This window comes from Arachis hypogaea, chromosome 6 (assembly GCF_003086295.3).
Source record: "Arachis hypogaea cultivar Tifrunner chromosome 6, arahy.Tifrunner.gnm2.J5K5, whole genome shotgun sequence".
NCBI classification, from domain to species: Eukaryota; Viridiplantae; Streptophyta; class Magnoliopsida; order Fabales; family Fabaceae; genus Arachis; species Arachis hypogaea.
This window is the reverse complement of record NC_092041.1, coordinates 40,060,073-40,132,161: the sequence shown is the minus strand read 5'-3', so window position 1 is coordinate 40,132,161 and position 72,089 is coordinate 40,060,073. Positions and strand designations below refer to the sequence as shown.

Sequence of the window (72,089 nt, the reverse complement as noted above, 5' to 3'; positions counted from 1 at the left end):
AGTCCCTAAAGGACTCATCATACATGGAAAAGACTTTGTGCCTTTGGGCAGACCTGAAAGAAACCCAAGAAGCTTTCTTTTTGGTAGTCCCAGGCTTAGTCAGAACAAAAAGGTAAAGAAAGAGAGTTTGAGAAGGCGTAACATCTAATTCTTGGCAGAGCAACTAAAAGATCTTGATAAAACCCCAAGAGTTCGGATGGAGCTGGGATGGAGCAACGTTACACGACCACAACAAGTTAGTCTCAAAGGAAGTAAAAGGGAAAGTGTTCATACCTTGGGTCGAGTTGTCCGACCCGGGATGTTCGACAGACAAAGCGACCGACCTCTTCAGGTCAGGACAACCCGGCCTCTTTCTTAAGAGCTCGGCCAAGTCACCAGGAAAGCCCAAAGAAGGGCCCAAATAGAGGAACACGCCCCAAATCCTAAGGCAGCCCAAGCCTACAGAGAGAAGGGCGGTTCCCTTGAAGATAAGATGACCTCACTTGAATATAAAGATAAGATAAGATAACTAACTTATCTTATCCACAGAAGGTCACTCCTCACCATTATAAATACACTGGAGCACCCAGGTATAACTTATACTCTGATTCTACTCAATATCTGTTTAATACCCTTGCTAACTTAAGCATCGGAGTCCCTTGCAGGTACCCTCCACCCTTCGATGACGAAGGATCAGCAGCATTCTTAATTCCACAAGTCAGACACACCAGCTCCGGCCGCCATACACCTGCTAGACACGTCGGCTCCAACCAACACAGAAGATCTCATCCGAGATCGACCCACAGTTTCAGGTATCCCTCGGAACATTGGCGCCATTGCCGGGGACGTGGAAGTCATCCCATCACCATAGCGGACGACCATGACAACGACCACGATTCAGGTTTGGAAGATAGAATGCCGCACAAGAACGTGGATGCTATACTCAAAGATACTCCAGAGCCCAACGGGGATAGAGGCGCTTCAAGATCGATTAAAGCAACTTGAGAAAGAGGCCCAACATCAATGCGAAAAAGAAGAGGATCTACATCGAGAGATAAGGCGACGCCGAGAATTAGAAGATAAGCTTCTAAAACTCGAAGCCGATCTCAAAACTAAAGCTCCTCGATCCACTCCAGAGGATAGCCCTTGCAAGGATCAAGATCCATTCACCAGGGAAATTATGAAGACCAAAATCCCAAAGGACTTCAAACTTCCGGATATGACTCTGTATGACGGCACCTCGGACCCCAACCATCATCTCAGCAATTTCAAAAGTACAATGTACCTCATTGACGCCTCGAATGCAGTTCGCTGCAAAGCCTTTCCAACAACTCTTACCAAAACAGCCATTAGATGGTTCGACAACCTACCTCCAAAGTCCATCTTGAGCTTCGACGACCTGGCCAAAAGGTTCCTGGCCAGATTTTCCATACAAAAAGACAAGGCTAAACACGCACCCAGCCTACTAGGAATCAAGCAAGGAGATCAGGAGAGTCTTCGTAACTACATGGAAAGATTCAACAAAACATGCATGGACATACAAAGTCTACCAATAGAAGCTGCCATTATGGGCCTCATAAATGGCCTACGAGAAGGACCGTTTAGCCAATCTATATCAAAGAAGTACCCTGCATCCCTGGACGAAGTACAAGAACGGGCGCAAAAGTACATCAACATGGAAGAGAATTCTCGACTTGGGGAAGCCTCGAGATTCGGTTCTGCCTACCGAGATAAAGATAAAGAATCCAAAAAAAAGGATGATCGCTCCGGGGAGAAAATCAAAAAATATCATAACTACACCCCTCTCAGGGTATCCTTGGTAGATGTTTACAAAGAAGTCTGCCATACGGAAAAAATACCCCCAGCTCGGCCACTCAAAGGCAAAAGAGGAGGAGGGAATCGGAACGAATACTGTGAGTATCATCGAGTTCGAGGACATTCCACCAATGAATGCTTCGACTTGAAAAATGTCATAGAAAAATTAGTAAGAAAAGGAAAACTAGATCGGTTTTTGGCTAACCGGGATGAAGAGCCAAGAAAAGGAAGAAGAGATGAAGATGTCGGACGGTCTGAACGATCACCTCGCACACCAGAGAGACACGTCCACGTGATACACGGCGGATTTGCGGGAGGAGAAATCTCCAAATCATCCCGCAAGCGACACCTCAAAGAAGTATACCATGTTGAGGGAAAGAAGGAGGCGCCAGACATCCCAGCAATCACGTTTACCAAAGAAGACGCATCCGGAATCATCTCAGGACACGACGACCCCATGGTCATCACTATCATACTGGCAAACGCCAACCTCCACCGTACATTAATTGACCAAGGAGCTCTGCTGACATCTTATTCAAAACTGCCTTCGACAAGTTTGGCTTAGAAGAAAAAGAGCTAAGAGCATACCCGAACAACCTGTTTGGACTTCGGGATACCCCAGTACAACCACTGGGATACGTATCGCTACATACAACCTTCGGAAAGAGGAACCAATCCAGAACACTCAAGATAGACTACATCGTGGTCGATGTAAGCTCAGCCTACAACGCCTTAATAGGTCGGACAACGTTAAACCAACTCGGCGCAATAGTTTCAACTCCATATCTATGTATGAAATTCCCAACTGCAGAAGGGATAGCTACAATAAAAGCAGATCAAAAGATGGCGCGTCACTGTTATAACAAAAGTCTAAACCTCAGAGGCGAAGGAGGAGAGTTCCACACAATGGAACTTGGTGGAGTTCAGAAGCGAGAAGAACTCCGTCTGATGAGTATTTTAGTGGAAAAATGAATTTCTCCCAAAACATACAGATCTAACCGGCAAGTGCACCGAGTCGCATCAAGTAATAATAACTCACGGGAGTGAGGTCAATCCCACAGGGATTGAAGGATTGAGCAATTTTAGTTTAGTGGTTGATTTAGTCAAGCGAATCAAGATTTGGTTGAGTGATTTGTGATTTGCAAAATTTAAATTGCATTGAAAGTAAAGGGAATGTGTAAATTGCATGAGATTAAAGAGAGCAAGAATTAAATTGCTGAATCTTAAAGAACAAGTAATATAAATTGCAGAAACTTAGAATGCAAGAAATGTAAATTGCGAAATCTTAAATTGCAAGAAATGTAAACGACTTGAAATGTAAAGGGAATTGGGAATTGGATTTGCATCAATTAAACAAGGCAAAGTAAATTGCATCAAACAAAAGAGTAAAAGGGGATTGGGATTGAATCGGATCTGAAGTAGAAGAGTAAATGAACATGAAAAGCAATAAACAGAGAATTGGAAATTGGAAATTCAGATCTCAGGACCCAAGAAACTAGATAACCGAGTCTAGATCTCAATGCCTTCCCAGATCCAACAAGAACACTTGCAAAGAAATTGTAAATTGCAAAGAAAATAGATGAAGAGCAATTAACAGAAATTTAAACTCAATTATGCAGTAAAAAAACAGAGAGATCCAAGGATGAGATTGAAACAGAATTTCTTCAATTCTCCAACCCAAGATCCAAGACAAAGTAATTGAAATTGAAAGCAATAAAACTAAGAGGAAGAGAATGGAATTCTCCTTCCCCGAAACTAAGAAATTAAAATTCACTCAATACCCAAAAGCTCTCCGAAAACTCTAAATGAAAACTAAAAGGAAAACTAAAAAGAAGAGCTCCCCGAATAACTTGAATTCTATCCTATTTATACTTTCTTCAAATGATCTTCAAGCCTTGAGTTGGGCCTTTGCTCTTGGTGGAATTGGGTTGAAAGAGGCCTTGATTGATTGCTCTTGGAGTTTGGAGAGGAACCAAAGTGAACCAATTGAACCGGGTTGGAATTTTGCAAAAGTTGGAGTAAAAGTTTGAGCAAAAGTTAGGGGTCTAACTTTTGCTCCAACTTTTCATATCAGCTACCATAATCTGCTGATACCAACGTTGGTGCCAAAGTTAGGGGTCTAACTTTTGCTCCAACGTTGGCTTTACCTTGTGCACTTATGGCGCCAACGTTAGCCCAAAAGTTAGGGGTCTAACGTTGGCGCAAACTTTTGCTCCCCTTTTATATTTCCTATGTGCCAACGTTAGCCCAAAAGTTAGGGGTCTAACGTTGGCGCAAACTTTTGGTGGTCAGGGATATTTTTATGTGCCAACGTTAGCCCAAAAGTTAGGGGTCTAACGTTGGCGCAAACTTTTGGTGCCCAGGGAGTGATTTTCAAGTTCCAACGTTAGCCCAAAAGTTAGGGGTCTAACGTTGGGGCTAACTTTTCACCCAAAAGTTTGTGCAAAAGTTTGTGGCTAACTTTAGGTCCAGCTTTTTGCTTCCTGGTTCAATTTTACTTATTCCATTGTCCTCTCTTTACTCTTAGCCATTCCTTCTTGCTTCAACCTTTCTCCAAGCTTTCTTCACCTATCATTAATCAACCAAACACATCAAAGCTATGCTTAAAATCATGAGATATTCATTCTTTCACAATATGTATCAAATATAGCATAAAACCTCATGAAATTGCGTTAATTCATCTATGGTTAATTCAATCAAAGGAATCATGAAAATCTACCCAAATTGGCTTGCTTAGAGCTCAAGAAAGTACATAATTCAAGTGAAAACATAAAAAAAGACTAGTGAAACTAGGCTAAGATGACTTGTCATCACCGTCCACAGCCCGATGGTGAAGTAGAGAAAGTTCATATCGGAGACACCTCGGATAAGACAACTAATATTGGCACGATCCTGAAAAGAGATACAAAGGAATCACTCATATAGTTCCTACGAGATAATGTTGATCTCTTCGCATGCAAAGCTGCCGACATGCCAGGCATAGATCCCGAACTGATGAGCCATAAGTTGGCAGTCTATCCGGGATCCCAGCCGGTACAACAAAGATGAAGAAAACTCGGGCCAGAACGGTCTCAGGCCGTAGCAGAACAGGTGCAAGCACTACTAGAGGTAGGGTTCATAAGAGAAGTTAAGTACCCACTATGGCTAGCAAATGTCGTCTTGGTAAGAAAGTCAAATGGGAAGTGGCGAATGTGAACCTACTACACCGACCTCAACAAAGCCTGCCCAAAAGACCCTTATCCACTCCCAAGCATCGACACTCTAGTAAATGCCTCATCAGGATATAAGTATCTCTCGTTTATGGACGTATACTCGGGGTACAACCAGATCCCAATGTATCCACCGGATCAGGAAAAAACCTCATTTCTAACACCCAAAGCAAACTATTGTTACATCGTAATGCCTTTCGGCCTTAAGAACGCAGGAGCTACTTATTAGAGGCTAATGAACAAGGTCTTCTCAGGTCACATCGGAAAAATCATGGAGATCTATGTGGATGACATGTTGATAAAGACACAAAGTGAAGAAACATTACTGTCCAACTTGGTTCAAGTATTCAGCACCATACGAAAGCATGGCATGCGACTTAACCCGGCTAAATGCACATTCGCCGTGGAAGCAGGTAAGTTCTTGGGCTTTATGCTCACACAAAGAGGAATCGAGGCAAACCCAGATAAATGCCAGGCCATACTCAACAAGAAGAGCCCAACCTGCGTCAAAGAGGTACAACAACTCAATGGGAGATTGGCGGCCTTGTCCAGATTCCTAGCAGGGTCAGCGATAAGATCCCTCCCTTTCTACGCTACTTTAAGGAAGGGAAAGAACTTCGAGTGGACAACGGAATGTGAGCAAGCCTTCCGAGACTTCAAAGAATTCTTGGGGCGGCCACCTATCCTATCTCGACCACGAGAAGGGGAATCACTCATATTGTACCTCGCAGTACGAAGCTGGGCAATAGCCTCTACACTAATTAGAGAAGACGAGGGTGGGCAACAACCCGTCTACTTTATTAGCAAAGCACTGCAGGGGTCAGAGCTGAACTACCAGAAAATAGAGAAGTTTGCCTACGTTCTCATACTCACATCCCGACGACTTCACCAGTACTTCGAAGCGCATACCATTACGGTTCGGACCAACCAACCCATAAAGGGGATATTGCAGAAAACAGATCTAGCGGGAAGAATCCTATAGTGGGCAATCGAGTTGTCCAAATTCGACCTCCAATACGAGGCGCAAACAGCCATTAAATCACAATACCTAGCCGACTTCATTGCAGAATTCACAGACACCCCAGAGATCCCAATAGAGTGGAATATATATGTGGACGGCTCCTCGAATAAAACCGGAAGTGGTGCAGGTGTGATAATCGAAAGCAACCAAGGAACCCAACTTGAGCTTTCCCTTAAATTCGGATTCCCGACCTCAAACAACCTGGCGGAATATGAAGCGCTATTAGCTGGTTTGAAGCTGGCTAGAGAAGTTGGAGCTCAGAAACTCAACATCTACAGTGATTCACAAGTTGTTACCTCACAAATAACAGGGAGCTACCAAGCCAAAGATCCTACAATGAAAAAGTATTTGGATAAAACCAAGGAACAACTTGGACAACTCCGGGAATATAGGATCTGCCACATACCCCGCGAGCAAAACGCCCGAGCCGACGCACTCTCAAAACTAGCCAGCACCAAACCAGGGGGCAACAATAGAAGCCTCATCCAAGAAATACTACAGAACCCATTAATATCAGAAGAAGAAAAAGTCCTAGCCATAACAGGTCGGGATCAAGGATGGATGACACCCATAATTAACTACCTCAAAATAGAAGCGCTCCCTACAGATGAAAAGGAGGCAAAGAGGTTAAAAAGGGAGGCACAGTACTACACTATCATAAACAACACCCTATACAAAAGAGGGATCTCAATGCCATTGTTAAAATACGTACCGACCTCCAATACAAAGGAAGTCTTGGAGGAAGTACACAGCGGCATTTGTAGCAATCATCTCGGAGCGCAAGCTCTCACCAAAAAGGTACTCCGGGCAGGATTCTATTGGCCAACTCTACGAAAGGAAGCTACCAAATTTGTAAAGACATGTCCACCATGTCAGAAGCATGCCAACTTTCACATCGCCCCGCCGAAAAAGTTCATCAGCGTGACCTCACCCTGGCCATTTGCAAAGTGGGGACTCGATCTTCTCGGACCCTTTCCCCAGGGATCGGGACAAGTCAAGTTCTTCATAGTAGGGGTAGACTATTTCACAAAATGGATCGAGGCAGAACCCCTGGCCAATGCCACTGCTCAAAGAAGTTGGAAATTCCTATATAGGAACATCATTACAAGGTTCGGGGTCCTATACTCCATCACCACAGATAATGGCACCCAATTCACAGATGCAGGCTTCAGAAAACTAGTGGCCAACTTTAATATAAAACACCAGTTCACCTCCGTCGAACATCCCCAAGCCAATGGACAAGCCGAAGCGGCCAACAAAGTCATATTGGCTGGGCTGAAACGGAGACTGCAAGAAGCAAAGGGAGCTTGGGCCGAGGAACTTCCACAAGTCCTATGGGCGTATCGAACAACCCCCCATTCTACTACGAATGAATCACCATTTCGATTAGCATATGGAGTGGAGGCAATGATTCCAATAGAAGTCGAGGAAGGGTCTCCCTGAGTAGTCCACTACAATGAACAAACCAACTCTCAACTTCAAAGAGAAGAGCTCGACCTACTTCCGAAAATCCAAGAAAGAGCTCGGATCAGAGAAGAAGCACTAAAGCGGTAAATGGCTTCCAGGTATAATCAAAAGGTAGTGCCTAGAGGTTTTGCTGAGAATGATCTCATCTTAATCCGAAATGATATTGGAACAACTCGACCTGGAGAAGGAAAGCTGGCAGCCAACTGGAAAGGACCCTACCGAGTCACAGAAGTACTTGGGAAAGGCTACTACAGACTGTGCGAACTCGAGGGACGAGAACTCCCCAGATCATGGCACGCTTGTAACCTAAGAAGGTACTATATCTAGGATAGGTAAAAGATCTCATCACAAGATGCACTCTTTTTCCGGAAAAGGTTTTTTAATGAGGCGTCAAGAGTGAGATTTAATCTGACTTAAAGGTACGGAAAACTCCCGCATGTATATATTTGCACTTTCTTTGAATAAAATACATTTCAGATATTCTACAAATTCCCAAGACGCATTAATCTGAAGCATTCATCGTCCGATTATAAAGCAACGGATCGACAGAAAGTGAAGACCATATTCACTGTACGATCTTGATAGGAATGATCGACCGACAAAGGTGAAAACGCGATTCACCTAAAGGACGATCAAACCGGGACAAAAACCACCATCTACAAATCGGCAAAGATGAACACAGAAATAATGCAAAACAAGTTGTAAAAGTAATCCCTGAAAGAGACCTAACAAAGGTCCAAAAAAGAGGATTACAAAAACAACTTAGAAGAGATCGACCTAACGAAGTCGGTCTCCTACAAAACAAGTTGTAAAAGTAATCCCTGAAAGAGACCTAACAAAGGTCCAAAAAAGAGGATTACAAAAACAAATTAGAAGAGATCGACCTAACGAAGTCGGTCTCCTACAAAACAAGTTGTAAAAGTAATCCCTGAAAGAGACCTAACAAAGGTCCAAGAAAGAGGATTACAAAAACAACTTAGAAGAGATCGACCTAACGAAGTTGGTCTCCTACAAAACAAGTTGTAAAAGTAATCTCTGAAAGAGACCTAACAAAGGTCCAAGAAAGAGGATTACAAAAATAACTTAGAAAAGAACGACCTAACGAAGTCGATCTCCTACAAAACAAGTTGTAAAAGTAATTCCTGAAAGAGACCTAACAAAGGTCCAAGAAAGAAGATTACAATAACAACTTAGAAGGGGACCAATATGAAAAAATCGGTTATGAGGCGCTAAAAATACAAGCCAGAGCGATAAAAACTGAGAAACAAATCGGACCCACACGGTCACGGCCTCAAAGGAATCCAAGCTACGAACAACAAGTAAGAAAGCAACCCAAAGAAGTCAAGCAGCAAGATTCCAAAACCAGAAGAGATACCATGCTAAAAGCACAATAAAAGCATAGTATGATAAAGCTTCAAAAGGCCACCGAAATCTACCTCGAAGCGCTACTTTTTGTTTTTCAAAGTAAAAAGTTGCTAGACAGACAACTAAAAAAGTGTCAGCAGTTAAACAAAACAATAAACAGTTCAAAAGCCCACAAACCGGGCTATTTACACAAAATACTCAAATAAAAGGAGGTCAACCAAGATCTGGAGCCTTGCCGGCAGCATCAGTACGGGGAGAAGGAGGGCAAGTCTGAATAGGCACAGCATCTACAGTTTCATCATCCCAATTCAGAATCTGGTAATCTGGGTCAGACGTAACGGGAGGAACCGAGGAGGTTGACACTTTGACAGAAGGCACTGGGGGAGGGTCAGCATCATCATCATCCTGGTCATCAGGGACAATCTTACCATCCCTCACAACATTGTCAAGACTAACGAGAGTCAAGTCGGCATCAGGAGCAACAATCCAGAACTGCTCCATCAGGTTCTCAGGGGCGGCAGTTACACTGCCCACAAGGTGACCCTGAAGCTCGGCATAATTAACCCGAGCAGTTTCCAAATCATCCCGGAGATGCATTAACTCCCTATAAGCTGAAACATAGCTATCCTTGCGCTTCAGTGCCATGTCCTCAGCCAACTTCAAAGAAGCAGCCAAATCAATAGAGTTGGCCATCTCACCCTCCAGTTCCTTCTTTTCCTTCGCTAACTTCACCTCCAACTCATCCTTCAGACCCTTGATCTGATCAAATTCTGATTTGGCCTCCTCCATGAAGGATTTTGTGGCATGAATCGGGATCCCCTGAACAGTTCGGAAAATAGCCGCGCCCATATATGCCATCTTCACACTACTTTTGGTAATAAAATCCAGATGCTGAAGAAGAGACACATTGTCCATGGAGAGCCCACCATAGGGGGCAATTTGCTGGTCAACAAACTCGACAACATCAAAATCCAGGGCATCCAAGTTAAAGGGCTCGAATGTTTTTTGCTTTTTTAAGGGAGGAGCACCAGAAGCAGCGGCAAAAGTCTGTGGAGGATCGACCTGACTAAACCGAGGAGTAGGAATTGCTTTCCTCGGCCTGGGAGAACTTGGAACAGGAGGCTTCACCGGGACCTGAGAAGATCCCTCTCCGGCCACCTTGGCCGAGATGTTCATAGTAGCAGTTGCCTTCTTTGCCTTTTAAAGGCCCTCATGGAGTCGTTGTTCTTTGACATCTCTGCAAATACAGAATCAGCCACAGCAAAGAGTTATAATCACAATAAGAGGAAGAAAAAATTAAGAAACAAGTGTAGAAACAAGTCAGACAAGTACCCAAAACAGTCTGAACCAAGGACGGGTCATTCAAAAACCTTTTTGTATCAAGATGGGGTGGTGCCCCCCATAGATCCTCAAGAACAACAACAAAGGCACGCTCAACATCATCAAGCATCTCCCAGGTATAGCGAGACACTCTCACATCCCTCTGCCACTCTAGAGGGAAAGAAGGCTCATCATTTTCATCAAGAAAAAAGGGGCAGGCCCCCTCGACAGCACGAACCTTAAAGAAGTAATTTTTGAAGTCCTTAAAGGACTCATCATACATAGCAAAAACTTTATGGCCCTGGGCGGACTTGAAAGAAACCCAGGAAGCTTTATTTTTTGAAGAACCGCCAAGCTTAGCGGAAACAAACAAATAAAGGAAAAGAGTCTGAGAGGGTGTTACATTTAATTCTCGGCAGAGAAGCTGAAAAATTTAATAAAACCCCAGGAATTTGGGTGAAGCTGGGATGGGGCAATATTACACGACCACAACAGGTCAGTCTCGAAAGCAGTAAAAGGAAAAGTAACGTTCAACTGACTGAAGAAGTATTCATAGGCATAAAAGAAGGGACGCTCCCTCTCAACGGAAGTCGGAAAACAAACTCTCTCATCAGAATCAAGAGCAACAAGCTCATAATCCTCCTCACAGGCATTGTTACCACAAATCCTATGGCGCTTCCTCAGCTCTGTGCAAAATTCAGCATCCACAACAGAAACACACAACAAAACAAGGGAGTCTAGCCAATCGAACATTCCCTCGGGAACTCGAGAAGACGTCTCTACAATGTTATTTCGAGAAGACATGAGGCCAACTAATCCTACAAGTAAGAAAAGAAGATAGGGGTTACTAAAAATATCTCGGATAAAGGGAGAAAACAACTCGGTCAATACGATACAAGCGAAGAAACAAGAAAAGGAAAACCCCAAGACTCAAACCAAAAGTCCTGGGGCATCCTTTAGAGGCAGTAACAAAGCAAGGTTTTCAGGCAAGATCTACAGCTCGCACCCCAGCATTTCTCAGAAAAGAATTCAAAACAGCAAACATTTTTCATCAAAGAAAAAACATAAAAAGTCATTACAGTCTACCAAGCAAAAAGTATTCCCAAAAATCAAAGCACGCCAAGTAGAAATCATCAAAGGTGCGAACTTTTTTAGAATCAGACAAAAAGCAATCTCCAAACAAAGCGAGGAACATATGCAGATTTTCTATCGGTATCAGACAGGAAACATCCAGAAGCAACAATAAAACCCTAGAAAGCCTCGACGAAAATGCCAAGAGAATGCATAAAAGAAAGACAGGAAAAACATGTTACAGTGACAAGCAAATACAAGACCACGAAAAGATTCAAACTTTCAAACATACAAAATCAAAGCTTCACCTAAAAACTGAAGACGAAGCTACGAAAAAAGCAAGAAAGCTAGTACCAACCTGAAAGAGCGGCAAGTTTCAAAGAAATTGAAGATGGAAGACGAAATCTAGAAACTCCCTCTCACAAGCAAAAGATAGAACGCGAACAAGAGCAATGTCGCAGGGAGAAACACAAAACTGTAAAACTCCAGGCGAAAACAGAAGCTCCAGAAAAAATGCCAAGCGACGCCGCAATACAAGAAAGTAGAAGCGCAAACGAAAAATAGAGAGCGAAGGGAGCGGAGAAAAGAAGTTACGAAAAGGGCAAAGGAGAGAAACCATTTTTGGGTTTTCAAAATCAAAGTAAAGAGGCAAAGGGAAACGGGGCAATTATGCTAAAATTAATGAAGGTATTAAACCCTCGCATCTTCCTAAAGCGCCGATATAAAATCGCACATTTTTAGAGGAAACGTTTTACATTCAAAAGCTGCTACAAAGGAATCGACAAGATGCTTGAGTTCGGCTTCACCAAAGAAGGACCGAAGTCAAAGACTCGACCTCAAAAAAGAAGACCGAGCTCAAGCAGGGGCACTGTTCATACCCTGGGTCGAGTTGTCCGACCTGGGATGTTCGACAGACAAAGCAACCGACCTCTTCAGGTCAGGACAATCCGACCTCTTTCTTAAGAGCTCGGCCAAGTCACTAGGAAAGCCCAAAGAAGGGCCCATATAGAGGAACACGCCCTAAATCCTAAGACAGCCCAAGCCTACAGAGAGAAGGGCGGTTCCCTTGAAGATAAGATGACCTCACTTGAAGATAAAGACAAGATAAGATAACTAACTTATCTTATCCACAGAAGGTCACTCCTCACCATTATAAATACACTGGAGCACCCAGGTATAACTTATACTCTGATTCTACTCAATATCTGTTTAATACCCTTGCTAACTTAAGCATCGGAGTCCCTTGCAGGTACCCTCCACCCTTCGATGACGAAGGATCAGCAGCATTCTTAATTCCACAAGTCAGACACACCAGCTCCGGCCGCCATACACCTGCTAGACACGTCGGCTCCAACCAACACAGAAGATCTCATCGGAGATCGACCCACAGTTTCAGGTATCCCTCGGAACAGAAAGTAATGTTCAGATGGCTGAAAAAATAGTCATAGGCGTAAAAGAAGGGACGCTCCCCTTGAACTGAGGTCGGGAAACAAACCCTCTCATCGGAATCAGGCGCTACAAGCTTATAATCCTTCTCCTGGGACCGACTACTACAAACCCTATGATGTTACCTCAGCTCAACGTAGTACTCAGTATTTACCACAGAAACACACATCAACACAAGGGAGTCCAGACAGTCGGACATACCCTCAGGAACCTTGGAAGACGTCTCAACAATTTTTTTGTGAGAAGACATGGCCAACTAGTCCTACAAGCAAGAAAAGAAAATAGATTACTAACTAAAATAGTTTGGGCGAAATCAAAACAACTCGGACAAACATGACATGGGACAATACAAGTAGTAAAAAGGAAAACCCCAAGACACACAACAAAGTCTAGGGGCATCCTTTGGAGGCAAAGACAGGACCCAGTAAAACTCCTGGGAAAGAAAAATCCCCTTCCAGACAAACGATAATACGAAGAAGAAAATTAAAGCTATCCCCACAAGGAAAAACCTTCTTTTAATCAACACTCTAAAAAAAGAACCTCGAACTATAGTTTCAATCTGCAAAGCAGAGGAACTACCAAGCAACATGCCAAAGCAGAAATCATCAAAATCATAACCCTTTTACAAGAATCAAGCAAAGCCATTAACCCAGAAAAGCTACAAAATTAGAGGGCAACAAAACATGCAAAGCCCTACAAAGCCTCAACCAAGAGAAATACCAGGAGTACGAATAAAGACGAGAAGGAAGCCAGAAAAAATACATCACAATGATAAACAAGCATAATAGTACAAAAAGGTTTAAGCTTTCCAACATACAGGCAAAATCAAAGCTTTACCAAAAAATAATAAGAACAACAAAAAGAAGAACCAACTTGAACAAAGGAGAAAACTTTGAAGAGATTGAAGACGGAGAGACAAAATTTCCTTTCGAGCAACGAAAAACACCAAGAATCACCAAATGACGTCGCGGAAAGAAACGTGAAAATGCAAGTCTCAGGCAAAAACGGAAAGCGAGAAAGAAAAGGGGAAGTTACAGCAAAGAAATAGAGAAGAGAAACCGTTTTTGTGAAAAGTTCAAAATGAAAGAAGAAATGGAACATTAAAAGTATTAATGAGGTTATTAAACCCTCGCGCATTCCCAAAGCAAGGAGATGCGCGTTTTCAAAAGGATAAAAATTCAAAAGAAAATGTTCCGCATTCAAAGGAGAACCCTACAAAGAAGGAGTCGACAAAATGCTCGAGTTCGGCTTCACCATAAAAGGATCGAAGTCCTAAAACTGAAGACTCAACCTCAAAAAAGAAGATCGGGCTGGAGCAGGGGCACTGTTCATACCCTGGGTCGAGCTGTCTAACCCGGGATGTTCTACTGACAAGTCGACTGACCTCTTCAGGTCAGGACAATCTGAGCTCTTCTCAAAAAGCTCGGTTAAATCACCAGAAAAGTCCAAAAAAGGGCCCAAACAGAGGACCACGCCCCAAATCCTAAGGAAGCCCAAGCCTACAGAGAGAAGGGCGGTTCCCTTGAAGATAAGATGACCTCACTTGAAGATAAGATAAAGATAAGATAACTAACTTATCTTATCTAAGAAGGTCACTCTACGCCATTATAAATACACTGGAGCACCCAGGTATAACTCATACTCTTATTTAACATAAAACCTGCTTAATACCCTTGCTAACTTAAGCATCGGAGTCCCTTGCAGTTACCACCACCCTCCGGTGACAAAGGATCAGTAGCATTGCGAGTCTAACAAATCAAACCTGACAGCTCCGGCCGCCACGCACAAGCCAGACTCGTCACCTCCAATCAATACAGAAGATCTCATCCGAGATCGACCTACAGTTTCAGGTAACCCTCGAAACACTAACCAAAGTTTGGAGAAACAATTAAATCAAACAAAATAGCAGTTATCCAGACAAATAATAAAAGAATGCCAAGCTGTTCAATTAAGGATTGGGAAGACATTAAATGTCTCAATTCAAGGCAACAGAAAGTCAAGGAATGAACAACCAACAGAGGATGAGCAAATCACTGCCCAAAATCCTTCTGAGGACAGTAAGAGCCCCGAGAGGAATAATTCTGGCGTTCAAACGCCACAACAGGGTGAAAAATTGGTGTTAAACGCCCATTGGATGCCCATTCCTGGCGTTCAAACGCCAGAAAAGGGTAAAAAACTGGCACTGAACGCCCAATCCATGACCAGTTCTGGTGTTCAAATGCTAGAAAAGGGTGAAAAACTGGCGTTAAATGCCCACCCAACCCCAAATCATGGCGTTCAAATGCCAATGAGGGATCAGACACCTGTAAGTGCTGATAGTAACCCTCCTAAAAAGGCTTCTCCAACCACCTCTGTAGGAAATAAACCTGCAGCAACTAAGGTTGAAGAATACAAAACCAAGATGCCTTATCCTCAAAAACTCCGCCAAGCGGAACAGGATAAATACTTTGCCTGCTTTGCAGACTATCTCAGGACTCTTGAAATAAAGATTCCATTTGCAGAGGCACTTGAGCAAATACCCTCTTATGCTAAGTTCATGAAAGAGATCTTAAGTCATAAGAAGGATTGGAGAGAAACTGAAAAAGTTCTCCTCACTGAAGAATGCAGTGCAGTCATTCTGAAAAGCTTACCAGAGAAGCTTAAGGACCCAGAAGCTTTATGATACCATGCACATTAGAGGGTACTTATACCAAGACAGCTCTATGTGATCTAGGGGCAAGTATCAACCTGATACCTGCATCCACTATCAGAAAGCTTGGTTTGACTGAAGAAGTCAAACCAACCCGGATATGTCTCTAACTTGCTGATGGCTCTATTAAAATGGCATTAGGCGTGATTGAGGACATGATTGTCAAGGTTGGGCCATTCGCCTTTCCCACTGATTTTGTAGTGCTGGAAATGGAGGAGCACAAGAGTGCAACTCTCATTCTAGGAAGACCTTTCCTAGCAACTGGACGAACTCTCATTGACGTCCAAAAAGGGGAAGTGACCCTGAGAGTCAATGAGGAGGAGTTTAAGTTGAATGCTGTCAAAGCTATGCAGTATCCAGACACTTCAAGAGATTGCATGAGTATTGATATTATTGACTCCCTGGTGGAGGAGATCAATATGACTGAGAGTCTCGAATCAGAGCTAGAAGATATTTTTAAAGATGTTCAGGCTGACTTGAGGAATCAGAGAAAACAGAAGAACCTCTGGTAATTCCTCATAAGGAGGAGAAGCCTCCTAAACCCGAGCTCAAACCACTACCACCATCCCTGAAATATGCATTTCTGGGAGAATATGACACTTTTCCAGTGATCATAAGCTCTGATTTAGATCCACAGGAAGAGGAAGCACTAATCAGGTGCTAAGGATGCACAAGACAGCTCTTGGGTGGTCCATAAGTGATCTTAAGGGCATTAGCCCAGCCAGATGCATGCACAAGATTCTATTGGAGGATGATGCTAAGCCAGTGGTTCAACCATAGCGGCGGTTGAATCTAGCCATGAAGGAGGTGGTGCAGAAAGAGGTCACTAAATTACTAGAGGCTGAGATCATTTATCCTATTTCTGATAGCTCCTAGGTGAGCCCTGTCCAATTTGTCCCCAAGAAGGGAGGCATGACAGTGGTTCATAATAAAAAGAATGAACTGGTTCCTACAAGAACAGTCACAGGGTGGCGCATGTGTATTGACTACAGAAGGCTCAATACAGCCACCAGAAAGCCTCATTTTCCTTTACCATTCATAGACCAGATGCTAGAAAGATTAGCAGGTCATGACTATTACTGCTTTCTTGGATGGCTATTCAGGTTATAACCAAATTACAGTAGATCCTCAAGATCAAGAGAAAATAGCATTGTGATGCCAGGGCATTTAGGATAGTTTCACTGACCTTTTCTTTACTATTTTAGGTAGTTTCATGCATTTTCTTAGTGAATAAGGCAAGTTTTGGGTGAATATACACTTACGCATTGATTCAAGCAACTATTGTGAATTTTGCATGATTTCATGAGATTTTTGCTAGAATTGCATGATAATTTGATGATGCATAATCTCATGACTTTGGCTAGAGCTTTGATGCACTTTAATTGCTTGATTTCAGGACAAATGAAGCATGGAAGAACCACGTTAGCATTCACGTTAACTTAGTCAACGTGAATACTAACGTGGGATGGTAAAGAGCTTGCAACGTTAATGAGAAAAGTGATCACCAATAACGCCTGCGAAGCCATTCAAAGCTTACGTTAAGAGCCACGTTAACTAAGTTAACGTGGTACTTAACGTAGAAGAAAAAAGAAGACTCCACGTTAACGAGAAACATGAACTCCAATAACGTTTCTCCTCAACGTTAGTGGTAAAAGTGAACACCACTAACGTTCGGAAAGTAGGCAATGCCCCACGTTAAGAGTCACGTTAACTTAGTTAACGTGAACTCTAACGTGGAAGAGGATCAACAACGCCAACGTTAGTGACACTCACTTTTGTCACTAACGTTGGATCATTAGCATTGCCTACGTTAACTCTCACGTTAAGATTGTTAACGTGAAAGTTAACGTGGAGTTGAATTTAAAGAACCAACGTTAGTGACACTCACTTTTGTCACTAACGTTGGGAGATGGCTTTATTACTACGTTAAGAGCCACGTTAACTTAGTTAACGTGGGTTCTAACGTAGGGACTTAAGGCAATTGGAGCGTTAGTGACAAAGGTGAGTGTCACTAACGCTCTCGAAGGTGATAGATACCCACGTTAAGAGCTACGTTAGCCAAGCTAACGTAAGATCTAACATAGGGGCAAGGAGGCAAGCAACGTTAATGAGAAAAGTGATTCCCATTAACGTTTGCGAAAAGGGGCATAAGCCAACGTTAATGGGAAAAGTGAGTCCCATTAACGTTGGCCAAGGATTGAGAAAGAAACGTTAGAAGTCACGTTAAGATTTCTAACGTTGAGACTAACGTGGGTATATAAGGGTGGAACGTTAGTGGTAAAAGTGAATGCCACTAACGTTCTCGTACCCAAAATGTATTCAACGTTAATCTCACTAAATGCCCAAGCCTAATTCATATTCCTCTATAAGCTGGGCCCACTAAAGATGAGAATTGCTTCAACTCAAGGTCCAGATCCCACATCCAAGACTTGAGGAACTCACTAGAAGATCATGAGGAGTAGTATATATAGGAGTAGTTTGAACTAGAGAAGGGATTAGCACTTTTGGGAATTACTCTCTGTATATTTACTTTTCTGTACTTCTAGCATGGATTCTTCTTTTCTGCCATTTTTCATTCCTAGAGCTATGAACAACTAAACCCCTTTCATTGGGTTAGGGAGCTCTGTTGTAATTTGATGGATCAATTATAGTTTTCATTCTTCTTCTTCTTTCTTTTCTCTTGATCTTACTAGAAAGCTTTCGATCTTAATTCAATTGGTTAGTTGTCTTGGAAAAGAAACTCTCCATAATTGGATCTCCTTTGAACCTTGGAAAAGAGATGAGGAGATCATGCTAGAATTGCTTTCTCATGTTGGACCAAATTGGGGTTTGGATGGATATTGTGACATTTAATCCTCCCAACACTTTGATTTGGAAATACATGTGGTATAATCAGTGACCAAACTTCATCTCTTCCCATGAGCAATTAAATCAAGGAATTGGGCAATTGTTCAAGCTTAGAGAGATTGGATTGCCAAAGAATTGGAATCCAATCACTTAAGATTGCCAAGGAGATTAATGAATGCATTGATTGAGGAAGAGATGAGAATGAACTTGATCCGGAGAATGCAACATCTCCTAAACCCAATGATTTTCCCATTTCTGATCTTATCCATTCTCTTTACTTTCTGTCATTTAATTTCTTGCTCCTTACCCCAACTCTCCGTTTAAGATTCTGCACTTTAAATTCTGTTATTTACTTTCTAGTCATTTAAATTTCTGTATCTCAATCTAAATTCTGTTTAGCTTAACTAGCCTATTCTTCTAACTAAAGTTGCTTGACCAATCAATCCTTGTGGGATTCGACTTCACTCTATGTGAGTTTTACTTGACGACAATTCGGTATACTTGCCGAAGGGAAATTTGTTGAGAGACAAGTTTTCATGCATCACATTCACATGTCCATCTGGAGTATTTGCCTATAGAAGGATGCCATTTGGTCTGTGCAATGCACCTGTAACCTTTCAGAGATGCATGCTCTCTATTTTTTCTGATATGGTGAAAAAATTCCTGGAAGTCTTCATGGATGACTTCTCAGTATTTGGAGACTCATTCAGCTCCTGTCTTGATCATCTAGAACTTGTTCTGAAAAGATGCCAAGAGACTAACCTGGTTTTAAATTGGAAAAAATGTCACTTTATGGTGACTGAAGGAATTGTCCTCGGGCATAAAATTTCGAATAAGGGAATAGAGGTGGATCAAGCTAAGGTAGAGGTAATTAAAAAATTACCACCACCTACCAATGTTAAGGCAATCAGAAGCTTTCTGGGGCATGCAGGATTCTATAGGAGGTTTATAAAGGATTTTTAAAAAATTGCAAAACCTCTAAGCAATCTGCTAGCTGCTGATACACCCTTTATCTTTGACACAGAGGTTTTGTCTCTGAAAGCTAAGCTGGTCACAGCACCAATCATTTACTATTCCAGCCGTGTTCTGAATGACGCACAGAAGAATTACATAACCATAGAAAAAGAGCTGCTTGTAGTGGTTTATACCATTGACAAGTTTAGATCCTATTTAGTAGGATCAAAAGTGATTGTGTATACTAACCATGCTGCTCTTAAATATCTACCCACAAAGCAGGATTCAAAACCCAGTCTCATAAGATGGGTGTTGCTTCTGCAAGAGTTTGATATAAAAATAAGAGACAAAAAAGGGACAGAGAACCAAGTAGCAGATCACCTGTCCCGAATAGAACCAGTAGAATGGGCGTCTCACCCCTCTACTGAGATCTCTGAAGCCTTTCCGGATGAGCAACTCTTTGCCATTCAGGAAGTACCGTGGTTTGCAGACATTGCAAACTGTAAAGCGGTAAGATTCATACCCAAAGAGTACAGCAGGCAGCAAACAAAAAAATTATTCACTGATGCAAAGTACTACTTGTGGGATGAACCATATCTCTTTAAGAGATATGCAGACGGAATAATCCGTAGGTGTGTGCCTAGAGAAGAGGCACAGAAGATCCTATGGCATTGCCATGGATCACAATATGGAGGACATTTCGGAAGTGAGCGGACAGCCACAAGAGTCCTCCAATGTGGTTTCTACTTGCCTACTCTCTATAGAAACTCCTGAGAGTTTGTACGTAGTTGTGACAGTTGCCAAAGAGCTGGCAATCTGCCTCACGGTTATGCCATGCCTTAGCAAGGGATCTTAGAGATTGAGTTGTTTGATGTATGGGGTGTTGACTTCATGGGGCCTTTCCCACCATCATACTCAAACACTTACATTTTGGTGGCCATAGATTATATATCTAAATGGGTAGATACAATTGCCACACCCACTAATGATACTAAGACAGTGCTGAAGTTCCTCCAGAAGCACATCTTCAGTAGATTTGGTGTCCCTAGAATACTAATCAGTGATACAGGAACTCATTTATGCAATAAACATCTTGACTCTACTCTGATATGATATGGAATTAACCACAAAGTGGCAACTCCATATCATCCACAGACAAATGGGCAGGCTGAAGTCTCAATTAGAGAACTAAAACGAATTCTGGATGGACAGTAAGTACCCGTAGAAAGGACTGGGCAAGGAGTTTGGATGATTGGTGCACGAAATTGTGATCATCAATGGTGCCATCAACATGGTACGCTCAATTGCAATCTCAACTCTTTATCACAATTTCGCACAACTAACCAGCAAGTGCACTGGGTCGTCCAAGTAATAAACCTTACGCGAGTAAGGGTCGATCCCATGGAGATTGTTGGTATGAAGCAAGCTATTGTCATCTTGTAAATCTCAGTCAGGCGGATTCAAATTGTTATGTAGGATTAATGATTAAAAGATAAATAAAACATAAAATAAAGATAGAGATACTTATGTAATTCATTGGTGAGAATTTCAGATAAGCGTATGGAGATGCTTTGTCCCTTCCGTCTCTCTGCTTTCCTACTGTCTTCATCCAATCCTTCTTACTCCTTTCCATGGCAAGCTGTATGTTGGGCATCATCATTGTCAGTGGCTACAGTCCCGTCCTCTCAGTGAAAATGTTCAATGCGGTCTGTCACAGCACAGCTATTCATCTGTTGGTTCTCAATCAGGTTGGAATAGAATCCAGTGATTCTTTTGCGTCTGTCACTAACGCCCAGCCTTCAGGAGTTTGAAGCTCATCACAGTCATTCAATCCTTGAATCCTACTCAAAATACCACAGACAAGGTTTAGACCTTCCGGATTCTCTTGAATGCCGCCATCAATTCTAGCTTATACCGCGAAGATTCCGATTAAGGAATCCAAGAGATATCCACTCAGGCCTTGTTTGCTTGTAGAACGGAAGTGGTTGTCAGGCACGCGTTCATAAGTGAGAATGATGATAAGTGTCACATAATCATCACATTCATCAAGTTCTTGGGTGCGAATGAATATCTTAGAACAAGAATAAGCTGAATTGAATAGAAGAACAATAGTAATTGCATTAATACTCGAGGTACAGCAGAGCTCCACACCTTAATCTATGGTGTGTAGAAACTCCACTGTTGAAAATACATAAGAACAAGGTCTAGGCATGGCCGAATGGCCAGCCTCCCAAAGAGGGTTCAATCATAAAAACATGATCAAAAAGACTCCCTTAATACAATAGCAAAATGTCCTATTTGTAGAGAACTAGTAGCTTAGGGTTTACAAAGATGGTAAATGACATAAAAATCGACTTCCGGGCCCACTTGGTGTGTGCTTGGGCTGAGCATTGAAGCTTTCATGTGTAGAGACTTTTCTTGGAGTTAAACGCCAGCTTTTGTGCTAGTTTGGGCGTTTAACTCCCATTCTTGTGCCAGTTTCGGCGTTTAACGCCAGAATTCTTGAGCTGACTTGGAACGCCTGTTTGGGCCATCAAATCTCGGGCAAAGTATGGACTATTATACATTTCTGGAAAGCCCAGGATGTCTAGTTTTTAACTCAATTGAGAGCGCGCCAATTGGGCCTCTGTAGCTCCATAAAATCCACTTTGAGTGCAGGGAGGTCAGAATCCAACAGCATCTGCAGTCCTTTTCAGCCTTTGAATCAGATTTTTGCTCAGGTCCCTCAATTTCAGCCAGAAAATACCTGAAATCACAGAAAAACACACAAACTCATAGTAAAGTCCAGAAAAGTGAATTTTAACTAAAAAATAATAAAAATATAATAAAAACTAACTAAAACATACTAAAAACAATGCCAAAAAGCGTATAAATTATCCGCTCATCACAACACCAAACTTAAATTGTTGCTTGTCTCCAAGCAACTGAAAATCAAATAAGATAAAAAGAAGAAAATATGCAATGAATTCCAAAAACATCTATGAAGATCAGTATTAATTAGATGAGCGGGGCTTTTAGCTTTTTGCCTCTGAACAGTTTTGGCATCTCACTTTATCCTTTGAAATTCAGAATGATTGGCTTCTATAGGAACTTAGAATCCAGATAGTGTTATTGATTCTCGTAGTTAAGTATGATGATTCTTGAACATAGCTACTTTATGAGTCTTGGCTGTGGCCCAAAGCACTCTGTCTTCCATTATTACCACCGGATACATACATGCCACAGACACATAACTGGGTGAACCTTTTCAGATTGTGACTCAGCTTTGCTAGAGTCCCCAATTAGAGGTGTCCAGGGTTCTTAAGCACACTCTTTTTGCCTTGGATCACAGTTTATTATTATTTACTTATTAAATTTATTATTTTTTTGTATTCACTGCTTTTTCTTGCTTCAAGAATCATTTTTATGATTTTTTAGATCCTCAGTAACATGTCTCCTTTTTCATCATTCTTTCAAGAGCCAACATTCATGAACAACAAATTCAAAAGACATATGCACTGTTCAAGCAAACATTCAGAAATCAAAAGTATTGCCACCACATCAAAATAATTAATCTATTATAAAATTCAAAATTCATGCAATTATTCTCTTTTTTAATTAAGAACATTTTTCATTTAAGAAAGGTGATGGACTCATAGGACATTCATAACTTTAAGGCATAGACACTAAGATACTAATGATCATAAGACACAAACATAGATAAACATAACGCATAATTTTTCAAAAAAAAAAATAGAAAAATAAAGAACAAGGAGATTAAAGAACGGGTCCACCTTAGTGATGGCGGCTTGTTCTTCCTCTTGAATTGAGCTCCTCAATGTCTCTTCCTTGCCTTTGTTGCTCTTCTCTCATGATTCTTTGATCTTCTCTAATCTCATGGAGGAGAATGGAATGTTCTTGGTGCTCCACCCTTAGTTGTCCCATGTTGGAACTCAATTCTCCTAGGGAGGTGTTGATTTGCTCCCAATTGTTTTGTGGAGGAAAGTGCATCCCTTGAGGCATCTCAGGGATTTCATGACGAGGAATCTCCTCATATCCATGAGTGGGATCTCTTGTTTGCTCCATCCTCTTCCACACAGATATCCATGAGGACTTGGTCCAACCTTTGATTAAAGTTGACCTTTTTTGAGTTTGAAAAGGGACCTCGGTGATCACCTTCTTCATGGCCACAACTTCATAGAAGTGGTCTTGATGCACCTTTGAGATGAATCTCTCCATCTCCCATGACTCGAAGGTGGAAGCTTTTGCCTTCCCTTTCCTCTTTCTAGCAGTTTCTTCGGCCTTTGATGCCATAAATGGTTATGGAAAAACAAAAAGCAATGCTTTTACCACACCAAACTTAGAAGGTTTGCTCGTCCTCGAGCAAAAGAAGAAAGAAGAGAGTAGAAGAAGAAGAAATAGAGGAGATGGAGGTGGCTTTGTTTTTCGGCCAAGGGAGAGAAGTAGTTTGTAGGTTGTGTGAAAATAAAGGAGTGAAGATGGGTTTATATAGGGGTGCAGAGAGGGGTAAGGTTCGGCCATTATGGGTGGATTTGGGAGGGAAGGTGGTTTGAATTTGAATGGTGAGGTAGGTGGGGTTTTATGAAGGTTGGACGTGAGTGGTGAAGAGAGTAGTGAGATTTGATAGGTGAGGGGTTTTTGGGGAAGAGGTGTTGAGGTGATTGGTGAATGGGTGAAGAAGAGAGAGAGTGGTGGGGTATATGGGGATCCTGTGGGGTCCACAGATCCTGAGGTGCCAAGGATAATTCATCCCTGCACCAAGTGGTGAGAAAAAATGCTCCTTTTGCCAATCCTGGCGTTAAACGCCGGTCTGGTGCCCATTTCTGGCGTTTAATGCCAGCTTCTTGCCTATTCCTGGCGTTAAACGCCCAGAATAGTGCCAGACTGGGCATTAAACGCCCATTTTGCTATTTTCATTTTGGGCGTTTAACGCCAGTAAAGATACCTTTCTAGGCGTTAAACGCCAGAATGGGTACCATTTTGGGTGTTTAACGCCAGAATTGCAACATCCTGGGCGTTCAGAAAAACGCCCAGTGATAAAGGATTTCTGGCGTTTAACGCCAGCCAGGGTACCTGGCTGGGCGTTAAACGCCCAAAATGGCCGACAATTGGGCGTTAAACGCCAGAATAGATACCATTCTGGGCGTTTAACGCCAGAAAGGATAAGGGGAGGAGATTTTGTTTTCACTTCAATTTTTTTTTCAAATTTTCATGTTTTAATTAATAATTTTCTGCATAAACATGTTACAAATTTTCATCTCTCAAATTCAATTTTCAAAAATTTGATAATCTTCTAGATTCCTTTTAATTTTCTTTCAAATCTCTTTCACATCTTTTTAAAAAACTCAATTATCTTTTCAATTTCTTTCCAAATCTTTTCCAACTCATCATATCATCTTTTAATTCTTAGATGCATCAACAATAATTCAGATTTAACTTCTTTATATCTTTTCCATATCTTTTGAATTTTAAAATCTCATCTTTTTCATATCATGAATCATATTTTCCAAATCATATCTTTCTATCATATCTTTTTAAAAATTTTGAAACCCACCCTTTTCCTTTTAAATACACGTTAGGCCATCCTCATCAATCGACCATTCGAATCTGTCTCCCCCTCTATTCCTCTCCTTTCCTTTCTTTTGCTTGAGGACAAGTAAACCTCTAAGTTTGGTGTGTTTTTCCGTGATCACTGAGGAAAAACTCACCAAGATCCTGGCCCCTAAAGGAAAACAAACCACTCTAAGAGGCAAGAAAGAGAATAATCCAAAACCACTTTGGAATCAAGAGAGGTTCTTAATCAAAGAACATGCAGACCATTACCACAAAATAATGGGTTTGAGGTCAGTGATTCCGGAAGTTATGTTCGATTTGAAAGAAGAGGAATATCTGGAGATCCAAGAACATATTCGAAATAGAGGATGGGAAATCCTAGCTAATCCTGAGACAAAGGTGGGAAGAAACATGGTCCAGGAATTCTACTCAAATCTGTGGTTAACAGATAAGCAGAGAATGACGGGAACTGCCTTCCATACCTTTCAAACGATGGTCAGAGGGAAGATTATTTACTTCCACCATGACAAAATAAGAGAGGTCTTCAAGCTGCCTCAACTACAAGATGATCCAGAATCCTTTAATAAGAGAATGGTGAGAGTAGATAAGCGTTTGGACCAAGTTCTAGAGGACATATACCTCCCTGGAACAAAGTGAATAACCAACTCAAAAGGTGTCTGTTCTGAGGGTTTCCCGAAACCGTAGGTCGATCTTGGATGAGATCTTCTGTTCTGGCCAGAGCTGTTGTGCCCGACCTGTTGGACTTGATGGTGGTGCTGATCCGTCATCCCCGGAGGGTGGGGGGTACCTGCAAGGGACTCCGATGCTTAAGTTTACAAGGGTATTAAGCAGGTATTGAGTAGAATCAGAGTATAAGTTATACCTGGGTACTCCAGTGTATTTACAATGGTGTAGAGAGACCTTCCTTAGATAAGATAAGTTAGTTATCTTATCTTATCTTTATCTTCGAGCAAGGTCATCTTATCATTAAGGGAACCGCCTTTATCTCTATAGGCTTGGGCTGCCCTTAGATTCGGGTCGTGTTCCGCTGTTTGGGCCCTTTGTTGGGCTTTCCTGCCAGTTTGGCCGAGCTCTTTAAGAAGAGGTCGGGTTGTCCTGACCTAAGGAGGTCGGTCACTTTGTCGGTAGAACATCCCGGGTCGGACAGCTTGACCCAGGGTATGAACAGTGCCCCTGCTCGAGCTCGGTCTTTCTTTTGAGGTTGGGTCTTTAGTTTTAAGACTTTTGATCCTTCTCAGGTGAAGCCGAACTCAAGCATTTCGTCGCTTTTGTCATTGTAGGGTTCACCCTATGCAAAACGTTTTGCTTCCTTTGAAAACACGCGCTTTTGGATTAGCATCCTGGCCTTGGGAATGTGCGAGGGTTTTTAATGGAACTCACTTTTCCCATTAACGTTGGCTTGTGCCCCTTTTTGCAAGCGTTAATGGGAGTCACTTTTCCCATTAACGTTGCTTGCCTCCTTGCCCCTACGTTAGATCTCACGTTAGCTTGGCTAACGTAGCTCTTAACGTGGGTATCTATCACCTTCGAGAGCGTTAGTGACATTCACCTTTGTCACTAACGCTCAAATTGCCTTAAGTCTCTACGTTAGAACCCACGTTAACTAAGTTAACGTGGCTCTTAACGTAGTAATGAAGCCATCTCCCAATGTTAGTGACAAAAGTGAGTGTCACTAACGTTGGTTCTTTGAACCCAACTCCACGTTAACTTTCACGTTAACAATCTTAACATGAGAGTTAACGTAGGCAATGCTAATGATCCAACGTTAGTGACAAAAGTGAGTGTCACTAACGTTGGCGTTGTTGATCCTCTTCCATGTTAGAGTTCACGTTAACTAAGTTAACGTGACTCTTAACGTAGGGCATTGCCTAGTTTCCCAACGTTAGTGGTGTTCACTTTTACCACTAATGTTGAGGAGAAACGTTATTGGAGTTCATGTTTCTCGTTAACGTGGAGTCTTCTTTTTCTTCTACGTTAAGTACCATGTTAACTTAGTTAACGTGGCTCTTAACGTAAGCTATGAATGGCTTCACAGGCGTTATTGGTGATCGCTTTTCTCATTAACATTGCAAGCTCTTTGCCATCCCACGTTAGTAGTCACGTTAACTAAGTTAACGTGAATGCTAACGTGGTTCTTCCATGCTTCATTTGTCCTGAAATCAAGAAATTAAAGTGCATTAAAGCTTTAGCCAAAGTCATGAGATGATGCATCATCAAGTTATCATGCAATTCTGGCAAAAATCTCATGAAATCATGCAAAGTTCACAATAGTTGCTTAAATGAAGGTGTAAGTGTATTTTCACCCAAAACTTGCCTTATTCACTAGGAAAATGCATGAAACTACCCTAAAATAGTAAAGAAAAGGTCAGTGAAACTGGCCTAGATGCCCTGGCATCACAACACCAAACTTAAAGCTTGCTTGTCTCTAAGCAAGTACTGAAGCATAAGAAAAATAAAATGAAAGAACAAGAAGATAAAATGGAAGTAGCATTCCTGGTTCATGGAGTTTCATGCATAGCAACTTAGGTTCTTTCCTTTTGGGTTTCAAGCCTTTATCAAATCCCTAGTCACTCTCTTGATTGCATCCCTTGAGGCTTCTTTCTTATTGATCCTTCTCTTTTTTTTTTAAAGTTTATTTTTCTTTTTTGCTAGGTGCTTTGTAAGAGGGCGACTCTTTATGATAAGCTTTCAGCCAACACTTCCAAACCAGTTGGTTTTAGGGTGCTAGGTGTTAAGGCACCCCTAAGAACTTACTCCCTCAAGTCTCTTTCCCTCATACATACACACCATAGGCACATGGTTTGTTATTCTTCTTTCTTGAGACTTGGTGTCCAGCACCTCTTTGGGTTACTAAGTGCTCTGTAACAAGGGTTACTCTTGATAGTGGACTTTCAGCTGATAATTCCGGATTAGTTAATCCAAGTTACCAAGTGATAAGGCACCCCTAAGAGCTTATTCATCCAAGTATATCCCTTGTCCATAAACACCACAGACACATGCCTCAATTTTGAAACCCTTGGTGCCTAGCATTGTTTCTTATTGTGTTCCCTTTCTTATTTTCACTTGTATTACTCTTTTTTCTTTTCTTGTTGGGATCTTATTGGTTAGCCATCCTCAAAGAATGTGTCTCAAACATAGGACTTAGGATGGATAGTTGCTTTCTTTCCTTTCTTGGTGAACCAACTTAGCTTACTAATCATCCTACCACAAACATTCAGAATGCACTTCACAAAATGACTCCACTCTCATTCTTTCCATAACATTTTCTTTTTTATTAACTTAAAGAGACAAGCATACAAGTAAGAAAGGTGAAAGTGAGCATTCAAGACATTAGGCTCAATAACATAGACCTAAGCAAAGAGAATTAAATGCATAATTGAAAATCCTAAGCTACCATGGAAGCATGTTCTATTTCATACATGATTTTCCTTATTGAAAGCTTTGAAAAAGAAGGTAGACTAAGAAGGAACTTCACCACCTTTCACTTGTTGATGTGCTCATTCTCTTTTGCTCCCTTGCCATTTTTAGATTCGCTTTGTCCACTTGTGCTTCCTCTAATCCGATTTGCTCTAGCTAATTTCCAATCTTCTAGTGCCTTCCTTACCGATTCATGACTTTATTCAGCCCTTTCGCACTCCACTCGTGCTAATTCATCCTTTACATCCTTATATTTTGTGATTCCTGGATGCAAAACAGGTAGTTGTCCGGCTAGATATCCAAGCTTGGCTTGGGTATTCACATGGTATCCAGTCTCACTCATGTAGACTCCTTCCGAGAATGTTCTATATTCATCGAAAAGATATGCTTGTTCTCTTTGTTTCCTATGCATCTCATGAATGTGTGCTCCTTGATGTGCTTGGATGTTGATTAGCCTTTGGATGGCTTCTTATTGTTGATCATGTTTCTGATTCAGGTTGTGGAAGGATTCACTCCATTGTCTTCCTTGCTCCAATTGCTGATCCATCAGTTGTTTTTGCCATTCCCCTTGTTGATTCATCCATCTAGAAAGTGACTCTTCATGGCGATCCCTTGATTGTATTTGGAGCTCCCTTTGCGCCTCTTGACTTTCCATGCATTGCCTAGATAAGGTATCAATAGCCTCCTGCAGTTGGTGCATGCTTAGGGTGGCTGAAACTTGCTCTTGTGGATGTTGTTCTTCTTCAGCTTGATGAGCTGGCCTCTTCCGTACCCTTCGTGGAGGTAATGGAGTTGCAGCAGTGTGCATCTGGCAATAAGTGAGTGGAAGACCAACCTTTATCCACTCAGGGTTTTCTTCTTCGAATATCACCCTGGCCAATTTGCAAAGGAGGAAGATAGTGCTAGGATAACCCAACTTTCCTCCAGAGTCACTCTTCTCAGCGAGCTTCCGAATGCCTTGAGCTATGAGTTCATGAACCTTGATCTCTCCTCCCTTCATTATACATTGCACCATCGTTGCTCTCTTGAGGTTCACCTCCGAGTTGTTTCCAGCTAGGAGAATGGATCTCCTTACAATTTCAAACCATCCTTTAGCCTCAAGGAGGAGATCTCCTCTTTTTATAAATTTTGGCTTCCCCTTGGGACCTCTCTCCCAATCTGCTCCCTGCACACATATATCCTGTAGAATTTGGTCATAATTGGGGTTTTGGTCAATTCTCAAGTGATAGCTCTCCTCTTCAAAGGGTATGCTTCTCAATTTCAACACTCTCATGATAGTCATGGGGCTAAAGTCTACCATGACCCCTCTCACAAAACTTGTGTATGAGTCATCCTTCTTGTCTTGCCTAGCTGCATTTGCATAGAACTCTCTTACTAGAGTGGCATTCACCCTTGTGACAAGGTCGGTGAGGAGCTCCCATCGGCGTTGTTCCACTTTCTCTATGATTTCTGGGCACTCGGCTTTTGTGACTTGAAAGTCTAGTTCATAAATAATTTCCTTCTCAGTCATCCACCCATACTGAAGTGCATGATAGAAGGTTTTAAATTGCACTTCATCAAAAGGAGGATGCTCTATGGGTCCCTTCCCTTTTTTCCTCTTGGAGCTTGATGATACCATGAGTGAGGATCAGTTTGTGAAGATGGTGAAGGCTATGAGGGTGTATGTGAAGCTTTGGTAGAGAGTGATGTATGACCGAAAGGAGGGAATGAGAATGGTAAGCATGAGTGTGTATGGATAGGTTGTGTGTAGAAGTTTAAATATGAAGATGGCAATTGATTGACGGGTGTGGATTGATGATGGTGTTTGATAGTGGACGGTTGGGATTTTAGGATTGAATGAGCACAAGGATCACCTCCTTTATGGGGGTCTTGGTTCGGTCCTCAAGATTGTCCACTCCCAATGTTGCATGGCAACACTTCCAAGGACATTCCCTATGAAGACAAGTGTGAAATTCTCTTGGTGTAGTGGCCGAATCTCCTTTCCTCAATTGTCCTATCAAGTACCATCAATGTCCTTTTTGATTCCCTATATACGAAAAGTAAATGCAATGGGTTATTTAAAACTTTTGGTGGGAAAAAGTATGACTTAATAAAATATTTCTTTTTCTTTTTCTTTTGTTTCTATATGACTAAATGTTTTCCATGAAAGCAAATTAATCAAACATTAAGCTTCCCATGCATGCACGTTGGTACACCAAACTTGTTTGTAATCACATGGTCAACAAGTTTTGGGAATGAACTTTCCTTATAAGGTGTGTTCAAACCACACTTGATGTGCTTTGAACACCAAAGTTATCATGTACTATAAGTTACATGTAGAGGGCTTTATGTTAGTCGTCAAAATTAATTTGAAATTCCATGGAAATTGCCTTATTGCTATTATTAGAAATTTAAGAAAGGAGTTATAGAGCATGGGTTGCCTCCCATAAAGTGCTTCTTTAACATCATTAGCTTGACGATTATCCCTTGTCAAGGTGGTTGATAGTGCTTGAAGTCCTCCCCTCTTGCAGTGAACCTATGTCCATTAGCCTTGTTGATAAGCTTCAAATGTTCTAAGGACATGATTTTATTGATGGTATATACTGGGAGAAGCTGAGATGGAATAGTGGGGAGGTGAGGTGGTATAGATGGAAAGTATGTAGAAATCACTTCATCACCTGGTAAGAAATTTTTTGTAGGAATTTTCTTATTTCTACATCCCCTTGGAACTTTTTTTTTGTTTCCATTGATGTTGTCTTGTTTTCTATGGATTCTTTCTCTAGGGGATTCTTGTTATTGATCTTGCATGACTCTGATGGTTCTGGTTCCCCTTGGATCACTTTTGAATGTGGTTCTTCTTGACTATATGGCTTCCCAACTAATGAGGCTTCCAATTGTGTTGTTTGTGCTTCCTTGTTTGGCTCCTCCATCAACTTATTGTCTTCATGATCTGCTTCTTGTGAGAGGTTGAAAACATTGAAAGTGAGCTGCTCATCATGTATTCTCAACACTAACTCTCCTCGTTCTACATCTATAAGTTCTCTAGTAGTGGCTAGGAAGGGTCTTCCCAGAATGATGGGATAAATAGGATTCTCATCCATTTCCAGAACAACAAAATCTGTGGGAAGATAGTAGCTCCCAACCTTCACCAGCACATTTTCAACCACCCCTACTGCTTGTTTTTGAGTTTTGTCAGCCAATCTGATAATTACATCAATAGGAGTTAGTTCATTGATTTGAAGCTTCTTCATGAGGGAGAGAGGCATTAGGTTGATGCTTGCTCCCAAGTCACAAAGCCCTTTGTCAATCATTGTTTCTCCTATGGCACAAGGAATGTGAAAACTCCATGGATCCTCCTTCTTTGTGGGTGGCCCTGGTTGAATGAAAGCACTACAATCTCTGTTCATCTTGATTGTTTGTTGGTGAATGAAATTGTGATTCATACTCTTTATACTTGTATGAAATTTAATTCGAGATAATAGCTCTTTACTATGTGTTGTCACAACTCCGTTCAACTAACCAGCAAGTGTACTGGGTCGTCCAAGTAATAAACCTTACGTGAGTAAGGGTCGATCCCACAGAGATTGTTGGTATGAAGCAAGCTATGGTCATCTTGTAAATCTCAGTCAGGCGGATTTAAATAAATTATGGAACTTGGAAAATCAAATAATAGTAAATAAACATAAAATAAGGATAAAGTTACTTGTGTATTTCCATGATGGAAATTTCAGATAGGTGTATGGAGATGCTGTGCTCCTCCTGAATCTCTGCTTCCTACTGCTTCATCCAATCCTTCTTACTCCTTTCCATGGCAAGCTGTATGTAGGGCATCACCGTTGTCAATGGCTACATCCCATCCTCTCATGAAAAAGGTCCAAATGCTCTGTCACAGCACGGCTAATCATCTGTCGGTTCTCAATCAGTTGGAATAGAATCCCTTGATTCTTTTGCATCTGTCACTAACGCCCAGCCTTCAGGAGTTTGAAGCTCGTCACAGTCATTCAATTCCAGAATCCTACTCGGAATACCACAAACAAGGTTTAGACTTTCTGGATTCCCAAGAATGCCGCCATCAATCTAGCTTATACCACGAAGATTCTGTTTAAGGAATCTAAGAGATACGCGCCCGGCCTAAGGTAGAACGGAAGTGGTTGTCAGTCACGCGCGTTCATAGGTGAGAATGATGATGAGTGTCATGGATCATCACATTCATCAAGTTAAAGTGCAACGAATATCTTAGAATAGGAATAATTCGAGTTGGATAGAAAATGATAGTAATTGCATTGAAACTTGAGGTACAGCAGAGCTCCACACCCTTAATCTATGGTGTGTAGAAACTCCACCGTTGAAAATACATAAGTGAAAGGTTCAGGCATGGCCGAATGGCTAGCCCACCCCCCAAAACGTGATCAATAGTCTCCTCAGATGAAGAATAAAATAAAATTGAGACCAAAGATGTCTAATACAGTAGTAAATTATCCTATTTATACTAGACTAGCTACTAGGATTTACATGAGTAAGTAATTGATGCATAAATCCACTTCCGGGGCCCACTTGGTGTGTGTTTGGGCTGAACTTGATCTATCCACGAGCTGAGGCTTCTTTTAGAGTTGAATTCCAAGTTGTAACGTGTTTTGGGCGTTCAACTCCGGGTCGTGACGTGTTTCTGGCGTTTTACTCCAGACAGCAACATAGAACTGGCGTTGAGCGCCAGTTTACATCGTCAATTCCCGAATAAAGTATAAACTATTATATATTGCTGGAAAGCTCTGGATGTATACTTTCCAACGCCGTTAAGAGCGCGCCATTTGGAGTTTTTTAGCTCCAAAAAATTCATTTCGAGTGCAGGGAGGTCAGATTCCAACAGCATCAGCAGTCCTTTGTCAGCCTCCTATCAGAGTTTTGCTCAAGTCCCTCAATTTCAGCTAAAAATTACCTGAAACCACAGAAAAACACACAAACTCATAGTAAAGTCCAGAAATGTGAATTTAACATAAAAACTAATGAAAACATCCCTAAAAGTAGCTTGAACTTACTAAAAATTACCTAAAAACAATGCCAAAAAGCGTATAAATTATCCGCTCATCACAACACCAAACTTAAATATTTGCTTGTCCCCAAGAAACTGAAAATCAAATAGGATAAAAAGAAGAGAATATACTATAAATTCCAAAATATCAATGAATATTAATTCTAATTAGATGAGCGGGACTTGTAGCTTTTTGCTTCTGAACAGTTTTGGCATCTCACTTTTTCCTTTGAAGTTCAGAATGATTGGCTTCTTTAGGAACATAGAATTTCGGATGGTGTTATTGATTTTCCTAGTTAAGTATGTTGATTCTTGAACACAGCTATTTATGAGTCTTGGCCGTGGCCCTAAGCACTTTGTTTTCCAGTATTACCACCGGATACATAAATGCCACAGACACATGACTGGGTGAACCTTTTCAGATTGTGACTCAGCTTTGCTAGAGTCCCCAGTTAGAGGTGACCAGGGCTCTTAAGCACACTCTTTTGCTTTGGATCACGACTTTAACCACTCGGTCTCAAGCTTTTCACTTGGGCCTTCATGACACAAGCACATGGTTAGGGACAGCTTGGTTTAGCCGCTTACGCCTGGATTTTATTTCCTTGGGCCCTCTTATCCATTGATGCTCAAAGCCTTGGATCCTTTTTACCCTTGCCTTTTGGTTTTAAGGGCTATTGGCTTTTTCTGCTTGCTTTTTCTTTTTCTTTCTATTTTTTTGCAAGCTTTTGTTTTTCACTGCTTTTTCTTGCTTCAAGAATCAATTTCATGATTTTTCAGATTATCAATAACATTTCTCTTTGTTCATCATTCTTTCAAGAGCCAACAGTTTTAACATTCATAAACAACAAGATTAAAAATATGCACTGTTTAAGCATTCATTCACAAAATAAAAAGTATTGTCACCACATCAATATAATTAAACTAAATTCAAGGATAAATTCGGAATTCATGTACTTATTTGTTCTTTTGAATTAAAAACATTTTTCATTTAAGAGAGGTGAAGTATTAATGGAATTATTCATAATTTTAAGACATAGTTACTAAACACTAATGATCATGAAGTAGAGACACAAAACATAGATAAACATATAATATAAAAACCGAACAGCAGAAAAGTAAGAACAAGGAATGAATCCACCTTAGTGTCATCTTCTTCTTGAAGGACCAACAATGTCCTTAAGCTCTTCTATGTCCCTTCCTTGCCTTTGTTGCTCATCTCTCATTGCTCTTTGATCTTCTCTTATTTCATGGAGAATGATGGAGTGCTCATGATGTTCCACCCTTAATTGTTCCACATTGTAGCTCAAATCTTCTAGGAAAGTGTTGAGTTGTTCCCAATAGTTGTTGGGAGGAAAGTGCATCCCTTGAGGCATCTCAGGGATTTCTTGATGATGAGCTTCCTCATGCATCTCTTGAGATCCGTGGAGGGTCTCTCTTGCTTGCTCCATCCTCTTCTTGGTGATGGGCTTATCATCTTCAATGAGGATGTCTCATTCTATGATAACTCCAGCTGAGTAACATAGATGGCAAATAAGATGAGGAAAAGCTAGCCTTGCCATGGTGGAGGACTTTTCGGCTATTTTGTAGAATTCATGGGAGATGACTTCATGAACTTTTACTTCCTCTCCAATCATGATGCTATGAATCATGATGGCCCGATCCACAGTAACTTCAGATCGGTTGCTAGTGGGGATGATGGAGCGTTGAATGAACTCTAAAAACCCTCTAGCCACAGGCTTGAGGTCCAGTCTTCTTAGTTGAACCGGCTTGCCTTTAGAGTCTCTTTTCCATTGAGCTCCTTCCACACATATGTCCATAAGGACTTGGTCCAACCTTTGATTAAAGTTGACCCTTCTAGTATAGGGGCGTTCATCTCCTTGCATCATGGGTAAGTGGAATGCCAACCTCACATTTTCCGGACTAAAATCTAAGTATTTCCCCCGAACCATTGTGAGATAATTCTTTGGACTCGGATTCACACTTTGATCATGGTTCCTAGTGATCCATGCATTGGCATAGAACTCTTGAACCATTAAGATTCTGACTTGTTGCATGGGGTTGGTTAGGACTTCCCAACTTCTTCTTCGAATTTCATGTCGGATCTCCGGATACTCATTTTTCTTGATTTTGAAAGGGACCTCAGGGATCACCTTTTTCTTTGCCACAACATCATAGAAGTAGTCTTGATGGCTTTTGGAGATGAATCTTTCCATCTCCCATGACTCGGAGGTGGAAGCTTTTGTCTTCCCTTTTCCTTTTCTAGAGGATTCTCCGGCCTTAGGTGCCATTGATGGTAATGGAAAAACAAAAAGATTATGCTTTGACCACACCAAACTTAAAATATTGCTCGCCCTCGAGCAAGAGAAGAAAGAAGAGAAGAAGAAGAAGAAAATATGGAGGAGAGAGAGGGAAGGTGTTTCAGCCAAGGTGTAGAAGAAGGGGTTTGTAGTGTGTGAAAATGAAGTAGAATGGAAGGGTATATATAGGGAGGGGAGTGGGTGTAGTTTCGGTTATTTAGGGTGGGTTTGGGTGGGAAGGATTTTTGAATTTTGAAGGTGGGTGGGGTTTATGGGGAAGAGTGGATGGATGTGAGTGGTGAAGGGGGTAATTGGGAAGAGAGATTGAAGTTGTTGGGAAGTGTGTTTATTGGAAAGAGAGAATGAATATTGAGAAGAGAGGAGAATATGTTAGGTGGGGATCCTATGGGGTCCACAGATCTTGAGATGATCCTGTGGGGTCCACAGATCTTGAGGTGTCAAGGATTTACATCCCTGCACTAATTAGGCATGTAAAATGCCTTTGCACACCATTCTGGCGTTTAAACGCCGAAGTGATGCACACTCTGGGCGTTCAACGCCCATGTGTAGCATGTTTCTGGCGTTGAACGCCAGTTCCATGCTTGTTACTGGTGTTCAGTGCCAGCTTTCCTCAAGGCATATTCCTGGCATTCAAATGCCAGGATGTTGCTTGTTTCTGGCGTTCAGCGCCAGAAACATGCTCTGTTCTGGCGTTGAACGCCAGCCAGATGCACCTTACTGGCGTTTAAACGCCAGTAAGTTCGTCCTCCAGGGTGTGATTTTTCTTCTGCTATTTTTGATTCTGTTTTTAATTTTAGTATTTTTTTTGTGACTCCACATGATCATGAACCTAATAAAAACACAAAATAACAATAAAATAAAATTAAAATTAGATATATAAAAATTAGGTTGCCTCCCAACAAGCGCTTCTTTAGTGTCATTAGCTTGACAGTGGGTTCTCATGGAGCCTCACAGATATTCAGAGCATGATGAGGGCCTCCCAACACCAAACTTAGAGTTTGAATGAGGGGGCTTCTCAACACAAAACTTAGAGTTTGGTTGTGGCCTCCCAACACCAAACTTAGAGTTTGACTATGGGGGCGCTTTTTGACTCTGTACTGAGAGAAGCTTTTCATGCTTCCTTTCCATGGTTGCAGAGGATAGTCCTTGAGCTTTAAACACAAGATAGTTCCCATTCAATTGAAGGACTAATTCTCCTCTGCTAACATCAATCACAGCATCTGCTGTGGCTAGGAAGGGTCTTCCAAGGATGATACATTCATCTTCTTCCTTCCTAGTGTCTAAGATTATGAAATCAGCAGGGATGTAAAGGCCTTTAACCTTTACTAACACGTCCTCTACTAATCCATAAGCTTGTCTTACTGACTTGTCTGCCAATTGAAGTGAGAATAAGGTAGGCTGTACCTCAATGATCCCCAGTTTCTCCATTACAGAGAGTGGCATAAGATTTATACCTCACCCCAGGTCACACAGAGCCTTGTTAAAGGTCATGGTGCCTATGGTACAGGGTATTAAGAATTTACCAGGATCTTGTCTCTTTTGAGGTAGAGTTTTCTGAATCCATGTATCTAGTTTACTAATGAGCAAGGGGAATTCACCTTCCCAAGTCTCATTACCAAACAACTTGGCATTCAGCTTCATGATAGCTCCTAGATATTGAGCAACTTGCTCTCCAGTTACATCTTCATCCTCTTCTGAGGAAGAATAGTCTTCAGAGCTCATGAATGGCAGAAGGAGATTTAGTGGAATCTCTATGGTCTCTATATGAGCCTCAGATTCCTTTAGGTCCTCAATGGAGAACTCCTTCTTGTGTGAGAGATGTCCCAGGAGGTCTTTCTCACTAGGATTTTCGTCCTTCTCCTCCCTTGTGCATTCGGCCATATTGATTACTTCAATGGCCTTGCACTCTCCTTTTGGATTCTCTTCTGTATTGCTTGGGAGAATACTAGGAGGAGTTTCAATGACTTTCTTACTCAGCCGGCCCACTTGTGCCTCCAGATTTCTAATGGAGGACCTTATTTCACTCATGAAACTTAAAGTGGCTTTTGACAGATCAGAGACTAAGTTTGCTAAATTAGAGGGGCTCTGTTCAGAATTTTCTGTCTGTTGCTGAGAAGATGATGGAAAAGGCTTGTTATTACTAAGCCTATTTCTTCCACCATTATTAAAGCCTTGTTGAGGCTTTTGTTGATCCTTCCATGAGAAATTTGGATGACTTCTCCATGATGAGTTATAGATGTTTCCATAAGGTTCACCCATGTAATTTACCTCTGCTATTGCAGGGTTCTCAGGATCATAAGCTTCTTCAGAAGCTGCCTCTTTAGTACTGTTGGATGCTGGTAGCGCGAAATTGTGATCAATACTTTTCATAACACAAATAATCCCCTGTGATGAATCCAAAAACTTGGTGTTCAATACCATGGCATAAACACAACTTCGCACAACTAACCAGCAAGTGTACTGGGTCGTCCAAGTAATAAACCTTACGCGAGTAAGGGTCGATCCCACAGAGATTGTTGGTATAAAGCAAGCTATGGTCACCTTGTAAATCTTAGTCAGGCAAACTCAAATGGGTATGGTGATAAACGAATAAAACATAAAGTTAAAGATAGAGATACTTATGTAATTCATTGGTAGGAATTTCAGATAAGCGTATGAAGATGCTTGTCCCTTCCGTCTCTCTGCTTTCCTACTGTCTTCATCCAATCCTTCCTACTCCTTTCCATGGCAAGCTTAAGCAAGGGTTTCACCGTTGTCAGTGGCTACCTCCCATCCTCTCAGTGGAAATGTTCAACGCACCCTGTCACGGCACGGCTATCCATCTGTCGGTTCTCGATCAGGCCGGGATAGAATCCAGTGATTCTTTTGCGTCTGTCACTAACGCCCCGCCCTCAGGAGTTTGAAGCACGTCACAGTCATTCAGTCATTGAATCCTACTCAGAATACCACAGACAAGGTTAGACCTTCCGGATTCTCTTGAATGCCGCCATCAGTTCTAGCCTATACCACGAAGACTCTGATCTCACGGAATGGCTGGCTCGGTTGTCAGGCGAGCGCTCGGTTGTCAGGCGATCAACCATGCATCATGTATCAGGAATCCAAGAGATATTCACCAATCTAATGTAGAACGGAGGTGGTTGTCAGTCACACGTTCATAGGTGAGAATGATGATGAGTGTCACGGATCATCACATTCATCAAGTTGAAGAACAAGTGATATCTTAGAACAAGAACAAGCGGAATTGAATAGAAGAACAATAGTAATTGCATTAATACTCGAGGTACAGCAGAGCTTCACACCTTAATCTATGGTGTGTAGAAACTCCACCGTTGAAAATACATAAGAACAAGGTCTAGGCATGGCCGAATGGCCAGCCTCCCAATGATCTAAGAACTAGATGTCCAAAGATGATCAAAGGATCTAAAATAATCCAAAGATCCAAAGATGAAAATACAATAGTAAAAGGTGCTATATATAGAGAACTAGTAGCCTAGGGTGTACAGAGATGAGTAAATGACATAAAAATCCACTTCCGGGCCTACTTGGTATGTGCTTGGGCTGAGCATTGAAGCATTTTCGTGTAGAGACTCTTCTTGGAGTTAAACGCCAGCTTTGGTGCCAGTTTGGGCGTTTAACTCCCATTTTGGTGCCAGTTCCGGCGTTTAACGCTGGAAATTCTGAGGGTGACTTTGAACGCCAGTTTGGGCCATCAAATCTTGGGCAAAGTATGGACTATCATATATTGCTGGAAAGCCCAGGATGTCTACTTTCCAACGCCGTTGTGAGCGCGCCAATTGGGTATCTGTAGCTCCAGAAAATCCGCTTCGAGTGCAGGGAGGTCAGAATCCAACAGCATCTGCAGTCCTTTTTAGTCTCTGAATCAGATTTTTGCTCAGGTCCCTCAATTTCAGCCAGAAAATACCTGAAATCACAGAAAAACACACAAACTCATAGTAAAGTCCAGAAAAGTGAATTTTAACTAAAAACTAATAAAAATATACTAAAAACTAACTAGATCATACTAAAAACATACTAAAAACAATGCCAAAAAGCGTACAAATTATCCGCTCATCACAACACCAAACTTAAATTGTTGCTTGTCCTCAAGCAACTGAAAATCAAACAAGATAAAAAGAAGAGAATATGCAATGAATTCCAAAAACATCTATGAAGATCAGTATTAATTAGATGAGCGGGGCTTTTAGCTTTTTTGCTTCTGAACAGTTTTGGCATCTCACTCTATCCTTTGAAATTCAGAATGATTGGCTTCTTTAGGAACTCAGAATCCAGATAGTGTCATTGATTCTCCTAGTTAAGTATGATGATTCTTGAACATAGCTACTTATTGAGTCTTGGCCGTGGCCCAAAGCACTCTGTCTTCCAGTATTACCACCGGATACATACATGCCACAGACACATAATTGGGTGAACCTTTTCGGATTGTGACTCAGCTTTGCTAGAGTCCCCAATTAGAGGTGTCCAGGGTTCTTAAGCACACTCTTTTTGCCTTGGATCACAACTTTATTTCTTTCTTTTTTTTTTTGAAATTTTTTTTTGTATTCACTGCTTTTTCTTGCTTCAAGAATCATTTTTATGATTTTTCAGATCCTCAGTAACATGTCTCCTTTTTCATCATTCTTTCAAGAGCCAATATTCATGAACCACAAATTCAAAAGACATATGCACTGTTTAAGCATACATTTAGAAAACAAAAGTGTTGCCACCACATCAAAATAATTAAACTGTTATAAAATTCAAAATTCATGCAATTCTTTTCTTTTTCAATTAAGAACATTTTTTTATTCAAGAAAGGTGATGGATTCATAGGACATTCATAACTTTAAGGCATAGACACTAAGACACTAATGATCACAAGACACAAACATAGACAAACATAAGCACTAAAATTCGAAAAACAGGAAAATAAAGAACAAGGAAATTAAAGAACGGGTCCACCTTAGTGATGGCAGATCTTTCTTCCTCTTGAAGATCCTATAGAGTGCTTGAGCTCCTCAATGTCTCTTCCTTGTCTTTGTTGCTCCTCTCTCATGATTCTTTGATCTTCTCTAATTTCATGGAGGATGATGGAGTGTTCTTGATGCTCCACCCTTAGTTATCCCATGTTGGAACTCAATTCTCCTAGGGAGGTATTTAGTTGCTCCCAATAGTTTTGTGGAGGAAAGTGCATCCCTTGAGGCATCTCTGGGATCTCATGATGAGTGGGGTCTCTTGTGTGCTCCATCATCTTCTTAGTGATGGGCTTGTCCTCATCAATGGGGATGTCTCCCTCTATGTCAACTCCAACCGAATAACAGAGGTGACAAATGAGATGAGGGAAGGCTAACCTTGCCAAGGTAGAAGACTTGTCTGCCACCTTATAAAGTTCTTGAGATATAACCTCATGAACTTCTATTTCTTCTCGAATCATGATGCTATGAATCATGATAGCCCGGTCTATGGTAACTTCGGACCGGTTGCTAGTGGGAATGATTGAGCGTTGGATAAACTCCAACCATCCTCTAGCCACGGGTTTGAGGTCATGCCTTCTCAGTTGAACCGGCTTCCCTCTTGAATCTCTCTTCCATTGGGCGCCCTCTTCACATATGACTGTGAGGACTTGGTCCAACCTTTGATCAAAGTTGACCCTTCTAGTGTAAGGATGTTCATCTCCTTGCATCATGGGCAAGTTGAATGCCAACCTTACATTTTCCGGACTAAAATCCAAGTATTTCCCCCGAACCATAGTAAGATAATTCTTTGGATCCGGGTTCACACTTTGATCATGGTTCTTGGTGATCCATGCATTGGCATAGAACTCTTGAACCATTAAGATTCCGACTTGTTGAATGGGGTTGGTAAGAACTTTCCAACCTCTTCTTCGGATCTCATGTCGGATCTCCGGATATTCACTCTTTTTGAGTGAGAAAGGGACCTCGGGGATCACCTTCTTCAAGGCCACAACTTCATAGAAGTGGTCTTGATGCACCCTTGAGATGAATCTCTCCATCTCCCATGACTCGGAGGTGGAAGCTTTTGCCTTCCCTTTCCTCTTTCTAGAGGTTTCTCCGGCCTTGGATGCCATAAATGGTTATGGAAAAACAAAAAGCAATGCTTTTACCACACCAAACTTAAAAGGTTTGCTCGTCTTCGAGCAAAAGAAGAAAGAAGAGAGTAGAAGAAGAAGAAATGAGGAAGAAGGGAATGGCTTTGTGTTCGGCCAAAAAGGGGGAGAAGTAGTGTTTAGGTTGTGTGAAAATGAAGGAGTGAAGAAGGGTTTATATAGGAGTGGGGGGCTCATGGTTCGGTCATGTATGGGTGGGTTTGGGAGGGAAAGTGGTTTGAATTTGAATGGTGAGGTAGGTGAGGTTTTATGAAGGATGGATGTGAGTGGTGAAGAGAAAGATGGGATTTGATAGGTGAGGGGTTTATGGGGAAGAGGGGTTGAGGTGATTGGTGAATGGGTGAAGAAGAGAGAGAGTGGTGGGGTAGGTGGGGATCCTGTGGGGTCCACAGATCCTGAGGTGTCAAGGAAAAGTCATCCCTGCACCAAATGGCATGCAAAAATGCGTTTCTGGCCATTTCTGGCATTAAACGCCGGGCTGGTGCCCATTTCTGGCGTTTAACGCCAGCTTCTTGCCCTTTTCTGGCGTTTAACGCCAGTCTGGTCCCCCTTTCTGGCGTTAAACGCCCAGAATGGTGCCAGACTGGGCGTTAAACGCCCAACTGCTAGCCTCACTGGCGTTTAAACGCCAGCAGGTTCTTCCTCCAGGGTGTGCTGTTTTTCTTTCTGTTTTTCATTCTGTTTTTGCTTTTTTCATTGATTTTGTGACTTCTCATGATCATCAACCTACAGAAAACATAAAATAACAAGAGAATAGATAAAATATAACATTGGGTTGCCTCCCAACAAGCGCTTCTTTAATGTCAGTAGCTTGACAGAGGACTCTCATGGAGCCTCAGAGATGCTCAGAGCAATGTTGGAACCTCCCAACACCAAACTTAGAGTTTGAATGTGGGGGTTCAACACCAAACTTAGAAGTTGGTTGTGGCCTCCCAACACCAAACTTAGAGTTTGACTGTGGGGGCTCTGTTTCGCTCTGTTTTGAGAGAAGCTCTTCATGCTTCCTCTCCATGGTGACAGAGGGATATCCTTGAGCCTTAAACACCAAGGATTCTTCATTCACTTGAATGATCAATTCTCCTCTATCAACATCAATCACAGCCTTTGTTGTGGCTAGAAAGGGTCTGCCAAGGATGATGGATTCATCCATGCACTTCCCAGTCTCTAGGACTATGAAATCAGTAGTGATGTAATGGTCTTCAACTTTTACCAGAACATCCTCTACAAGTCTATAAGCTTGTTTTCTTGAGTTGTCTGCCATCTCTAGTGAGATTTTTGCAGCTTGCACCTCAAAGATCCCTAACTTCTCCATTACAGAGAGAGGCATGAGGTTTACACTTGACCCTAAGTCACACAAGGCCTTCTTGAAGGTCATGGTGCCTATGGTACAAGGTATTGAAAACTTCCCAGGATCCTGTCTCTTTTGAGGCAGTTTCTGCCTAGACAAGTCATCCAGTTCTTTGGTGAGCAAAGGGGGTTCATCCTCCCAAGTCTCATTCCCAAATAACTTGTCATTTAGCTTCATGATTGCTCCAAGGTATTTAGCAACTTGCTCTTTAGTGACATACTCATCCTCTTCAGAGGAAGAATACTCATCAGAGCTCATGAATGGCAGAAGTAAGTCCAATGGAACCTCTATGGTCTCATTTTGAGCCTCAGATTCCCATGGTTCCTCATTGGGGAACTCATTGGAGGCCAGTGGACGTCCATTGAGGTCTTCCTCAGTGGCGTTCACTGCTTCTTCCTCCTCTCCAAATTCGGCCATGTTGATGGCCTTGCACTCTCCTTTTGGATTTTCTTCTGTATTGCCTGGGAGAGTACTAGGAGGGAGTTCAGTAATTTTCTTGCTCAGCTGACCCACTTGTGCCTTCAAATTTCTAATGGAAGACCTTGTTTCAGTCATGAAACTTTGAGTGGTTTTGATCAAATCAGAGACCATGGTTGCTAAGTCAGAGTTATTCTGCTTAGAACTCTCTGTCTGTTGCTGAGAAGATGATGGAAAAGGCTTGCTATTGCCAAACCTGTTTCTTCCACCATTATTATTGTTGAAACCTTGTTGAGGTCTCTGTTGATCCTTCCATGAGAAATTTGGATGATTTCTCCATGAAGGATTATAGGTGTTTCCATAGGGTTCTCCCATGTAATTCACCTCTTCCATTGAAGGGTTCTCAGGATCATAAGCTTCTTCCTCAGATGAATCTTCTTTAGTACTGCTTGGTGCATTTTGCATTCCAGACAGACTTTGAGAAATCATATTGACTTGTTGAGTCAATATCTTATTCTGGGCCAATATGGCATTTAGAGTGTCAATCTCAAGAACTCCTTTCTTCTGACTAGTCCCATTGTTCACAGGATTCCTTTCAGAAGTGTACATGAATTGGTTATTTGCAACCATTTCAATCAGCTCTTGAGCTTCGGTAGGCATCTTCTTCAGATGAAGAGATCCTCCAGCAGAGCTATCCAAAGACATCTTGGACAGTTCAGAGAGACCATCATAGAAAATACCTATGATGCTCCATTCAGAAAGCATGTCAGAGGGACACTTTCTGATTAATTGTTTGTATCTTTCCCAAGCTTTATAGAGGGATTCTCCTTCCTTCTGTCTGAAGGTTTGGACTTCCACTATAAGCTTACTCAATTTTTGAGGTGGAAAGAACTTTGCCAAGAAGGCATTGACTAGCTTTTCCCAAGAGTTCAGGCTTTCTTTAGGTTGTGAGTCCAACCATGTCCTAGCTCTGTCTCTTACAGCAAAAGGGAATAGCATAAGTCTGTAGACCTCAAGGTCAACCCCATTAGTCTTGACAGTGTCACAGATTTGCAAGAATTCAGCTAAGAACTAATGAGGATCTTCCAATGGAAGTCCATGGAACTTGCAATTCTGTTGCATTAGAGAAACTAATTGAGGCTTAAGCTCAAAGTTGTTTGCTCCAATGGCAGGGATAGAGATGCTTCTCCCATAGAAGTTGGGAGTAGGTGCAGTAAAGTCACCCAGCACCTTCCTTGCATTATTGGCATTGTTGTTGTTTTCGGCTGCCGTGTGTTCTTCTTCTTTGAAGATTTCTGTTAGGTCCTCTACAGAGAATTGTGCCTTAGCTTCTCTTAGCTTTCGCTTCAAGGTCCTTTCAGGTTCAGGATCAGCCTCAACAAGAATGCTTTTGTCCTTGCTCCTGCTCATAAGAAAGAGAAGAGAACAAGAAAATGTGGAATCCTCTATGTCACAGTATAGAGATTCCTTAAGGTGTCAGAGGAAAAGAAAAATAGAAGGCAGAAGTAGAAAATTTGAACTTATCAAAGAAGATGGAGTTCAAATTTTGCATTAAGGAATAGTGTTAGTCCATAAATAGAAGGATGTGAGAAGAAAGGAAGTAATTTTCGAAAATTGAGTAGAAGATTTTGAAAACATTTTGAAATTCACTAATTGATTTTCGAAAATAAAAGTGGAAAAAAAATCAAGTGGTTTTTGAAAAAGAATTTGAAATTAGAAATCAAAAAGATTTGATTGAAAGTTATTTTGAAAAAGATGTGGTTAAGAAGATATGATTGGGTTTTTTTTTTTAAAAAGATGTGATTGAGAAGATATGATTTGAAAAACATTTTAAAAAGAATTGATTTTAAAAATTAATGACTTGGCTATCAAGAAAAGATATGATTCAAACATTAAACCTTTCTCAACAGAAAAGGCAACATACTTGAAATGTTGACTCAAATCATTAATTGATAGCAAGTATTTTTGAAAATAGAAAGAAATTGATTTTGAAAAAGATTTGATTGAAAAGATTGATTTGAAAAAGATTTGATTTTGAAAAACTTTGAAAACTTGAAAAAAAATTTGCATTGAAAACAAAATCTTCCCCCTTGTGCCATCCTGGCGTTAAACGCCCAGAATGGTGCACATTCTGGCGTTTAACGCCCAAAATGCTACCCTTTTGGTCGTTAAACGCCCAACCAGGTACCCTGGTTGGCGTTTAAATGCCAGTCTGTCTTCCTTACTGGGCGTTTTGAACGCCCAGCTTTTTCTGTGCAATTCCTCTGCAGTATGTTCTGAATCTTCAATTCTCTGTATTATTGACTTGAAAAGACACAAATTAAAAATATTTTTGGATTTTTAATAACAAGGAATAATCAAAATGCAACTAAAATCAAATAACAATGCATGCAAGACACCAAACTTAGCAGTTTGTATACTAACAACATGAGAATGCATATGAAAAACACAAAACACTCAAGTCAATAGAATTCAAAGATTAGAGCAATGAAATCATCAAGAACAACTTGAAGATCAATGAAGACACATGCATGAATGCAATAAGAACAGAACCATGCAATTGACACCAAACTTAAGATGAGAATAGAGTCTCAAACAAGAAATTTTTGGATTTTATGATTTTCTAAATTTTTTTGTGCTTTTTCGAAAATTAAGTGGAAAAAGAAAATGAAGGTATCAAAATTCTTAATGAGAATTCCAGGAATCATGCAATGTTTAGTCTAAGACTCCGGTCCAGGAATTAGACATGGCTTCACAGCCAGCCAAGCTTTCAAAGAAAGCTTCGGTCCAAAACACTAGACATGGCCAAAGGCTAGCCAAGCCTTAGCAGATCACTGCTCCAATAGCAAGATTGATAGAAATCAACAAGCTCTTATGATGATAAGTTGAAACCTCGGTCCAATGAAATTAGACATGGCTTCACAGCCAGCCAGACTTCAACAGATCATCTTGAAACACTAGAATTCATCTTCAAGAATTCTGAAGAAAAAATACCTAATCTAAGCAACAAGATGAACCGTCAGTTGTCCATACTCGAACAATCCCCGGCAACGGCGCCAAAAACTTGGTAGCGCGAAATTGTGATCAATACTTTTCATAACACAAATAATCCCCTGTGATGAATCCAAAAACTTGGTGTTCAATACCATGGCATAAACACAACTTCGCACAACTAACCAGCAAGTGTACTGGGTCGTCCAAGTAATAAACCTTACGCGAGTAAGGGTCGATCCCACAGAGATTGTTGGTATAAAGCAAGCTATGGTCACCTTGTAAATCTTAGTCAGGCAAACTCAAATGGGTATGGTGATAAACGAATAAAACATAAAGTTAAAGATAGAGATACTTATGTAATTCATTGGTAGGAATTTCAGATAAGCGTATGAAGATGCTTGTCCCTTCCGTCTCTCTGCTTTCCTACTGTCTTCATCCAATCCTTCCTACTCCTTTCCATGGCAAGCTTAAGCAAGGGTTTCACCGTTGTCAGTGGCTACCTCCCATCCTCTCAGTGGAAATGTTCAACGCACACTGTCACGGCACGGCTATCCATCTGTCGGTTCTCGATCAGGCCGGAATAGAATCCAGTGATTCTTTTGCATCTGTCACTAACGCCCCGCCCTCAGGAGTTTGAAGCACGTCACAGTCATTCAGTCATTGAATCCTACTCAGAATACCACAGACTAGGTTAGACCTTCCGGATTCTCTTGAATGCCGCCATCAGTTCTAGCCTATACCACGAAGACTCTGATCTCACGGAATGGCTGGCTCGGTTGTCAGGCGAGCGCTCGGTTGTCAGGCGATCAACCATGCATCGTGTATCAGGAATCCAAGAGATATTCACCCAATCTAATGTAGAACGGAGGTGGTTGTCAGTCACACGTTCATAGGTGAGAATGATGATGAGTGTCACGGATCATCACATTCATCAAGTTGAAGAACAAGTGATATCTTAGAACAAGAACAAGCGGAATTGAATAGAAGAACAATAGTAATTGCATTAATACTCGAGGTACAGCAGAGCTCCACACCTTAATCTATGGTGTGTAGAAACTCCACCGTTGAAAATACATAAGAACAAGGTCTAGGCATGGCCGAATGGCCAGCCTCCCAATGATCTAAGAACTAGATGTCTAAAAATGATCAAAGGATCTAAAATAATCCAAAGATCCAAAGATGAAAATACAATAGTAAAAGGTCCTATATATAGAGAACTAGTAGCCTAGGGTGTATAGAGATGAGTAAATGACATAAAAATCCACTTCCGGACCCACTTGGTATGTGCTTGGGCTGAGCATTGAAGCATTTTCGTGTAGAGACTCTTCTTGGAGTTAAACGCCAGCTTTGGTGCCAGTTTGGGCGTTTAACTCCCATTTTGGTGCCAGTTCCGGCGTTTAACGCTGGAAATTCTGAAGGTGACTTTGAACACCGGTTTGGGCCATCAAATCTTGGGCAAAGTATGGACTATCATATATTGCTGGAAAGCCCAGGATGTCTACTTTCCAACGCCGTTGAGAGCGCGCCAATTGGGCTTCTGTAGCTCCAGAAAATCCGCTTCGAGTGCAGGGAGGTCAGAATCCAACAGCATCTGCAGTCCTTTTTAGTCTCTGAATCAGATTTTTGCTCAGGTCCCTCAATTTCAGCCAGAAAATACCTGAAATCACAGAAAAACACACAAACTCATAGTAAAGTCCAGAAAAGTGAATTTTAACTAAAAACTAATAAAAATATACTAAAAACTAACTAGATCATACTAAAAACATACTAAAAACAATGCCAAAAAGCGTACAAATTATCCGCTCATCAGATGCATTTTGCCATCCATTCAGACTTTGAGAGATCATGTTGACTTGCTGAGTCAACACTTTATTCTGAGCCAATATGGCATTCAGAGCAGCAATTTCAAGAACTCCCTTCCTCTGAGGCGTCCCATTATTCACGGAATTCCTCTCAGAAGTGTACATGAATTGGTTATTTGCAACCATGTCAATAAGTTCTTGAGCTTCTGCAGGCGTTTTCTTTAGGTGAATGGATCCACCTGCAGAATGGTCCAATGACATTTTGGAAATCTCAGATAGACCATAATAGAATATATCTAATATGGTCCATTCTGAAAACATGTCAGAAGGACACTTTTTGGTCATCTGCTTGTATCTTTCCCAAGCTTCATAGAGGGATTCACCATCTTTTTGCTTGAAGGTCTGAAATCCACTCTAAGCTTGCTCAGCTTTTGAGGAGGAAAGAATTTATCCAAGAAGGCCGTGACCAGCTTATCCCAGGAGTCCAGGCTATCTTTAGGTTGTGAGTCCAACCATGCTCTAGCTCTATCTATTATAGCAAAAGGGAAAAGCATGAGCCTGTAGACTTCAGGATCTACTCTATTTGTCTTAACAGTCTCACAAATCTGCAAGAACTCAGTTAAAAACTGATAAGGATCTTCAGATGGAAGTCCATGAAACTTTCAGTTCTGTTGCATCAAAGCAACTAATTGAGGTTTCAACTCAAAATTGTTTGCTCCAATGGTAGGAATTGAGATGCTTCTTCCATCAAACTTGGACGTTGGTTTAGTGAAATCATCAAGCATCCTCCTTGCATTATTGTTGTTGGGTTCGGCTGCCATCTCCTTCTCTTGTTCGAAAATCTTAGAAAGGTTGTCTCTGGATTGTTGTAATTTGGCTTCTCTTAGTTTTCTCTTCAGAGTCCTTTCAGGTTCAGGATCATCTTCAACAAGAGTACCTTTTTCCTTATTCCTACTCATATAGGGAAGAAGAGAATAAGAAAAAAAAAGAGGATTCCTCTATGTCACAGTAAAGAGGATCCTTTGTTGTTAGTAAAAGAGGGAAGGGAAGAAGAGTGAAGAAGAATGGTTAAGGGTAGAGGTAGTGATTTGAGATGAAGAGAGGTGAAGAGAAGTGTTAGTAAATAAATAAATAAATAAATAAAAGAAGGAGAGATAGAGAATTTCGAAAATAATTTTGAAAAAATGGTTAGTGATTTTCGAAAATTAAAGATGAGATATAATTAAAATTAAAATTTAAAACAATTAGTTAATTTAAAAAGAATTTTGAAAAAGGGATGAGATATTTTCAAAAATTAGAGAGGGAAAAGTAGTTAGGTGGTTTTGAAAAAGATAAGAAACAAACAAAAAGTCAGATAGTTAGTTGAAAAAGATATTAAAATCAAATTTGAAAAGATAAGAAGTTAAGAAGTTAGATAAGATATTTTGAAATCAAATTTTTGAAAAAGATAAATTTTGAAAAAGATATAAAAAGATAAGATAAGAGGATATGATAAAAAGATAGGATTGAAAAAGATTTAATTTTTTAAATTAAAATTAATTACTTAACTAACAAGAAACTAAAAGATATGATTCTAGAATTTAAATATTGAACATTTCTTAACAAGAAAGTAACAAACTTCAAATTTTTGAATCAATCATATTACTTGTTAGTGTAATTTCGAAAAATTGACATAAAGATAAGAAAAAGATTTTGAAAATATTTTGAAAAAGATTTTTGGAATTTTTTGAAAATAAAAAAAATGAAAAAGATATGATTTTTGAAAAAGATTTTAGAAAGATAAGATTTTTAAAATTGAAAATTTGAGTTGACTTGTTAGAAACAAAAAATTTTTGACCAAGTCAACCCAAAATTTCGAAAATTAGGAGAGAAAAAAAGGAAAAGATATTTTTTTGATTTTTGAATTTTTGATGATGAGAGAGAAAAACATAAAAATGACCCAAAACATGAAAATTCTGGATCAAAACACATGGTGCATGCAAGAACACTATGAATGTCAAGATGAACACCAAGAACACTATGAAGATCATGATGAACATCAAGAACATAATTTTGAAAGATTTTTTATGCAAAGAAAACATGCAAGACACCAAACTTAGAAATCTTTAATGCATGGACTCTAACAAATAAAAAAATGCATATGAAAAACAACAAACAACACAAAACAAGAAAACATCAAGATCAAACAAGAAGACTTGTCAAGAACAACTTGAAGATCATGAAGAACACCATGAATGCATGAATTTTCGAAAAATGCAAAAAAATTTTTTAAAGCATGCAAATGACACCAAACTTAAATGTTGACTCAAGACTTGAATAAGAAACACAAAATATTTTTTATTTTTATGATTTTATGATTTTTTTGTATTTTTATTATTTTTTTTCGAAAATTATATAAAAAAACAAAATAATAGAAAAATATTTTTGAAAGATTTTTGAAAACTTTTTGAAAAGAAAATTACCTAATCTGAGCAACAAGATGAACCGTCAGTTGTCCATACTCGAACAATCCCCGGCAACGGCGCCAAAAACTTGGTGTTGTTGCCGGATCAGAAAAACTTGGCGCTGTAGTTGCACGTAATTGTAATTCAAACAATCCCCGGCAACGGCGCCAAAAACTTGGGGGACGAAATTGTGATTCGTACTCTTTGTACTTGTATGAAATTTAATTCGAGATAATAGCTCTTTACTATGTGTTGTCACAACTCCGTTCAACTAACCAGCAAATGTACTGGGTCGTCCAAGTAATAAACCTTACGTGAGTAAGGGTCGATCCCACAGAGATTGTTGGTATGAAGCAAGCTATGGTCATCTTGTAAATCTCAGTCAGGCAGATTTAAATAAATTATGGAATTTGGAAAATCAAATAATAGTAAATAAACATAAAATAAGGATAAAGTTACTTGTGTATTTCCATGATGGGAATTTCAGATAGGTGTATGGAGATGCTGTGCTCCTCCTGAATCTCTGCCTTCCTACTGCTTCATCCAATCCTTCTTACTCCTTTCCATGGCAAGCTGTATGTAGGGCATCACCGTTGTCAATGGCTACATCCCATCCTCTCATTGAAAAAGGTCCAAATGCTCTGTCACAGCACGGCTAATCATCTGTCGGTTCTCAATCAGGTTGGAATAGAATTCCTTGATTCTTTTGCGTCTGTCACTAACGCCCAGCCTTCAGGAGTTTGAAGCTCGTCACAGTCATTCAATTCCAGAATCCTACTCGGAATACCACAGACAAGGTTTAGACTTTCTGGATTCCCATGAATGCCGCCATCAATCTAGCTTATACCACGAAGATTCTGTTTAAGGAATCTAAGAGATACGCGCCCGGCCTAAGGTAGAACGGAAGTGGTTGTCAATCACGCGCGTTCATAGGTGAGAATGATGATGAGTGTCACGGATCATCCCATTCATCAAGTTGAAGTGCAACGAATATCTTAGAATAGGAATAATTCGAATTGGATAGAAAATGATAGTAATTGCATTGAAACTTGAGGTACAACAGAGCTCCACACCCTTAATCTATGGTGTGTAGAAACTCCACCGTTGAAAATACATAAGTGAAAGGTTCAGGCATGGCCGAATGGCCAGCCCCCCCCCCCCCCCAAAAACGTGATCAATAGTCTCCTCAGATGAAGAATAAAATAAAACTGAGACCAAAGATGTCTAATACAATAGTAAATTATCCTATTTATACTAGACTAGCTACTAGGGTTTACATGAGTAAGTAATTGATGCATAAATCCACTTCCGGGGCCCACTTGGTGTGTGTTTGGGCTGAGCTTGATCTATCAACGAGCTGAGGCTTCTTTTGGAGTTGAATGCCAAGTTGTAACGTGTTTTGGGCGTTCAACTCCGGGTCGTGATGTGTTTCTGGCGTTTTACTCCAGACAGCAACATGGAACTGGAGTTGAGCGCCAGTTTACGTCGTCAATTCCCAAATAAAGTATGAACTATTATATATTGCTGGAAAGCTCTGGATGTCTACTTTCCAACGCTGTTAAGAGCGCGCCAGTTGGAGTTTTGTAGCTCCAGAAAATCCATTTCGAGTGCAGAGAGGTCAGATTCCAACAGCATCAGCAGTCCTTTGTCAGCCTCCTATCAGAGTTTTGCTCAAGTCCCTCAATTTCAGCCAGAAATTACCTGAAATCACAGAAAAACACACAAACTCATAGTAAAGTCCAGAAATGTGAATTTAACATAAAAACTAATGAAAACATCCCTAAAAGTAGCTTGAACTTACTAAAAACTACCTAAAAATAATGCCAAAAAGCGTATAAATTATCCGCTCATCATTTGTCCACCCTTCAATGGACTTTTTGTGGCTAGTAGTTCCTTTATATACTTGATGTAGAAAGGCATCTATTGGAGGGCTTTAATGAATTGTATATTTACATCTAGAGATGCAAACATATCAAGAAACCTTGAGTACATTCTCCCTGCTACACCACCTTTAAGCCTGTGGGGAAAAGGTGCATATGGCTTCAATACCTCCTTCTTCTTTAGCTCTTCCTTGGATGTAAGCTGAGTTGCACAGCTTCCTTCCTCCTGGCTTTCCTTTTGGTTATTTTGGAGGTGTTCTACTCCATTCATACTCTCCTCATCACTTGTGGTTATCATTTTGCATTCTTCCCATCTCTCTTTCTTTGTTTCTCCTCTTGCATTCTTCTCTGTATCACTGGGGAATCCATCAGTGGGTTTGGGAATTTGTTGAGATAGGTATCTGGTGCACGAAATTGTGATCATCAATGGCACCATCAACATGGTACGCTCAATTGCAATCTCAACTCTTTATCACAACTTCACACAACTAACCAGCAAGTGCACTGGGTCGTCCAAGTAAAAAACCTTACGCGAGTAAGGGTCAATCCCACGGAGATTGTTGGTATGAAGCAAGCTATGGTCATATTGTAAATCTCAGTCAGGCGGATTCAAATGGTTATGGAGGATTGATAATTAAAGGATGAATAAAACATAAAATAAAGATAGAGATACTTATGTAATTCATTGGTGAGAATTTCAGATAAGCGTATGGAGATGCTTTGTCCCTTCCGTCTTTCTGCTTTCCTACTGTCTTCATCCAATCCTTCTTACTCCTTTCCATGGCAAGCTGTATGTTGGGCATCACCGTTGTCAATGGCTACAGTCCCGTCCTCTCAGTGAAAATGTTAAACGCGCTCTGACATAGCACGGCTATTCATCTGTTGGTTCTCGATCATGTCGGAATAGAATCCAGTGATTCTTTTGCGTCTGTCACTAACACCCCACAATCGCGAGTTTAAAGCTCGTCAAAGTCATTCAATCCCTGAATCCTACTCAGAATACCACAGACAAGGTTTAGACCTTCCGGATTCTGAAGAATGCCGCCATCAATTCTAGCTTATACCACGAAGATTCTGATTAAGGAATCCAAGAGATATCCACCCAATCTAAGGTATAACGGAGGTGGTTGTCAGGCACACGTTCATAGGTGAGAATGATGATGAGTGTCACGAATCATCACATTCATCAAGTTGAGGAACAAGTGATATCTTAGAACAAGAATAAGCTGAATTGAATAGAAGAACAATAATAATTGCATTAATACTCGAGGTACAGCAGAGTTCCACACCTTAATCTATGGTGTGTAGAAACTCCACCGTTGAAAATACATAAGAACAAGGTCTAGGCATGGCCAAGAGGCCAGCCCCCATGATCTAAGAACTAGACGTCCAAAGATGATCTGAAGATCTAAATTGATCCAAAGATGAAAATACAATAGCAAAAGGTTCTATTTATAGAGAACTAGTAGCTTAGGGTTTACAAAAATGAGTAAATGACGTAAAAATCCACTTCCGGGCCCACTTGGTGTGTGCTTGGACTGAGAATTGAAGCTTTCATGTGTAGAGACTTTTCTTGGAGTTAAACGCCAGCTTTTGTGCCAGTTTGGGCGTTTAACTCCCACTTCTGTGCCAGTTCCGGCGTTAAACGCCGGGAATTCTTGAGCTAATTTGGAACGCCGGTTTGGGCCATCAAATCTCGAGCAAAGTATGGACTATTATATATTGGTGGAAAGCCCAGGATGTCTACTTTTCAACACAATTAAGTGCGCGCCAATTTGGTTTCTGTAGCTCCAGAAAATCCACTTTGAATGAAGGAAGGTCAGAATCCAACAGCATCTGCAGTCCTTTTTCAGCCTCCGGATCAGATTTTTGCTGAGGTCCCTCAATTTCAGCCAGAAAATACCTGAAATCACAAAAAAATACACAAACTCATAGTAAAGTCCAGAAAAGTGAATTTTAAATAAAAACTAATAAAAATATAATAAAAACTAGCTAAAACATACTAAAAACATACTAAAAACAATGCCAAAAAGCGTATAAATTATCTGCTCATCACAACACCAAACTTAAATTGTTGCTTTTCTCCAAGAAACTAAAAATAAAATAGTATAAAAAGAAGAGAATATACAATTAATTCCAAAAACATCTATGAAGATCAGTATTAATTAGATGAGCGGGGCTTTTAGCTTTTTGCCTTTAAATAGTTTTGGCATCTCACTTTATCCTTTGAAGTTCAGAATGATTGGCTTCTATCAGAACTCAGAATCTAGATAGTGTTATTGATTCTCCTAGTTAAGTATGATGATTTTTGAACACAACTACTTTATGAGTCTTGGCCGTGGCCCAAAGCACTCTGTTTTCCAGTATTACCACCGGATACATCCATGCCATATACACATAAATGGGTGAATCTTTTCAGATTGTGACTCAGCTTTGCTAGACTCCCCAATTAGAGGTGTCCAAGGTTCTTAAGCACACTCTTTTTGCTTTGGATCACGACTTTAACCGCTCAGTCTCAAGTTTTCACTTGACACCTTCACGCCACAAGCACATGGTTAGGGACAGCTTGGTTTAGCCGCTTAGGCCAGGATGTTATTCCTATAGGCCCTCCTATCCACTGATGCTCAAAGCCTTGGATCCTTTTTATTATCCTTGCCTTTTGGTTTAAAGGGCTATTGGCTTTTTCTGCTTGCTCTTTTTTTTTTAATTCACTGCTTTTTCTTGCTTCAAGAATCATTTTTATGATTTTTCAGATCCTCAGTAACATGTCTCCTTTTTCATCATTCTTTCAAGAGCCAACAATTTTAACATTCATGAACAAAAAATTCAAAAGACATATGCATTGTTCAAGCATACATTCAGAAATCAAAAGTATTGCCACCACATCAAAATAATTAATCTGTTATAAAATTTGAAATTCATGCAATTCTTTTCTTTTTCAATTAAGAACATTTTTCATTTAAGAAAGGTGATGGATTCATAGGACATTTATAACTTTAAGGCATAGACACTAAGACACTAATGATCATGAGACACAAACATAAATATAGGCATAAAAATTCGAAAAAACAGAAAAATAAAGAACAAGGAGATTAAAGAACGGGTCCACCTTAGTGATGGCGGCTTGTTATTCCTCTTGAAGATCTTATGGAGTGCTTGAGCTCCTCAATATCTCTTCCTTGCGTTTGTTGCTCCTCTCTCATGATTCTTGATCTTCTCTAATTTCATGGAGGAGGATGGAATGTTCTTGGTGCTCCACCATTAGTTGTCCCATGTTGGATCTCAATTCTCCTAGGGAGGTGTTGATTTGCTCCCAATAGTTTTGTGGAGGAAAGTGCATCCCTTGAGGCATCTCAGGGATTTCATGATGAGGAATTTCCTCATGTCCATGAGTGGGATCTCTTGTTTGCTCCATCCTCTTCTTAGTGATGGGCTTGTCCTCATCAATGAGGATGTCTCCCTTTATGTTAATTCCAACTGAATTACAGAGGTGACAAATGAGATGAGGGAAGGCTAACCTTGCCAAGGTAGAGGACTTATCCGCCACCTTATAAAGTTCTTGGGATATAACCTCATGAACTTCTACTTCCTCTCCAATCATGATGCTGTGAATCATGATAGCCCGTTCTTTAGTAGCTTCGGACCGGTTGCTAGTGGGAATGATTGAGCGTTGGATAAACTCCAACCATCCCCTAGCCACGGGCTTGATGTCATGCCTTCTCAGTTGAACTGGCTTCCCTCTTGAATCTCTCTTCCATTGAGCGCCCTCTTCACAAATGTCTATGAGGACTTGGTCCAACCTTTGATCAAAGTTGGCCCTTCTAGTGTAGGGGTGTTCATCTCCTTGCATCATGGGCAAGTTGAATGCCAGCTTTATATTTTCTGGACTAAAATCTAAGCATTTTCCCCGAACCATTATAAGCCAATTCTTTGGGTCTGGGTTCACACTTTGATCATGGTTCTTGGTGATCCATGCATTGGCGTAGAACTCTTGAACCATTAAAATTCCGATTTGTTGAATGGGGTTGGTAAGAACTTCCCAACCTCTTCTTCGGATCTCATGTTGGATCTCCGGATATTCACTCTTTTTGAGTTTGAAAGGGACCTCGGGGATCACCTTCTTCATGGCCACAACTTCATAGAAGTGGTCTTGATGCACCCTTGAGATGAATCTCTCTATCTCCCATGACTCGGAGGTGGAAGATTTTGCCTTCCCTTTCCTCTTTCTAGAGGTTTCTCCGGCCTTAGGTGCCATAAATGGTTATGGAAAAACAAAAAGCAACGCTTTTACCACGCCAAACTTAGAAGGTTTGCTCGTCCTCGAGCAAGAGAGGAAAAAAGGAGTAGAAGAAGAAGAAAATGGAGGAGATGGAGGGGGCTTTGTGGTTCGACCAAGGGGGAGAAGTAGTGTTTAGGTTGTGTGAAAATGAAGGAGTGAAGATGGGTTTATATAGGAGTGGAGAGGAGGGTATAGTTCGGCCATTATGGGTAGGTTTGGGAGGGAAAGTGGTTTGAATTTGGATGGTGGGTGGTGCACAAAATTGAGATCATCAATGGCACCATCAACATGGTACGCTCAATTGCAATCTCAACTCTTTATCACAACTTCGCACAACTAACCAGCAAGTGCACTAGGTCGTCCAAGTAATAAACCTTACACGAGTAAGGGTCGATCCCACAGAGATTGTTGGTATGAAGCAAGCTATGGTCATCTTATAAATCTCAGTCAGGCAGATTCAAATGGTTATGAATGATTTATGAATAAAGCATAAAATAAAGATAGAGATACTTATGCAATTCATTGGTGAGAATTTCAGATAAGCGTATGGAGATGCTTTGTCCCTTCCGTCTCTCTGCTTTCCTACTGTCTTCATCCAATCTTTCTTACTCCTTTCCATGGCAAGCTGTATGTTGGGCATCACCGTTGTCAATGGCTACAGTCCCGTCCTCTCAGGGAAAATGTTCAACGCGCTCTGTCACAGCACGGCTATTCAGCTGTCGGTTCTCGATCATGTCGGAATAGAATCCAGTGATTCTTTTACGTCTGTCACTAACGCCCCACAATCGCGAGTTTGAAGCTCGTCACAGTCATTCAATCCTTGAATCCTACTCAGAATACCACAGACAAGGTTTAGACCTTCCGGATTTTCTTGAATGCCACCATCAATTCAAGCTTATACCATGAAGATTCTGATTAAGGAATCCAAGAGATAAACATTCATGCCTTGTTTGCTTGTAGAACGGAAGTGGTTGTCAGGCACGCGTTCATAAGTGAGAATGATGATGAGCATCACATAATCATCACATTCATCATGTTCTTGGGTAAGAATGAATATCTTAGAACAAGAATAAGCTGAATTAAATAGAAGAACAATAGTAATTGCATTAATACTCAAGGTACAGCAGAGCTCCACACCTTAATCCATGGTGTGTAGAAACTCCACCGTTGAAAATATATAAGAACAAGGTCTAGGCATGGCCGAGAGGCCAGCCTCCCAATAATCTAAGAACTAGACGTCCAAAGATGATCTAAGGATCTAAAGTGATCAAAAAATCCAAATGATCAAAAGATGAAAATACAATAGCAAAAGGTCCTACTTATAGAGAACTAGTAGCTAGGGTTTACAGAAATGAGTAAATGACATAAAAATCCACTTCCGGGCCCACTTGGTGTGTGCTTGGGCTGAGCATTGAAGCATTTTCATGTAGAGACTTCTCTTGGAGTTTGGTGCACGAAATTGTGATCACTACAACTTCGCACAACTAACCAGCAAGTGTACTGGGTCGTCCAAGTAATAAACCTTACGCGAGTAAGGGTCAATCCCACAGAGATTGTTGGTATGAAGCAAGCTATGGTCACCTTGTAAATCTTAGTCAGGCAAACTCAAATGGGTATGGGTGATATACGAATAAAACATAAAGATAAAGATAGAGATACTTATGCAATTCATTGGTGGGAATTTCAGATAAGCGTATGGAGATGCTTGGTCCTTTCCGTCTCTCTGCTTTCCTATTGTCTTCATCTAATCCTTCTTACTCCTTTCCATGGTAAGCTATATGCAAGGGTTTCACCGTTGTCAGTGGCTACCTCCCATCCTCTCAGTGGAAATGTTCAACGCACCCTGTCACGGCACGGCTATCCAGCTGTCGGTTCTCGATCATGTCGGAATAGAATCCAGTGATTCTTTTGCGTCTGTCACTAACGCCCCACAATCGCAAGTTTGAAGCTCGTCACAGTCATTCAATCATTGAATCCTACTCAGAATACCACAGACAAGGTTTAGACCTTCCGGATTCACTTGAATGCCGCCATCAGTTCTAGCTTATACCACGAAGATTCCGGTTAAAGAATCCAAGAGATATCCACCCAATCTAAGGTAGAACGGAGGTGGTTGTCAGGCACACGTTCATAGGTGAGAATGATGATGAGTGTCACGGATCATCACATTCATCAAGTTGAAGAACAAGTGATATCTTGGAACAAGAACAGGCTGAATTGAATAGAAGAACAATAGTAACTGCATTAATACTCGAGGTACAGCAGAGCTCCACACCTTAATCTATGGTGTGTAGAAACTCCACAGTTGAAAATACATAAGAACAAGGTCTAGGCATGGCCGAGAGGCCAGCCCCCAAAACGTGATCAAAGATCCAAAGATCCAAGAATACAAAGATCTAAAGATACAAAGATGAAAATACAATAGTAAAAGGTCCTACTTATAGAGAACTAGTAGCCTAGGGTTTACAGAGATGAGTAAATGACATAAAAATCCACTTCCGGGCCCACTTGGTGTGTGCTTGGGCTGAGCATTGAAGCATTTTCGTGTAGAGACCTTTTCTGGAGTTAAACGCCAGCTTTCATGCCAGTTTGGGCGTTTAACTCAAAGTTTTATGCCAGTTCCGGCGTTTAACGCTGGAATTTCTGAGGCTGATTTGCCACGCCAGTTTGGGCCATCAAATCTTGGGCAAAGTATGGACTATCATATATTGCTGGAAAGCCCAGGATGTCTACTTTCCAATTCCGTTGAGAGCGCACCAATTGGGCTTCTGTAGCTCCAGAAAATCCGCTTCGAAAGCAGGGATGTCAGAATCCAACAGCATCTGCAGTCCTTTTTGGTCTCGGAATCAGATTTTTGCTCAGGACCCTTAATTTCAGCTAGAAAATACCTGAAATCACAGAAAAACACACAAACTCATAGTAAAGTCCAGAAAAGTGAATTTTAACTAAAAACTAATAAAAATATACTAAAAACCAACTAGATCATACTAAAAACATACTAAAAACAATGCCAAAAAGCGTACAAATTATCCGCTCATCACAACACCAAACTTAAATTGTTGCTTGTCCTCAAGCAACTGAAAATCAAATAAGATAAAAAGAAGAGAATATGCAATGAATTCCAAAAACATCTATGAAGATCAGTATTAATTAGATGAGCGGGGCTTTTAGCTTTTTGCCTCTGAATAGTTTTGGCATCTCACTCTATCCTTTGAAATTCAGAATGATTGGCTTCTTTAGGAACTCAGAATCCAGATAGTGTCATTGATTCTCCTAGTTAAGTATGATGATTCTTGAACACAGCTACTTATTGAGTCTTGGCCGTGGCCCAAAGCACTCTGTCTTCCAGTATTACCACCGGATACATACATGCCACAAACACATAATTGGGTGAACCTTTTCAGATTGTGACTCAGCTTTGCTAGAGTCCCAAATTAGAGGTGTCCAGGGTTCTTAAGCACACTCTTTTTGCCTTGGATCACAACTTTATTTTTTTCTTTTCTCTCTTTTTTTTTTCGTTTTCTTTTCTCTCTTTTTTTTTGTTTTTCTCCCTTTTTTTTTTGCTTCAAGAATCATTTTTATGATTTTTCAGATCCTCAGTAACATGTCTCCTTTTTCATCATTCTTTCAAGAGCCAACATTCATGAACCACAAATTCAAAAGACATATGCACTGTTTAAGCATAGATTCAGAAAACAAAAGTATTGCCACCACATCAAAATAATTAATCTGTTATAAAATTCAAAATTCATGCAATTCTTCTCTTTTTCAATTAAGAACATTTTTCATTCAAGAAAGGTGATGGATTCATAGTGATGACAAGTCATCATATACCCATTTTTCAAGCTAATTTCACTTGTTTTATTAGTCTTTATGCACTTTCTTGCATCCTAAGTAAGTGATTTGGAATGAAAATGCACAACTTCTTTAAATCAAACAACCACCATGAAATTAATGTTAACTCATAAGGTTTAAGCTGAATTTAATTGATTCTTAATTGATTTGTAAGCCTTGTGAATTTAGTGATACTTTGAGTGGTTATTTTGGTTTATTGTAGGTGAAGAAAAGAAGAAAATAGAAAGCGTGGCCTAAGAAAGTGTGGCCAAAGGAGAAAAAGGCGTGGCACATAAAGGAGGAAAGCAAGCATTGCCCTCCACAAGGGCACACTGCCCTCTAGGAGGGCAACATAAGGGAACAAGGCTTGATGAGGCAACTCTGCCCTGCCCACGACAAGGGCAGAGCACAAAATTGTGCCTTGGATCAAAGGAAGGAAAAATCTTGTCCTGCCCTCCACAAGGGCAGTATCGGGCCTTCATGGAAAATAAATCAAAGGAAAAAGTTTATCCTTGCTTGCCACAAGTCTCGAACACGGCACAATGAGGAAACAAGGAACTAGGCTTCATTGTGGTGCCAAGAAAGCCAAGGAAAATGGATAGCGTGCGTATCGGCCAAGTCTCAAACACGGGACTTCAATTTGGAAACACTGCCCTGCCCTCCGCGAGGGCAGGGCAGCATTTTGTTGTGGCACGGCCAGCGCACCAACCTGGCGCACCAAGGGCATCATTCGGCAGCACCAGCAGCGCGCACAGGCACCAAAATGGCGCACCAGAAATTTCTGCCCTGCCCTCCGCGTGGGCAGGACAGCATCCTGCGCACCAAGCTCGCACGCCACGCTCGCACCAAGGCCGCATGCATCAAATCCTGCCCTGCCCTCCACAAGGGCAGGGCAGCCTCCTGGAAACAATCCTTCATGGGCTAAAATTGGATTAAAAATCCAATAAAATTCATTTCTTCACCAAATCAAAAGCCCATCCAAATCCTAAGATCCAAGAATGGAAAGTGTATAAATAGGAGCTAGTTTGATGTAATTAGGACTTTTGGCTTTACTTTTGAACTTTGAATTTTCCTTTGAACCTTCACTTTTATTTTGAGCTTTGGAACTTCTCTTGGTGACTTCACTGAGATTTCAGAGAATTGGGGAGGAGAATTGATCTCTCTTCTTCCTCGTTCTTGCTTGGGCACTTTTATTTTTCTTGTTTTGAGTTTTGGGTGTGAAGAATTGAGAAAATTCTGTCTCAATCTCCATTCAAAATCTCTAATTCCTTTCTGCACAATTGAGTTTAATTTCAATTTCCTTTACTGCTTCTTCTTCTGTTTCTTGTTAATTGCTTTGTGAACTTGGATCTGGGAAGGCAATTGAGATCTAGACTTTGCTTTCTAGTCTCTTGAGACCTGAGATCCCATTTTCCTGGTTGGTTCTTCTGTGAACCTCTGCAATTTAATTTCATTTTCTGTTTGAATTTTAGTTTATTCCAATTCATCTTCTACTCTATTAATTGTTGCAATCTACTTTCTTTTGTTGGAACTCTGAATTCCCAATCCTTAATTCCCCTTTTACATTCAAGCAATTTATATTTCTTGCACTTTAAGTTACTGCAATTTACATTTCTTGCACTTTAAGTTTCAGTCATTTAATTTCTTGTTCTTTAAGATTCAACACTTTTATTTTTCTGTCCTTTAATTTACTGCAATTCTCCCCTCTCCCTTTACATTCCAAGCAATTTAGCTTCTGTTAAATATAAACTACTCAACCAATATTTGATTCGCTTGACTAAATCAACCACTAAACTAAAATTGCTCAATCCTTCAATCCCTGTGGGATCGACCTCACTCCCGTGAGTTTTTATTACTTGATGCGACCCGGTACACTTGCCGGTGAGTTTTGTGTTGGATTGTTTTCCACACATCAAGTTTTTGGTGCCGTTGCCGGGGATTGAAATAGATTGACAATGATTAAGTGAAGTGGAGGTTTAGATCAAGCACTTTTTCTTTTCTGTTGTTTTAATTTTAGCTAACACACTAACTGTTTGAATTTTTGCTTAAACTAACTAAAACTTCATTCTAGCTATAGATTGAAGTTTCATTGGTTTTCTGGATCTGTGTGTTTATTGTTGTGTGTTTGTATGTCAGGTACAGGAAGATCTTCCCCTGTCCTCTCTGAAATTGACAAAGAACTCTTCGAAGAATAAGAAGAGCTGAAAGAGGGAAGAACGTTATTGGAGAGGAAGAATCTGAGGAGGAATTCCAAGAAATGGAAGGAGATCCATCAAATCTCAATCAACCAGGAGGAGGGGCCAACAACAACCAACAACAAAGAAGAGTCCTGGCTTCATACACATTTGCAAATGCTAGACACTGTGGAAGTAGCATTCTTACTCCTAATGTCAATGCAAACAATTTTGAACTAAAGCCACAACTCATCACTTTGGTTCAAAACAACTGTTCTTTTGGAGGAGGGCCATTGGAGGACCCAAATCAACACTTATCTACTTTCTTGAGAATCTGTGATACTGTGAAAACCAATGGTGTGCCTCCTGACAGCTACAAGTTGTTGCTCTTTCCATTTTCTCTCAGAGACAAAGCTACTCAATGGCTAGAGACCTTTCCAAAAGAGAGCATCAACACTTGGGATGACTTGGTAAGCAAGTTCCTTGCCAAATTTTATCCCCCTCAAAGAATCCTAAGATTGAAGACTGAGGTGCAGACATTCACTCAAATGGAAGCTGAAAATTTATATGAAGCATGAGAAAGATATAAGGCACTATTGAGGAAATGTCTACCAGAGATGTTCACTGAGTGGGACAAGCTGCAGAACTTCTATGAGGGGCTCACTCTTAAGGCTCAAGAAGCACTTGATCATTCAGCTGGAGGCTCTTTGCAACTCATGAAAACTACAGAGGAAGCTCAAAACCTCATTGATATGGTGGCCAATAACCAATATTTCTTTGCTCATCAAAGACAACGCCAACCATCACAAAGAAGAGGAGTAATGGATTCGGAAGGAGTGGATTCAATTCTAGCTCAGAACAAGATAATGCAGCAGCAGATTCAACAACAGTTTGAGCAAATGGCCAAAAGGATTGATGGCTTGCAAGTTGCATCAGTAAGTGCCACAAGCCAACCATCAACTACTTGGGGGCAAAATGAAGAAATTCAAGAGGAGCAACAGCAAGAGCAAGTCCAATACATGCACAACCAAAATCCTGGAACTAATGAAGTCTATGGAGATACTTATAACCCTTCTTGGAAGAACCATCCCAATCTCAGATGGGGAGATAACCACAATCAAATTCAGCAGCCATGGCAAAGAAATTCAAGTCAAAATAATTGGAAAAGCACAAACCACAACCCCCAGCCAAACACTAACCAAAATACATACAAAAAACCACAAAACAATTACCCTAACTCTAACCATCACCTACCCAATAACCACCCAACTAACCAAAACACTTATCATCATCCAACAACACCCCAAAACCAACCAATTTCACAAGAATCCCAGAGGATCACTAATCTAGAGCTGCTCATGGAGAAGATGATGAAAAACCAAGAATTGACAACAAAGAACCAAGAAGCTTCCATGAAGAACTTAGAAAGGCAAATTGGGCAAATCTCCAAACAAATTTCTGTTGAAAAACCATCAAGCTCACTACCAAGTGACACCATTCCTAACCTAAAAGAGGAATGCAAGGCAATACAGTTGAGGAGTGGGAAAATACTGCTGAAGGATGAAGAAGCCACCAAGAAGCCTAAAGAGAGTGACGAGAAACAGGTTGAAAAAGAAGACAGACCACAAAGTCTGAAGAAAGGAAGGCAGATCATGGAAGAACCAATTCCAAGACAACTTCAAGGGGAGAAAAGCTTGACACTCCCACTACCTTATCCTCAAAGATTCCACAAAGAGACAAAGGATCAGCATTTCCACAAATTTCTTGAGACTTTCAAGAAGCTGGAGATCAACATACCTTTAGCTGAGGCATTAGAGCAAATGCCTCTGTACGCCAAGTTTTTGAAGGAGCTCATCAATAAGAAGAGAGATTGGAATGAGAAGGAGATGGTAATGCTCAGTGAGGAATGTAGCGCCGTGCTCCAAAAAGGAATTCCACCAAAGCTTAAAGATCCAGGGAGTTTTGTAGTGTCATGCACCATAGGCAAACTAGCCTTGGACAAAGCTCTCTGTGATCTTGGAGCTAGTATCAACTTAATGCCCTTATCCATGATGAAGAAGCTTGCCATAGAAGAACTCAAACCCACCAGGATGTCACTAGTCATGGCCGACAGATCAATCAAGACACCAAATGGCATTGTGGAAAATTTGTTAGTAAAGGTTGGAGAGTTTATCTTCCTTGCGGACTTTGTAATCCTAGACACCGACGAGGAAGGAAACAATTCAATCATCTTGGGAAGACCATTTCTAGCAACTGCAAGAGCCATTATAGATGTGGAAAAAGGAGAAATGATTTTCAGAGTACACAATGAGCAAATGATCATAAATGTTTTTAAGTCAATGCAACACCCTCCTGAGCAGGAAGATCATTTGAGAGTGGATATGATAGAGAGCCTGGTGGAAGAAATGTTAGACATTAATCAGCATGAGCAAGAAAAAGACAATCAGGAAACAATAGAGGAACACGCAGCTGGGGTGTCCATAGGCAAAGAGGTGGAACCAAGCAAGAAAGAAGAAGTGCGAAAGCAAGAACTGAAGCCATTACCTTCTCATCTCAAATATGCATTTCTTGGCACTTCAGAGAGCTTCCCAGTGATCATTAACTCATCCTTGACAAAGAAAGAAGAAGGAGAGCTTCTTGATGTTCTCAGAGCTCACAAGGATGCTTTAGGATGGACCATTGATGACCTGAAAGGCATTAGCCCTACAGTATGTATGCATAAGATTCTTTTGGAGGACAATTCCAAAGCAGTAATTCAACCTCAGAGAAGACTAAATCCTGCAATGAAGGAAGTCGTCCAGAAGGAAGTAATGAAATTATAGAATGCAGGAATCATATATCCTATTTCTGATAGCTCATGGATAAGCCCAGTCCAAGTGGTACCAAAGAAGGGTGGGATGACAGTCATTATTAATGAGAGGAGTGAACTCATTCCCACAAGAACTGTGACAGGGTGGAGGATGTGTATTGACTATAGAAGGCTGAATGATGCCACACGCAAAGATCACTTCCCACTTCCTTTCATTGATCAGATGCTTGAAAGGTTGGCAGGCCATGTTTATTATTGCTTCCTGGATGGCTATTCTGGGTATAATCAGATAGTGGTAGATCCAAAGGATCAAGAAAAGACTTCATTCACATGCCCAGTTGGAGTTTTTGCTTATAGAAGAATGCCATTCGGATTATGCAATGCCCCAACCACTTTTCAAAGGTGTATACTCTCCATTTTCTCAGATATGGTTGAAAAATTTTTAGAGGTTTTCATAGATGACTTCTCTGTTTTTGGTGATAATTTCAATACTTGCCTAAACCATCTAACTCTTGTCTTGAAACGGTGCCAAGAAACTAATTTGGTTTTGAACTGGGAGAAGTGCCATTTCATGGTGCCTGAGGGGATTGTTCTTGGTCATAAAGTTTCAAGAAAAGGGATAGAGGTTGACAAGGCAAAAGTGGAAATAATAGAAAAGCTCCCTCCACCAACTAATGTGAAATCTGTTAGAAGTTTCTTGGGGCACGCAGGATTTTATAGAAGGTTTATCAAAGATTTTTCTAAAATAGCCAAACCTTTGAGTAACCTGTTAATGATTGATAAACCTTTTGTTTTTGATGAAAATTTCCAGCATGCCTTTGAAACTTTAAAACATAAACTCACAACAGCACCAATTATCACACCCCCGGATTGGAACTTACCTTTTGAACTCATGTGTGATGCAAGTGATATTGCAATTGGTGCTGTACTTGGACAAAAGAAGGGAAACTTGCATCATGTCATATATTATGCAAGTAAAGTATTGAATGAGGCTCAAAAAAATTACACTACAACAGAAAAGGAATTGTTAGCTGTAGTCTATGCATTTGATAAGTTTAGATCGTACTTGATAGGATCTAAAATTGTGGTTTATACTGATCATGCCGCCCTCAAGTATTTGATGTCAAAGCAGGATGCTAAACCAAGACTTATCAGGTGGATTCTACTCCTACAAGAATTTGACATTGAGGTAAGGGACAGGAAAGGCACTGAAAACCGAGTTGCTGATCATTTGTCAAGGCTGCCACAAGAAACAATTCAAAAGGCTTCACAACCTGTGAATGAAAGCTTCCCAGATGAACATCTTATGCTGATCCAACAAACACCATGGTTCGCTGATATAGCAAACTACAAAGTAGGGAGGAAGATACCTCAAGAATTCACTAAGCAACAAGTGAAGAAACTAATCAATGAAGCAAGGAAGTTCTTGTGGGATGAACCTTATCTGTTCAAAAGATGCTCTGATGGAATAATCAGGAGATGTGTCCCTGAGAGTGAAATAAGAGATATATTATGGCATTGCCATGGCTCAGCTTATGGTGGACACTTTGGTCCAGAAAGAACAGCTGCAAAGATATTGCAAAGCGGTTTCTATTGACCAATGTAATGAATGCCAGAGAGCAGGAGGATTAACAAGAAGGAATGAGATGCCACAGAACTTCATTTTGGAAGTAGAATTGTTTGATCTATGGGGCATTGATTTCATGGGACCTTTTCCCCCTTCTTATTCATTCAGATATATCTTGGTAGCAGTGGAGTATGTTTCAAAGTGGGTGGAAGCCATAGCCACAACTACCTGTGATGCACAAATTGTCCTTCAATTCCTAAAAAAACACATCTATACTAGATATGGAGTACCCAAGGGTCTCATCAGTGATGGTGGTGGTCATTTTTGTAACAAACAAATGGAGAAACTTCTCCATAAATATGGAGTTATTCATAAGGTGGCCACACCATATCACCCTCAGACTAATGGGCAGGCTGAATTAGCAAACAGGGAACTGAAGAAAATCCTAGAAAAAACAGTAGGTAGCACAAGAAAGGATTGGGCCAGGAAGTTGAAAGATGCACTTTGGGCGTACAGAACAGCTTTCAAAACTCCTATTGGGAAGTCCCCATTTCAACTGTTATATGGCAAATCTTGTCATCTCCCTGTAGAGCTTGAACACAGCCTTTTGGGCTACTAAACTTCTAAACCTGGATTCTGAAGCAACAGGGGAGAAAAGGTTGTTGCAGCTAAATGAGCTGGATGAGTTTAGGCTAGAAGCCTATGAAAATACCAAGATATACAAGGAAAAAGCCAAGAGATGGCATGACAGGAAGATTTTGAAGAAAGAATTCAAACCTGGACAACAAGTACTCTTGTACAACTCACGACTCAAGATATTCCCTGGCAAGCTTAAGTCTAAGTGGACTGGTCCATATTTGGTAACTAAGGTCTTTCTTTATGGGAGTATTGAATTGCTAGATGAAGCAACAAAGAGTCGGTTTACAGCAAATGGTCATAGAGCAAAACTATACCTAGGAGGACAATGGAACAAGGAAAAAGAGGTTCAGAACCTAAATCCTCCTTGAAGTGAAAAATAGAAGATGTCAAGCTAGTGACAATAAAAGAACGCTTGTTGGGAGGCAACCCAACCTGAGGTAGTTTTCTTTTCATAGCTTTTTCAATAAAAATGTTGAATAATTGGTATGCATTGCAAGGAGCTAAGTTTGGTGTTGCACACCAAAACAATTTAAGGGAGAATGAAAGATTCTAAGTTTGGTGTTCCACCAAAAATCTCATTTAAAAACACATTCTCACCTCTTGCATGATGCTAGCTCCAAGCAACCAAACACATTATTCAACTGTTTAAATTGCTTTCTAGCTTTAATTTCATTAATCTTTAGCAAGGACACAAGGTTTCACATATGGTTAAATTGTTGCATAAGAGGCAGTGGCAAACAATTAAGTTTGGTGTTCCCACACCAAAATAAATCCAGGAACCACACTCAGATTATGCATACTAACCATGCACTTAAGGGCTTGAGAAGCAAGCAACTTTTGAGAATTATGCAGGACATAAGTCAACAATTGAAGACATTATGCATACTCAAAGAGAACACAACAGAAGGAAGAATCAAAGGGCTGCAACTTCGAAGGTTGTATCTAAACTTAATCCTTGCTGCTGTGAAATGTTTTGAATCTGGAAACCATTGTATATCTTGCTAAAGTGTTTATCTAGTTGCAAGTGAAATTGTTTGTTAAGAATGCTAAATTTGCATAATTCTTGTTATCCATCACTTAGCTTGAAATTTGTTTTGTTTCCCATATGCTTAAATAAAAGAGAATTGTTTGAATTGAAAAGTGAAATATCCAATGTTGCATAAGTAAGAATGGAAGTTAATGGTGGTATATGTGTTTGATTAAATGCATAACTCATGAAATAATTGTTGCATAATATCATTTCCATTAAAGTGTGAGTTAGCTTGCTGTTATAAAGATTCTTATCAATAAAGAAAAAGCCCTTGAGAACAAAAACAGAAAGAAAAGGAAGAAGAAAAAGCCAAAGTGGCAAGAAAAACAAAAAATTAAGGGTTGGACACCAATAGCTTGGACCCTAGGACATATGCCTGTGGTGTTCTTGTACTAAGATATGCTTGGATGAGTAAATTCTAAGGGGTATTTTAAAACCCGGTCACTTAGATCAACTGATTTGGGATGGCCAATTGAAAGTCCACAATAAAGAGCAACTTAGATACAGAACATTTAGTTATCCAAAGAGATGCTGGGCATCAATGATCCTAGGAAGAAATAGTGAGCCATGTGTCAGTGGTGGAAAGATGTTGAGTGAAAGAAAAAAATAAAGCCAAAGGCTACTACTGCAACATTTGACACCAAACCTCCAAAAGAATAATAAGCCTGTTAAGCATTAAAAGCCAAGAAAAGTTAGCAAGGGAGCAATAAAAAAAAAGTCTTATAACAGCAAGTTTAGCAAGCCTTTGAGGAAAGATGTATATTATGTAACAGCAACAATAATTGAGTTATCATTGTCTGCATAAAGACTCCATAAATCAAGTTCTGCTATATGCGTAATAAGGATATGTGTTCTTTTCTTAATTCATTTCAATTGCTCTTAATTTTGATGCTTGCTTGGGGACAAGCAAGATTTAAGTTTGGTGTTGTGATGACAAGTCATCATATACCCATTTTTCAAGCTAATTTCACTTGTTTTATTAGTCTTTATGCACTTTCTTGCATCCTAAGTAAGTGATTTGGAATGAAAATGCATAACTTCTTTAAATCAAACAACCACCATGAAATTAATGTTAACTCATAAGGTTTAAGCTGAATTTAATTGATTCTTAATTGATTTGTAAGCCCTGTGAATTTAGTGATACTTTGAGTGGTTATTTTGGTTGATTGTAGGTGAAGAAAAGAAGAAAATAGAAAGTGTCGCCTAAGAAAGTGTGGCCAAAGGAGGAAAAAAGGCGTGGGCACATAAAAGGGAGGGAAAGGCAAGCCATTGCCCCTCCACAAGGTTGATGACAAGTCATCATATACCCATTTTTCAAGCTAATTTCACTTGTTTTGTTAGCATTTATGCACTTTCTTGCATCCTAAGTAAGTGATTTGGAGTGAAAATGCATAACTTCTCTAAATCAAGCAACCACCATGAAATTAATGTTAAATCATGAGGTTTGAGCTAATTTTAATTGAATTTTAATTGATTTATAAGCCTCTTGAATTTAGTGATACTTGGAGTGGTTGTTTTGGTTTATTGTAGGTGAAGAAAAGAAAAGAAAAGGAAAAGCGTGGCCTAAGAAGTGTAGCCTAAGGAAAGGAAAGCGTGGCCGAAGCAATAAGAAGCGTGCCGCATGCTAAGGGGGAGGCAACATTGCCCTCCACAAGGGCAGACTGCCCTCTAGGAGGGCAACATAAGAGAACCAAGAAGAGAAGGCAACTCTGCCCTGCCCACTACAAGGGCAGAGCACAAAATGTGCCTTGGGACCAAGAGGAAGAGAACCTTGCCCTGCCCTTGTGGAGGGCAGAATCGGGCTCTCTAAGGAAGAAATTCAAGGGAAAAATGTCACCCATGCATGCTACAAGGATCGAACAAGGAACCATGAGGAAGCCAAGAACTAAGGTTGATTGCCGTGCCAAGAAGCCAAGGAAATTAATTGAATTTGTGCCCCAGCCGTGTTTCGAACACGGGACGTGGAAGAGGGAACTCTGCCCTGCCCTTGGCGCGGGCAGGGCAGTATTTGGATTGGCGCACGATCTTGGCGCACCACACACAAATCTGGCGCACCAAATCCTCTCCTGGCAGCACCAGCGCGCACCACAATCCTCTCCTGGCAGCACCAATTTTTTCTGCCCTGCCCTCCGCGAGGGCAGGGCAGCATCCTATGCACCAAGCTCAAATCTGGCGCGCCAACTTTTCCTGCCCTGCCCTTGGCGCGGGCAGGGCAGCGTTCCACGCATCAGGGCGCACCAAACTCGCACAAGGCCGCACCAGCCGCACCACGGACGCACCACCATGCACCAATTTTCTGCCCTGCCCTCCACAAGGGCAGGGCAGCCTCCTGGGAGTGACTTTTAATGGGCCAAAAATTCAAATTAAAAATCCATTTGAATTCATTTCTTCACCAAATCAAAAGCCCATCCAAATCCCAAAATCCAAGAATAGAAAGTGTATAAATAGAAGCTAGTTTGATGTAATGAGGACCTTTTTTTTTGGAATTTTTTTACCTTTTGACTTACTTTTGGTTTAGCCTTTGAATTTGCACTTTCTTTGAGCTTTCTTGAGAGACTTGACCGAGCACTAAGAGGATCAAGGGAGAATTGACTGATCTCCTTCCTCATTCGTACTTGGGCAATTCTACTCTTCTGTTTCTGAGTTTTGGGTGTGTGAAATTGAGGAAATTCTGTCTCAATTCCCATTCAAACTCTTTTCAATTTGTTTTCTGCATAATTGAATCTGATTTCTGTTCTTCTACTGCTTTCTCTTCTAATTCTTGTCAATTGCTTTGCTAACTTGGATCTAGGAAGGCAAATAGAGATCTAGGCTCTGCTACCTAGTCTCTTGAGACCTGAGACCCAATTTTACTTTTAGTTCTTCTGTGAACCTCTGCTACATTTTATTTCCTTTCTGTTTGAATGCTTATTGCTTCTGATTCAATTTTTGCTCTCTTAATTGTTGCAATTTACTTTCTCTTGGTTTAGATTCTGCAATCCCAGTCCTCAAACCCCTTTTATATTCAAGCCAGTTATCTTTCTTGCCATTTAAGTTACTGTAATTTACATTTCTTGCACTTTAAGTTTCAGTCATTTACTTTCTTGTTCTTTAAGCTTCTGCAAATTTATCTTCCTGTTCTTTAATTTACTGCACTTTTCCCTTCCCCCTTTACATTTGCTGTCATTACTTCTCGTTAAACACACATCACTCAACCAAAACTTGATTCGCTTGACTAAATCACCCACTAAACTAAAATTGCTCAATCCTTC

General features: G+C 40.6%; 1 non-coding gene across 1 annotated transcript; it reads left to right on the top strand.

Annotated features, from left to right (window-relative positions):
• The first annotated feature begins 48,501 nt into the window (after positions 1-48,501).
• On the top strand, positions 48,502-48,604 carry LOC112700309 (small nucleolar RNA R71). The gene has a single exon (XR_003153219.1). It is a non-coding gene; the product is annotated as a small nucleolar RNA R71 (small nucleolar RNA).
• The last annotated feature ends 23,485 nt before the right edge of the window (positions 48,605-72,089 follow it).